Here is a 65,002-nt window from a genome sequence, read left to right as displayed (position 1 = left end):
GTTAGGAATGTCCTGTCTCAGACCCCAGGCACCCCATCTCTCATCCATTGACCAGGTCCTCTTGATCGGATGGCGCTGCCACCCTTTGTGCAGTTCCCTTTCTTTGGCTTCAGATGGTTCATCCTTGCTGACTGATGCCCATCTCCTGACCCAGCCCTGGGAATCAGGTGTCTCTTGATGATTTTACACATCTGTCCTCAGAACCATCGTCTCGATATTACAGCTCAGTTCTCAAAAGTGCAACTCATTGTCTGGAGTGCCAGTTCCTTGCAGGATGCCTCACATGACCACCCTGGACACTAACAATGTAGGTTGAATATTGGCGTCTAATAATGTATAGTTTTCAAAGTAACAAGTTGGAGGTTTTAAAACAGCTTGATTATACTAAATAGCCTCTTCAGGATAGAAAAGGATGTGGAAATTTACAGCAACTGCAGAAAACTGCACCCTAATTCTGGAGCTCTTTGTAGATTCTCAGCAATCCTCTTGTTTAGTAAATAGCTGTTCCTAGAAATGAAACAGGAAGGAGGGAGAGAGGGAAGGAAAGAAGGCAGGCCCTTAATCACGCAGGAGGAAGAGGCATCGGCAATTGTGCTGGCAACATAGGCCTTGGCAGAAACTAAGTCTAATGTTTAGGGACAGCTTCTTAGAAGAGGTGAGTGTAAACCGAGTTTTAAAAGAAGATAAACAGGCTGGTTATGTGCTGGCATCCCTGTGCAGGATGACCGTGAACCAGAAGACAAAGCCAAGGCGTGACATTTCACATTTATCACTGTTTCCTCGGTCCCAGGACTCATGCTCTCAAAGACTTAGGCTGCGCCTGCCTGGCATGCAGTCCTTCTAATAAGAGCGCCCTAGTTTCCACAGGACCACCTCTTTCTGCGGTGTAAGGGGAATGGGCTCCACCCACAGTGAGCACGTGGCCCAGGCCTGGCCAACCGGAGCCCAGGCTCTCCCGGCAGCAGCACTGATTGGACCATGGGGGTTTGTCTCAGTCAAAAGCAGTGAGACTCGCTTCTCCGACTTTTGTTGGAAACTCTTCCTCGTAGAATTGCTGGAAAGATAAGAAGGCAATCTGCAAGCCTTCTTATTGCTACGTAGAAAAAACTTTCCAGAGAATGGTTCCCAACACGGAATAAGTGAGAGCTGGAGAGGGCGAGGTTACGTCCAGTGACATCATTCGACCCCCTGGCAAGAGCCTGGTGTCCCTCAAGCCCTGTACTCTTCAATGATACGAGGCAGTAAATCCCCTTATTAAGCCGGTTTCATTTAGGTTTCTGTCCGTTGCCAGGGAAACGCTTGTTGGTGCTCGCTCTGGCCGCCCTCCACGCGTGTTGCCCCCCGCGGGCTCACGGTAGCCGTCGGGCGTGAGACAGCGAGACAGTGACTGACAGGGCTGAACTTTCAAACTCAGAGCTGTCTGGCTCCAAGTCCAGAGCTTTTAAATTCCTGTCTCTAAAGTATGGAAATGAGGACTAGGATAGTGATGAGGAAAGAGCAAATCTGAGAACAATTCTTGAACTGTCCCCGATTTACCAAGCAGGAAGCACTGTGATAGCCCAAGTCCTGCCGTTTTTCCTACAAATGAGGTGACGTGATCACATCTTTACCCCCAGGTCACTGCCCCAGGGACGATGCTTCCTGTTCTCTTCGTTTCTGCCTGTTCGGGATTGGGTGCCGGAATTGAGAGACCAATTTAGCCACTGTGACCAGCCCCAGATGGAAACGCGTCTCTCTGCCTTCAGCAATCCCAGTGAAACAGCCCGGCCCAGACCACGTTTGCCTTGTGGCTCTGCCATCCCCAGGGCGCAGCCTCCTCCGTGTGGCCGAGGATGGCTCCCAACCAGTTTCATGTTCCAGCCAGTGGGAAAGGGGAGAGAGGAGGCAGAAGGCTTGCCTCCTTTTAAGGCCACAGCCTGAAAGTTGGATCCATTATTTCTGCTTAGGATGGAGCGGCCATAACTTGGTCACTCATCTTAAAGAAGGCTGGAAAATGCCTTTTGGGTGGCCACATGACCAACTAAAATTCTTCCAGAAATGGGGTATACCTATCAGTGTCTGCCACAGTCTTAGAAGTAATGTAGTCCGTCTCTAAGGTATAGATAATAGGATGGAGGTGACACAAGGTTTAAAAAAAAACTGCATCAAATGAACAGCCCCCAGTTAGAAGTGTCTCCCACCCAACCCTGCCCCAGATGAGTTCCTAAGAGTTAGGAACATTCTAATCCAAAGCTTTATAGCCTTTCCCCAGTTCCTCCTGTCTTACATCTTCTGACCCACCTTTTCCCCTGCAATTCTACAAGCCGACCCAGAGTAATAATAAACCAGGTTCCATGGTTCACTCATACAGGGCACTCAAAGCCAGAGATACAATGATGACCCAAATGACCTGTCCCCATGGGGCCACAAGTCCAGTGGAGACACGTGTTAAAGAGTCACAGATGTCAAAGGGTGATAATCCTGAGAGAGAGGTCCCTGGGGGAGGGACCAGTCAAGGAGGTGGAGAGGCCTCCTGAGATCTCAGCAGAGGTAGGAGATGCTTCAGGCAGAAGGAAAATCATGGGAAGGGCCCTTTGGCCACCTCGTCCCTTCCTTTTGCCGAGTCTCTCCCCCCACCTCCTCCCCTCCCTCTCCCTCACTCTCACCTCAGACCCCTTAGGGGTCTTCTGCCGGGCTGTTTATTCCCCAGGGCCCCTCCTGCATTCTCTCTACCCTAGGAGGGAATTCTAAGGGTTGATCTTTGTAGTATTAGCTACTATGCCATATTCCAGCATCTTTCCAGAAAAGCGTGCTCCCTGCAAGGGGTCTGAGCAATTTTCCTGATAAAATAGTATCCTCTAGCCCTCGAATAAGAATCTCGTGATCAAAAACACAAGGCCAGGGATACCGGGTCCTTGCCTGGAAAACCTGCCCCTACAAACTCTGGGGTCCAAAAGGCAACCTAGGAAGAAGAACTAAAGGTCTAGAAACTTCTGAAATGCACAGGAGATGTAAGAAAATGACTGCGAGCTCTGAGCACACGAGCTGGTGTCCCTTATTTATCTTCAGATATTCCAAGTTTTCCCCTTGTTTATCCACAGAAAATAAAACGAGTGCACTGTGTCACAGACCAATTCCTTCAAGAGTTCAGTCATTTCAAACATGAAGATATGTCCCCTCTAAACCTTCATATAATGACAGATGGTACCACTAACAGATGAAAAGTGAACTCAAAACAGTGACAGCAGAACAATGGAAAAAGCCCGGGGCTTAACCACGGAACAGCTCCTACTGAAATAAAGAATCCAGTTTTTAAATAATGAGTATGATTTTTTGCAGTTTTTAATTCATGTATACATCAAGTTCAAAGACATCTGGGCTATCTCCTTGACTGTCCTCCACAGTGACCTAGAAAGAACAGTTAGTTAAGGAGGTCGTCTATAGCCATTCAGGTATTGTTTTAGTAACAGAATCCAAAGTGCACAGAAATACTACTTTTAAAAAGAAGTGGATAGAAATAAAATTGGATATGAAATGATGCTCTCCGGGGACCTGGGTAAAACAATTCCACTTGTTACACACGTTTCCAAATGGCCCAGCGGCCATGGGGGGATGCTTTCTGGCGTCAGAGCAATAAATACTCCTTCCTCCTCCCTAAAAGAGAGGTTCTTGGGCTCTAAAATCTGTGACATTTAGGAGATTTCAATAAAGTTGCTTTTTCTCTCTCCCATATTTTCCTTGTTATCTGAAAAATGTCTCAGATAGAAGATGATCTGTGATGCCAGCCCCAGTGCAGGGTTCAGTCTGCCTCCATGCAGCCCTCCTGGTCCTCCTCTGTCTCCTTCCCCTCAGCCTTATAAAAGACAAAGAAAGTTGGTTATGGAAACTTTCTTCCCATGTTCACACAGTGACTCCCAACCAGGGATAGAAAATGTGTCAAAATGCATAGTCTGGGCTGGGATGGCGATGGTAGGGTAGAGAGACCAACACATCCCCAGAGAAACCACAGTTACTGATGAGAGTGTGTCCAGCCCTCTGGTGGACTGGGAGGGAAAAACAGCTGCAAACCAGTGATTAAAGGTTATTAATGTCCTTGGATTTTGAGCTTCTCCTAGGCAGGAGTGAAGTAGCTTACAATTCAGTTTCCACCTTACGGGGCATGTGGGAGGTGCTTGGCAAACACCAGTTGGAAGAACTCACACTGAGCTTGGAGCCAAACAGCTAAAAGCCGCATGAGATGGGCATTTTGAAAATTGAGCCCCAGGAACACCAGGGCAGCAGCAGGAACCCTCCTGCAGGGCTCGGGGCTGCAGAACCAGGCTGGGGGCCGAGTCTGCCCCTCATGCAAGCTGGAGTCTCAGCTCAAAAGGCGGGGAGGCAGCACACACAGCAACAGAGGGGTTGAAGCAGGAGCCCCTATTCACTGTGTTCACGAAAGTTGCCTAGAGAGGAAGCTGGCTGGGGAGAGTATGTGTTCTGCAACCTCTCCCAGGATGGGGACGGATCAGCCAGAAGTGGTCCAGAGACACACAGAGCACCAATACAGTCAGCTCAGCCCCACGGAGCAGAACCTGTGAGTCTGGGCTTGGGGCCAGTGGTCCTCTGCGCTCTCCAACCCAATGTCTCATTTTAAAAATAAATACTTTAATTTCCTCTTTACTATCCTGAATTGAAATTCACAGATAGCATCATTATTATCTCTATAATTTAAAAAAAAATGAACATAATACTCTAACATAGGAGAAATGAAAAGCAATGTATGATAAAATATGTATTTCTACGTAAATACTCAGGAATGATTGCACTTGATGAAATATCTCCCGCAAATCTCCAAAAATGCTCTCTCGGGTTGATACTGCTCCGTTGGGACCCCTGCTCTAGCCCATGGTAGCCCCCAAGTCACCAAGCTCCTTGCCACAGCCAGATGGCTCCTCCCCCCTCCCAACCACTCACCCTCTGGCTGCAGAAAAGAAGGCAGGAGGCGGGATCCAGACCGGTCCATTCTTGCACCACAGCTGATTCATGGGGCATCTGTAGGGACCAATGCAGCGGGAGATGGAGTAGCTCCATCCATGGAGAAGCCTTCCAGGGGTCCTCAGTTATGCATAGACACCTCCCCCTCCCCTTCCAGTCCACGCTCTGCCCACAGCTGCCAGCTTCCTGCCCAGAAAAACTGCAGAAGAGGGAGCCCAGGAGGGTCAGCAGGAGAAGGAAGGTTCTGGCAGATGGACTTCACTTCCTCAAAAATCCCAGGCAGCCCAACAGCATAAAGTTCACGTTTCTTTAACTGTTTCCCCTTGGCTCTCCGGATGCTTTTTTTCCACCTGTCTGGTCTCTACTTTAGCAACAATGTCTAACAGCATGATAACTATGCCTCAGATCCCCAGGTTTGCATCAGGAATTCTCCAGCCCTGCTCATCTCAAACCCCAGAGACAAGATGAGGCTGCACAGTGAGACCACAGCTTTCCCCAGCACGTGGCAGTGTGGTGCAGGGGACTGAGAGCGTCCCCTGGCTTCAATCCTGACCCTGCAGGCAGTCTACCAGCGATGTGGCAGCAAGTTACTTACGTCCTCTGCACTTCCAATTCACCGTGATAAAACGAGGAGGAGAAAACCTACTTTGCTGATTTATATTACCATTCATCAGAATCAATTAAAAACAAAACACCCAGCCCAGCGTAGGAAACATAGCAGACACTCAGAAAAACGGTTCCCTCCCTCTTCAAACATCAGGAAGGCAGCTGAGAGTGGTGAGAAAAGCAGGAGGCAGGAAGCCCCAGGGAACTAGTTTCAAAAAGTCCAGGTCGTTGACTTCAGGTGGTACATCTAAGACAGAAATAATGATGCTCTCGTTGGGAGAACTGACATGCGTGCTCAGGGGAGCTCTGCACTGGTCAGTCCCACAGCCCCGTGGACCCTGTGGTGTCATCACCACCTCCGCTTCCCTACTCTTATTTAACCAAGAAGCATCTCCAGGTCTTCCAGAGGAAAACCAGCCGGAGTGTTTACTGTATCATCTGCTGTTTGGGCCACTTCCTCCGCAGTCACCGTATGTTTACCGAGGGTAGGGGGACCATAGCCGCCCTTCTTGAAACTAGTACCATATTTACTAGGGAAACAGAGATAATGGGATCTCAGCTGAAAGCAGGAGTTACAGCTGCGCAGGAGGAAAAATTTCCTGGCAGAGACACCCTGTCTGAACAACCGTAACCCCTCCCGAGCACTTTTTCAGGTGCAGTTATCAGCAAGGCTTTGACCCAATTGTGTCTGGAGGTGGGAGAGTGGGTCCGGCGACCTGGAAAGCTCTAGGCAGGGCTGGGGACCGGCAGGTCCTGCTGGGGCGGAGGGTCAGAGATGCCCGGGAGGTTGGTGCAGGGACCCACCAGCTCCGGAACCGCGCGGTATAGCGAGCTGAGCGGGTGGCGCAGGAAGTTGAGGCAGGTGGCCGTGTAGAGGTCGGCGTAGCGCATCAGCTGGCTGGAGAAGAGCGTCTGGCGGAAGCCGCAGCGGAACAGGCTGCCCATCGTGCTGTAGCACAGGTCCAGCTCCCGGGTGACTCGCTGGCGGAGGGGCGGCTCGCTGAGTCGAGATCCCACGCCCCCTGGACCTGCGTCTCCCACGGGCGAGCCCACCTGCGGGGCCAGGCCCAGCTCTGCCCTCCCAGGTCTGTCACCGGAGGACACTGAGGCCCTTGCCCACCCCAGGGAAGGGGCTGCCGTGTGGCTCGGCCAGCCCGGGGCTTTGGGGGTGGGGCGGCCCTCCACTTGAGACCCCACTCCCTGCTCTCCTAGGTTCCTGCCTGGCCCCGGAGAGCGACCATCCTGCACGAAACTCGCAGCCTAATTCATCTTCTGATGCCCCCATGGAGGGCTGTCCAGCCCCACTCCTGCCCCCTCAGGAGGCCCCCACCTCATCACAGGCCCTGCTTTTACAGTCTAGAAAACTGGCCCGTACGTTACTCCCAGGGTGACCAAGCGCCCCTCTCTGTGCCTCAGTTTCCTCATCTGTAAAATAAAGGTGCTGATCCCTGCCCAACCCACCTCGCAGGGCTGTGGAAGGATCAAAGGGCACGAAAGGGCTTTCCACTCTCAAGAGGCTCAGCAAAGATCCTTCCTTACTGGTCCCCACTGGGCCCGGGAGCGTCAAGTGGCCTGAGTCCCCTGGACGTGGTCTCTCCTAGCTTTGGTGGCTGCTCAGTCCCACCACAAGGGGACGTTTCTTCTTTCCTGAGATCCACCAGCTCCCAAGCCCTAAATCCCATCTTCTCCGGCCCCTTATCTGGCTGACCCCAGACGCCAGCCGTCCAGTCGGTCACATGAGGACTCAACCAGGGAGGCAGACACTTCTCAAGGTTAAGAGTGGAGAGTGAGGAACAGGAGCCAAGCCCCACAGATCACCCCGCAGGCTGAGCTCAGCCCTTCCCGAGCACACAGCTGTCATTCAGATCACAGGCCAGCAGAGGGCGCCGGCGGACAAGGGCTGGAGGCGCTCCTGGGAGGTTGGGGGAATCGTAACTGGGCTCTGGGGACCCGGGACAGAGCAGATCCTGGCAGGCAGCCCTGAGGCCCGTGCCCCTCCCTCCACCCCACCGGGCCCATCCCCACCTCAGTCGGCATCCTGCTCTTACCTGAATCTCCCTCTTGGTGGAGTGGATGAGTTGCAGTCCGTAACTGCTCCCATCTGTGTGTCTAGTGCAAAAAAAGGCCACGTGACGCAGGAGGAGGGGAGCCAGGCCCCGAGGCTCCAGGCACAACCTCTCGAGAGGGCGTGGGGGTCAGGGGGTCCCCTACAGGCACCCGCCGCGGGCGCCAGGCTGGGTGTGTGCACGTGTGTGAGAGGGTGAGCATCCTGGGTCCATGCTGTGGGTTAGGAGGAAGGGCCTAGAGGTCATAGTGTGAGTGTCCCCAGGGGGTCAGAGGCGTCCCAGAGTCCAGTTTACCAGGGAAGCCCAGCCTGAAACAGCAATTTCCTGACTCCCCTGACCAGGACCCCGCTGCCAGGCCCAGACACGGACTTCCACCCTCTACCCCACTCCCCTCCCTGGGCAGGGGTCACCACCAGGGCTCTCACTGGTACAGGTCTGCCAGGTGCACGTCCATTCTCTTCAACTCCTCCATCCGCTCTGAAAAGTGGACAGGGGACAGCGGACGTGAGTAACAGCCTGCCCACCTGTTCCCAGACCCAGCTCAGCTAGGAGAGGTGAGGGTGGAGAGGTCACTGGGGGTCTAGCCCCCTCAGCTGTGTGCATAACATCCTGGACCCTTTCCTTACGTGGAGTGAGACTCCGCCCAGAGCAAAGCAGGGACCACACAGGACCAGTGGGACAGGTGAGGAGTCAGCCAGGGAGTCAGGTGACCCACCCAATGTCACATGGCAATGACTCAAACCCAGCTCTTAGAAGAAGCCTGCATTGTTTGGGCTCACCGCAACTCCTGACCCCAAGGATACAAGTCATTCCCAGACGGGGGGAGTGTCCCTTCCTCTCGCTGAAATTCCTCAGGGTGGGTGAGGAGGGTGAGGGTCAGGTGAAAGAAACCTCTGACCACAGGACTCTGGAGTCAGGAGATAGGACTGGCGTCTCAGCTTTAGCCTCTCTGGCTGTGTGACTTTGGGCAAGCTGCTTAACTTCTCTGGGCCTCCGCGTCCTCGTGTATAAAAGAGATCCGCTCTCATAAACCACAGAATGGATGAATATGATGGTCACAACTGACCCCCTCCAGTGGAAAGAAGGGAAGATGACGACGGAGCACCACAGGCCAGCGCCTCCTGCCGGCCCCCCATGGCTCACCTTTCTCTCTAGCCCAGATGCCCAGCTCCCTGGACAGCTCAGGAACCACCAGGCAAGTCCGCCAGCCCTGCCGCTTCTTAGACTTGAGAATGTCCCCAAAGATGTGGTCCCCGATGTATAGGATATCCTTTCCCCGAACCCCGAGCAGTTCGCACACCATGTCTGAAGAGCCTGCGCCACCAGGGGAGAACAGGCCGGCTCACGGCCCTTCCCAGACTGGGGACATGGGCTCCCAGGTGAGGAAGGTGCCGGTGGAGGGACGGGGGCAGGGTAGGAGCCAATACCTCCCGAGTAGACGGCATAGTGCTGGTGGGGCCCGGTGTAGGTGCCCACGCGGAGCTTGCCCGAGTCCTGGAGGGGCAGAGGGGCGCCCTGGTCAGACAGGGCAGAGGGCTGGGAATGGCAGGGGTAACCATGGGGTGTGGGAGGAAGGAGGCGGCAGAGGGCCCTGAAAGGATCCCCTGGGTCCCTGCCTCCAGGGACAGACAGACAGCTGAGTAGCAGCAGCCAAGGGCAGGGCAGGCCTGAGAGGCGGGCGCCCTCCCCACAGCACGGTCCACGGGTCCAGGTGGTGGAGACTCAGCCCATGCATTACCGTGTTGACCTGTCTCAGCACCGTTCCCTCCGCAAAGAAGCGGGGCTTCTGCGTGTCCACCACGATCAGGTCAAAGTAGGACCTCCAGGGTCTGGCTGGGGCCTCGGCCTGTGGGGCAGGCGGGGGGGAGCATGTGCAGACATGGCTCAGCCTGGAAAATCTGACCCGCCAAGGCTCACAGGTCCTCAGCCAGGTCTCCTGCCCCTGACCCACCACACCCGCCAGGGTGCCTGCCCGGGCTCAGCCACGCCCTGGTCCGGGGAGAGCCGGCCAGCTCCAGCCCTCCCATCGCGAGCCCATCCACGTGCTTGCTCCTGCCTCTCAGCCGGATGGGACAGCCCAGGCTCAGGAACCAGGGAGTCTGGCCATCCCAGCATCCCCAGCCACGCTGGCAGGAGGAAGAGCTCAAAAGGTATTAGTGGAGGCGTGTTGGATGTGATGTGGGCTGTGTCAGCCTCCAGAGCACCTCAGAGCACAGAGAGCCAGGGATACAGGATGACAGCACAGTCCCCGAGGAAGCGCCCTGCTCACCCACATGCCTACTGGGTCATCACAGGGTGTGTCACTGTCCCCTCCCCTGGGCAGGCCACAGCATCCTCTCACCCCTTCCTCATTCACTTCCACTCCATCCAGCCCCTCCCCAACTTCTGAATTCACTGCTTCCTCCAAGGCCATAAGTGGCTTTCTCCACCCCTCCAGGCTCCTCCCAAAGCCTGGCAGAGGTCACCAGTCTCTCACCCACTGGAGACGTTCCAGCGGGCCCACCCAGCTGAAATGACGCCTCACACACTCAGCTCTTCCTCTGGGGGAGGGCTGACATGGGAGAGGCCATCAGCCAGGTGGTCTGGCCCAACCTTCCCTGCCCTTGACACAGCCTTCCCCAGCCAGGCCCCTGGCACTCACCTCACCAATGCCAAACAGGTAGGTCATGATGGCCTGGCGGGGACAGGGCAGGAGTCAGGACACCCAGCTGGGTTGGGCCAGGGGCCACTACCTGCCACTGCCCTCTCCCACAGGACACACTGGGGGAACCACAGGACACACTGGGGGGACCACAGGAGCAAGATGGCAGGGAAATTGCTCGTTCCACCGAGACCTTAAAAGGCCAAGAAATGGATCCAGGCAGTGCGGGTAGTGGGGTCCGGGTTCCTCCCCACCCTCTCAGTGTTTCCTGCAGTGCCTTAGCTTCCCCCTCCACCAGGCCAAGAAGGAAGCAGCTCTCTGGTTCAGAGGCTGAGGCCGCACGCCTCCATACACACACTCACATCCGTGTAGTTGTAGCTGCTGTTGGTGGCCAGGAACACCTTCCCAACCTCCTTCATCTTGCCCAGCAGGACAGGGATTCGCGCCTAGAGCAGAGAGAGAGGAGCGGCCTCCAGGGGTGGGGCCTCCCCCAGCTGCCCCGGGATCCTCTGCTCAGGTCTCAGTGCCCTGGGCTGGGGGCTCCAGGTCAGGCAAAAAGGCCGGGAGCAAAGCCAGGGTGCAGAGCTCTGTGCAGATCTTGAGAGAGGAGGCCAGGGAAGGGGGAGCAGCCCCACTGCCCTGGGGAGGAGGGGGCAAAGGGACAGGCTTGGTCATGACCCTGGTCTGTGGCCACTCACATCCCTCTCCACGTATTTCTCCAAGTCCTCCAAGGTCTTCTCCTTGAGACAGCCCTGCAGGAGGGAGCAGAGCCCCTGCACACCTGCCCCGGGGCTTGCATGCAAGGTGGGGGGACCAGACCACCGTCCTCAATGAAGAGGAGCGAAACCCTATGAGGGCTGGAGGCCTGGGAGGTGGCCTGGGGCCTGGGCCACTCACCGAGTGGTGGACATTATCCATGGCATCTGTCACATCCTGGAAGAGGCTTCGAAAGGACATGAAGAGGTTCCCATGCTGATAGCCAGTGTCACAGCTGGGTCAGGCCAAGAGGGGACATGGGAGGCTGAAAAGGGGCCTGAGGCGACCATCAACCCTGAAGCCCTGCCAGACGGACTCCTCCAGCCACACGGAGCCTGACACTGGGCTCATGTCCCAGCCCTCCTGGGAGGGGTGTCACCCTGGGCTGAGGGTTACCCCTGGGGGCATCAATTACAGGGTTGGGGGCCCCACAGTGAAGGCCTTCCAGTGGGGCTCCTGGAGCCCCTCAAACCCCTCAAGAGGACCCTCCCCCCCTTGGCGGGGTCCCCACTTCAGGGCGTGGCCCTTGGGCAGCCGGTCCAGCTGGTCACCCAGGGCTGACCAGCGCACAGAACGCACTTGGTGTATCTGGAGCAGCCGGAGAAGAAGTCCACCAGGCAGGCGTACAGGTAGGTTTCTGGGGTGGGGAGGCTCGTCAGTCACTGGCTCAAGGACCAGGCAGCAGCCCCCAAGGCCAGAGCGGGGCCGCAGACCACCTCCTCCCCCACCCCCATCCGGGCCTCACCAGGCAGGTTGAAGAGCGTGTTGAGGACGTGGAACCGCTTCAGGTCGTCCCTCTGAATGAATTTGCTGGGGTAGAAGCTCCAGATCTCCGCCCTGGGGAGGGGGTGGGCGGGGTGCAGCGATGCTCCCTCCGCAGCGCCTCCCAGAGGCCGGGCCAGGCCCTGTCATTCTTTCCCACCTCCACTCATCCCTTCTCTCCCTCTTTATCCCCCTGGCAGCCGAGCCCCTGCTGTGTGCCCGGGTCACCCCCTCTCCCGTCTTTCCTCCAGCATCCTTGCCCCCCACCCTGTCCCTTACTCCGAGAGGAAGGAGAAGCCGTGGGCGCCCAGCAGCACGTTCCCGTGGGCGTCCACCTTCAGCAGGTTCCCGTAGAGCGAGTCAAACACCAGCCCCCTGGGAGAGGACACAGAGGCTGTGGGTGGGGTGCCAGGGCCGGCGACCAGGCCCAGCCTCCCGCCCAGCGAGCTCCCGCACCTGGTGGGGAAGGCGGGGTCGTAGGTGTAGCGTAGGATCTCGTGCGGGTACCCGATGCTCACCAGGCGCTCCAGCAGCAATTTGAAGGCCAGCATCTCATAGGCCGGGGACTTGTAGGCTGCGGACCCAGCAGACTCAGGCCCTTTGGTGCCCACCTCCTGCTCCCCCAGCCCCAAATTCCCTGCGCTCCCTCCCTCCCTCTGTACCTGCCAGAGTATAGTCCATATCGAAGCCGAAGCAGCGAATCTTCCCCAGCGCCAGGCTGCGGTTGACAAAAATCCTGGAGGGGGAGGTCGTTGGAATCAGTCCTCCAAACCCCAAGACCCAGGGCCTGGCTGGATCTGAGTGTGTCTGAGCACACGTGTGTGAGCGTGTGTATGAGTGTGTGCAGGGCTCCGTCTCACCGTGGGAGTGTGCTAGGGGCATCCCTGTGAGCGAGGACGGGCGGCTGTCAGAGGGGGTGTCAGTTTCCTGAACAGGGTCACCGCGTCCAAGTTCAGAGATGATGTGTTTGCCAGAAATGGGCAGCACGTGTCACCAAGTCAGCGTGTGTAACGGGGAGAGACCCTCCCTCCCTGCTGAGGGTACACAGTCAGGTTTCCATCTGACGGGTCACTGCCCACCTACAGAAGGATGTCCCCTTGTGTGTGCGAGTGATTGCCTGTGTATCGAGTGTCATCATAGCTGTGTCTTTGAAAGTCACTCTTGGGTCTCCTGTGTTGTAGAGGTTTTTATCGAGATCCCCCCTACCTCCATCCCCAGTGCCCATCTCACCGCTGGTGCCAGTGCTCCTCCAGGCCCTGGGGCTCCCCTCGGGGCCCCCTTGGCTCGTCCCCATCCACACTGGCCATTGCCACCAAGACTGAGGAGGCAGTGGTCCCTTCCCTGGCCACCTGCACACTATCAGTGGGGCCCAGCAGCTCCCCTCTCCCTCAAACACTTCAGACAGCACTGACCCAGCCAGCCCCACCCTGGGCCCACAACTCCTCCTCCTCTGAGGGAGGAGTCAGCCTGGACAGTCTCTGGTGTCCCTTCCCTTCCTCAAGAGAGAAAGCAGTAATGATTGAGGAAGAAGAATTCATCTATATTATTCTGTCTCCAGGGCTCAAGCATCCAAGGACTTCAACCACCTAGAATGCAGGAGAGACACCAGAGTGAAGCAAACATAGGGGTTACAAAAGCAGGAGAGTTAATGTGCTTTAAAAATAAAAGCGTTTAATAAAGAAACAATGAACTTAGGACTCTTGCTTTACGCACAATTCTAACACATGTGGTTATCAGTGCTCCCAGCCCGAGGCTATTTAAAGAAGCAATTGCTAGAGGTGTGCCAGGGCCTATAAAAAGTGGCAGGTGACTGGAATCTCAGAGTCAGGAAAAGAAGTACAAAAATGAGTCTCAAAAACCAGAGCAATTGGGACCTTTTTCGTGTAGAGCTGTAAGTAGGCCCCAAGGGTACACGATTGCTGATTTTACAACAAAGTACGGTGACTTCCATTCAGACTTTTGACCTGGGTCAGCCAGAAAGATGTATATGATGTGGCCTGGCCTCTTTTAAAAAGGAAGACAAGTTTACGATACACTTTAGAAAATTTTCTCTCTAAAATGGCCAAACTAAATGAAGCTAGGCACTTTTGAAGGGATAAAAATTAGCTGGGGAGAAAAAAAAAAAAGATTTCCCTGAAATAGTTCCTTCCTTGGTAATGCCAGGTGAGCAAATGTTAGGATGGAGAGGCAAACGTATGGCGGCTGCAGTAGATGCATTACCTCATTGGATGGGTGGAGGGAAGGATGGATGGATGAGTGGATGGATGGATGCGTGCATAGATGGATGGAGGGATGGATGGACAATTGGATGGACAGACAGATGGACTATATTTGGTAGCCTTTATTGAGGGTGTCAGAGGAGAATCAAGCTTCAGAAACTAGAAGGGTCTCTGGAATCCCTTTCATTCATTCTGTGCTTTCTGCTCATCTCAGGGAAGCCTTTTTAAAAATGCCCTTTCCTAGAACTTGGCCCCTCTCTGGGTCAGAAACAGAAGCAGGAAGAACACCTGGTTATGGGAAGTCACTAGGCAGTTCCTCAGCCCTCCCACTGGGCGTTAACATGGCGATTATGCAGAAGTATGTCTTGTTTTTCCCATGCCTGGCACAGGGGGGAACCAGCACGCCTTGCTGTGTGCTGAGGTGGCCACATCCCCACTGGATGTTCAGCGGGCTGGTCTCAGTCCAGGACATCCCTTGCCAGACCCCAGTGCCCCTTGGCTGATGGCAGGTCCAGCTGGGGAGGACCGTGGGCTGTCACAGGTCCCCCTTGGCCCGACCCCTGTGCCATCGGCACACCTGGGGGGCTAGGTGCATTTCAGAGCCACTTCCAGGAGAGGAGATTTGTCTCAGTAACTACAGTGAATCCTTGTGTTGCTTTTCCTGTGTGCCTGGCTTTGTAATAATCCATGTGGTAGGCCTACCATTTCTCTGAATTTACAGATGACAAAACTGAATTATCGAAGGTTTAAGCATCTCGCCCACTGTCACAGAGCAAAACGGCAGAGTAGGGACTGAGCCCAGAGGCCAGGCACCAGCATCTGCACTCTTAACCCCTGGGTGAAACCGCCTCTGCCCGGGAGCCCTCACAAAGTCCCTGCACTTTTCAACAGCATGAAAGACAAAGAAAGGCCAGCGGAATGTTCCAAATTAATGGAGGAGGCTTAAGAGACATGACAACTGAATGCAATATCTGCCTTCAGATGTTGAATCAGGGAGGAGGATATAAACCCAAGGACATTATTAGGTCAACAAATAAGACTAGACTATCGATGGCAGCTTAAAGCACTGTCTCGGTGTAATTTGTAAAGTCGATACCGTAAGAAAAATCTCCAGTCTTGGAAAACACTGAAGTATTTGGGGTAAAGGTCATGACATGTGTAACTTACCTTCAGATGGTTCAGGGGAAATATTATGCGTTTATACACACACACACACACACACACGTGTGTGTGTGTGTGTGTGTGTGTGTGCACATGGCGGGGACAAATGATTAAGCAAATGGAGGAAAATGTTAACAACACGTAAATCTTGGTAAAGAGTGAAAAGATGTTTTTTGAACTATGTTTTATTTTTACAAGTTTTCATAAGTTTGAAATCATTTCCAAATTTTAAAAAATTTTCTTTTTTTCATAAGGAGCCCCAAGGCCCCCACCTTAGCACCTGGAGCTCTCACTTCTGCTCCTACTTTCTTCTGAGCTCCCAGCTGGGCGCCTCCCAGCCTCCGAGGACCACCCAGCCAGCTTACATGTTGACTCTTATACCCAAGCTGTGTCTGTTTAAAAAGTGTCCAGGCCCAGCAAGTGATGGCTTTGTTCCCCGTGGCTGCCTGATACTCAGAGAGGTGGCCAGACCCGGGGTGCCCAGCATGTGGGGTACCCCTGTCACCATTATACCAGATCACTGCAGCTGGGCCACAGCGTCACAGGCCTTGAGGGGCCTTTCGTTCCCCTGACTTTGGAGAAACCCTCTCAAGACCACCAGAAACAGCCTGCAGATGAGGGGGGGGTGGCTTCCTCACACTGGGGTGGCTGGTACAGGGGGATTGAGGCGGGGACCAGGGGGGTACATCAGGGAGGCTTTTTAACAGAGGGGAGTCGCTGACGAGTTCTTCAGGAAACGTAGGATTTGCATTAGTTTAAAGGAGAAAGGAACTGCACATCGCTGGCAGGGCACGGAGCAGGCAGGAAACTGGCCTGCCGGGACAGCAGGGGCTGGGAGCTGCCTCCAGGGGAGTGGCGCTGGGAGCCCAGCCCAGTCCTGGCCCCAGAGGTCTCCTCCCCTCTGATGTGGCCACACTGCCAAAGGGCACGTCCTGGGGTGAACAGGGAGGGGCTGTGGCTGGAGGGTGGACTCCACTTGCCCTGAAGGGCCGGCACCAGTGGCCCAGATACAATCCTACCCCAGTCCTGCCTCACCCAGGGCAAAGGCCAGGCCCTGAATGGGTGGGGGGCCAGGGAGGGAGAGATTTGGGGTAAGAGGTTAGGAAACTTCCAAGAACCTTTCTCTCCTTCCATCAAAATACTGGAAGTGACTGGGAGTGTGTGTGAGTGAGCGTGGGTGTGAGCGTGCACGCTGACCACCCCCACGGCTGTTCTGACCGCCCTGCAGGAGCACGGGTTCCAGGCAGGGAGGCCAGGGGCCAAGGCTCCCCCACGGGACACCAATGCAAGGCTTTTTATCTCCTTCAGGGAACACTGGCCCCTGAGGGAGAGATGAGGCCTCACTGACCCCTTACCTGGGGAACCAGGGGGCTCCCTAGCTCAGCGGCTGCGCAGCCCTGCAGGCCACGGGCCCCAGGGGACAATCTCAGGGTGGCAGGAGACTGAGAGGCCAGCAGCTGGGAGACAGTGCTGTCCCGTCCCGAGGACTCTGAAGTTGGGGGGGGACGCGGGTGGCGCTCCAGTCTGGCAGACGGTGAGGCCCTGCAGGAAGCTTCGAGGCAGGTCTGGCGCAGGTTGGAAGGGCGTATGAGTCCAGCCAGACCCAGGTCCCCCCCGACGCCTGACAGAGACTCACACCTCCCCTCCCTGCAAACTGGAGAATCCAGAGGGGGCGGGCAGCCACACCCCAGGGGCTGGGCAGGGAGAACCCAGGCCAGAGCAGAGTTCCGAAGCACAGGGAAGCGAGGGAGTCAGAAGTAGGGCATATTTCAGTACTATGTGCAGCATTTTCCTGCACATAAATCGATCCAGTCAGACACCTCACATTCACTAAGTACCCACCTTGTGCCAAGCTTGTGCTACAAACTGGGTTTAACACTATGAAGAAGAGTTATCCGCCTTTAAGCTGCTGTCGTTCCAAGAAGGGAGACAGAGAACACGCCTTCACAGGGAGCAGTGAAAAGAGAAAACTATGCCCTGAGGACCCCGGGAGGTCAGGGAAGGATTCCTGGAGGGAGAATCGTCCAGGCAAGGGCCGCCCCCAGACGTGCTGAGCAGGAGCCCGACAAGCACGTGGGAGTCACAGCAAACAGGCCTGGCCAGAGTGGGGAGCTGGGATGTCAGCTGAGGGCACGCCGTGGCCGGCCCTGCAAGCCACACGGACGGGCTGGGGCTTTCTCTTGGAGGTGATGGATCACAGGTGAAGGGACGTAAGAGAAGGGCGACCTGGTCCCGTGTGCCCCAGGGCTGGATCTCCATGACTCAGGGGGGAGGAGGACACGTTAGAGGGGTTGACCGGGGGGCAGAGGCCAGTCTGGCGGCTGGGGCAGGGATGGGGTGCCTCCACCTGCTCTCCGAGGGAGCGATGCTGTCGAGGAAGAGGTGGGGGAAACACTAGGAAATAAACCAGGCCAGCTTGCAAACTGATCGGCGGTGAGGGTGAGGGAGGGGAAGCAGAAGGGACTGAGCCCGTCTGTCTCTGCTGAAGGCACGGTGGGACCGCCGCTCCGGGGGTCGGGGGGCGTGGAGGGCGGCAGGGACGAAGCACGGAGGACAAGGGATGTCACTCCCACCGGGCTGGAGTGGAGACACATGACCTAGGAATTTCAGCTGCTACTAGAAGATTCCATCACAGACTTGGGGCTCTGGGAGCAGAATTCAGAAGCAGGACAACAGAAGAGTGTGTGCCTCGCCCCAAACAGGCCTTTGTAGAGACGGGGCTGCTCTTGGCCTCAGCACCACTGCGGTGAAAACCCAGCCAACCAAACAGCCCAGGGCCCAGCACCCACGTGGCTGCGTGGACTGGAACCAGCAAAGCCAGGGCAGCCTTCCACTTGCGGCAACCTTGGAGGCTCAGGGGCTTCCAGGGACAGCTCTTCACAGGCATGGGTGGCTTCCTTCGTGCGCCTTCCTGGTGACACCCCAGGTGGACCCCACATTCGCTCTGGGAGGTCCCTCAAAGGCCGCAGCTGTGGACCCTCCAAACCCCACAAGGGAGGCCCTCGCAGGTGCCTGATGGAAGCTGGAGGCTGAATTCCAGTGGGATCTGTGCCCGGCAGATTCACAGATGCTCATAGACAGTCTCCCAGTCAGTGCTTCTCGAACCTTAATGTGCACGTGCATCACCCGGGAGTCTGGTTAAAATGCATCTTCTGACACAGCGGGTCCGAGCCTGCATTTCTAACAAGCGCACTCATCATCACTGGCATGACGCCCATGGCACCACGTTTCAACGGCACGAGGGGTGCATTGGCTGGCAAGGCCGACTCACCCGGGGAGCTTTACAAGCTCTGATGCGCCGGGCCAGGGCAGGTGGCAGCACTCAAGCCGAGAAGGGCCACGGCCAGTGCTCAGTGACCCTTCCGCCACCATCTAGAGTCTCAGGCAGCTGGTCCAGGGTGGGACCTGGACAACGGACTTTGCTTGCTCCCCCGATGATTCTCACTTACAACAAAGTTTCAGAACCTCAACTTTAAAAAGCCATTTGACAGATCCAACCAACACTAGATCTCGTGGGTGAACGCAGACGCTGAGACCCTCACTATCCCAGGCTTCCATCCCTCTGGAAACATCCAGCACCTGCACAGAACTGACTAAGTCCTAAATTCATTTTCTCACCTGCTTCTCATCTCGGCTCTGCGATATAGATATTATTATCATCCTCTTCTCTTTTGAAAAGGAAATGAAGGCTGGGCTGGGTTAAGGACTTGCTCTGGAACCCTTGGTCGTTCCCTGGGGTCTTCACCTGTCCTTTCACTGCCCCTCCTTGTAAAGGTCCGCCCCCACCACACACAACACCGCTGCCATCTCTGCAGGAAGACTGAGGGCTGGGAGGTGGGTGGGAATTCACTTCCTGCTGCTTTCTCTGTTAGTCTGCCCTTGGGTATCAGTCACCACCCCATCCTGGTTTGTGAGGGCAAAGGAGGGAGAGAGTCATCTCCCTTCTAGGTCAATTGGTCCCTGTTGCCCTGGCCCATTAGGCAGATGCAGGGCAGGGGTGAGAACAGAGACGCCCAGCAATTGCCAGGAGCTCAGCTCAAAGCAGACAGGAGTGGAGGGCAGGGAGGAGGGAGTCACATCCCAATGTTTCGTTGTCTGGCAAATCCTCTCCAATCCTGGCCAGGCCCCACATCTCTCACTGAATCAGACAGTACCTGTAGAGAGGACGGGACCCTGGCCACATTCCTAGAATGCCCACCCCTCCCCCACACAGTGTTGTGTCATCATCCACTGCCCCAAGGAAGTGAGGCTTCCCTTCAGAAAACCACGTGGTGTGTGTCCATCGCGTCGTTAGAATGTCCGTTTCCTTTGAACCATCCCGTTCCGAGAATCCATCCTTAAAGAATATAAAAAATTAGAAAAAGTAAATACAAGACGAGGATTCATGAAAAAGCAGAGACCCCTTCAACGTCCAGTTAGAGAAAAGTGCCCCTGTTACTTTTAAACGATGACACCAACTTTGCTAATGGTGGTTGAGAAGATGAACTCCAAACCTGAGAATACATTTTTCCCGTGTTGTGGGAAGGAAAAAAAAACAGAACACAAAATTATGTTTGCACAGGCATGTCAACCACTGACACAATGCCTGCATGGAGGAAATAACTCTGGTGACTCAGCCGGGGGTCTGGGTAACATGCAGGACTGCATGAAACTTCTCATCTTCAACATCTAAATTGTCTGGCATGTGGTTCAAGAATGAAATTCCAAGGACGTAAAATGACACAGAAACTTCCAAGAAGTGTCTATGTTAGACCGGGACACTGTGCTGTACACCAGAGACTGTACTTCCATTTAAAAAAAATATTTTTAAAAGGAAATATTTATGCTAAATGAAAATAGCAGAACACAAAATGATATATACATGAAGATTCTTTTTTTTTTTTTTTGAGTAATTTTTTTTTCTTTTTCTTTTTTGCATTTCCTGAGCACCTGCCCTGAGCCGGGCACGGAGCACTGGGGGTGAGCCCATCCCCCACCCCCCACCGCACAAGCCAGCACCTCACACCATGTCCTGAGCACAGCAGGGAGATGCCCCGACGTCCAGAGGTGGCCAGCCAGAGGGACAGGAGAGCACCTCTGCTGGGGTGGCGGGCAGTTCCAGAAGAAGGTGATGCCCACCAGCTTCTTTCAAAAAGTGAACAGGAACTCCCCAGGCAGAGCACGGAAGGACTTCCTGGCAGAGCAGCTGCAGGTATGAAAGGGAGAAGGGGTGTGATGAGCCCATAACTGTTCCCGGGGGTGGGGAAGGGGAGCAAGACCAGACTAGGAAAAGCTCCAGTGTCCTACTGAAGACCTTGACCTTGAGCCTGTAGGTGGTGGGGCGCCCTGGCAGTGTTTTGAGCAGAAGGAGGATGTGATCCACCTTATGTTAAAGCTGCCTCTGGTGTCGGTGCAGGGGAGGGCTGGCCAGCTAGGAAGAGGGGGGCTGAGGAGAAGCTACTGCAATGGCCCAGTGCCTGCTTCAGATGGGAAGAGGGCGGGGAGGGCTGGCCGGAGCTGCTGGGTTAATCAGGAGCTGGAGACTGGAGGGCATCCTGGAGAGGAGTGAGGCTGAGATGCTGAGGACCCCGGGGAGCAGGTGGCCACACCCAGAGATGCCAGCAGGAAGGGAAGGGGAGAGCACAGGCCCCACCCACGAGTGGGGACAGAGCTCTGGCTCCACCAGCCCTGACCTGAAACCCCTGGGACCAGACATATTTGAGAACTCAGTAATTTCCGGGAGTGGGTAAGACAGGATTTGCTGCATTCGTGCATGATCACCCGTGGTGGAGTCTAGGGCAACAGCCCATAATCAAACCCACTGACATTCCCGCAGCCAGCACATGAATATTCATTCACACGAAGGTCCGGAAAGACAGTAAACAACCTCACGTCAGGGCCGATCAGGGCTGCCACCGAAAGAGTTTGAAATCCTTTGGGTTTGGGGATCTGGGACTGAGGATGAGGGATGTCTCATCAGCATCCTTGGTAGCCGAAGACCCAGCGGCAGGAGGGTTCCCCAGGGAGGCGGGAGCAGACGAGAGCTGAGGACAGAGGCCTGGGGACAATCACAGAGAGACAGAGCATGAGAGGACCCACTAAGGAGCCTGAGAGGGAGCCACCAGATTTGCAGGGGACACATAGAAGGAGGGGGCTGTCCCTGCAACGCTGGGAGGAAAGAGGGAGCCATGAGCAGGGATGGCACTACAGAAAGCCAAGTCAGAGAAACCCAAGGTCACAGGAGACCTGGACCCGTGGGACATCAGTGACAAGACTAGGTGGCAGTCAAGTGGGAGCAGAGGGCAGGGAGGTGGGAGCAGCGCATGAAGCTGCCACCCCACCCGTATCCCTGAAGGAGCCTTGGCCAAAAAAGCAATGAGACTGGGCTACAGAGCCAGACTGGGGGAAAAAAGTGGGTTAAAAGACACAACAATACCAAGCTGGAAACAACCAAAATGTCCATCAGGACCAGAATGGATAAATAAACAGTGACTTACCCACCCAACGGAATTAGAAGAATAAACTACACTCCCCACGGTAACATGCGTGGATCTCACAGACGTAACACTGAGGGTAAGAATTCACGTACTGAGTGAAGGAAGCCAAGAAAGAGAAAGAAAAATACCACATGATATCACTTACATATGGAATCTAAAATTTAAAAAAGGGGGAAGGGGACACAAATGAACTTATTTACAAAACAGAGACAGACTCACAGACATAGAGAACAAACATGGTTACCAAGGGGAAAGGGGGTGGGAAGGGGAAAAGAGGGTGTTTGGGATATGTGGGTACTAACTACCCTGCATAAAATAGATAAACAACAAGGTCCTACTGTACAGCACAGGGAGCTAAATTCAGTATCTTGTAGTGGCCTGTAATGAAAAAGAATATACAAATGTGTAACTGAATCACTATGCTGTAAGCCAGAAATTAACACATTGTAAATTGACTATACTGCAGTTAAAAAAAAACCTAAATAAATGTGATCTATGTTACAAATAATAAAAAATAAAAGCTAAAAAACAAAGAACTCATGTACTTCACTGTATGTACATTATACCGCAAGGAAAAAAATTCTGGATGATGGAATGTAAGGTTTCCGACATGCAGCCATCTAGAGAAGGCAAAGCCTTGCAGGCTGAGGCAGAACCAGATGGAAGGGAGGCTGACGGAGTCGGGAAGGGGAGGCAACCGTGGCCCCGTGGGCATCAAAGTCACTCAGTAGTGTCCACGCGTGATTGTGAAACAGCTATGGGGAGGGTAAAGCTCCAGTGCTGGAGAGCATGCTTAGCATGCACGAGGTCCTGGGTTCGATCCCCAGTACCTCCTCAAAAAATAAATAAACCTAATTACCTCCCCCTCAAAAAAGAAACAGCTACAAGAACTATTTTTGAAAGTGGATGTGCTGCACCAGCTTATTCACAGGCCCTGTTCCAGCGAGGCTGCCAGTCCCAGCCATCCTTTCCCTGTTTGTCCTCAGTCCTGGCCCTTCCTCTGGGCAACAACGTGGACCCCCGGACTCCCCCTACACAAACACACACACATGCACACCCTGACAAGGACCAAACCTGGATAAAGGCTTTAGTGAGAGCAGGTGAGGGGAGGGGCCCTGGCTGGCCCACCGACACCTGAGGCCCTGCTCAGGCTCAGCCTGGTTGTACTGGGCTCCTTTCCTTTGGTTTCAGCTCCTCCCTCAGGGACCTCCGGCTCTCACGCACATGAGACGTGCCCCATCCGATCCCCAGCCACTCCAGGGGCTCCATGTTTGTGACACAGGACAGACAGACCAGGAAGGCCACAGGGGACAATGAACCACAGTTGCCTGGCATCTCATTATGCTGATTGACTCTATGACATCACCTATATGTGGAACCTGAAAAAATACAACAGACCAGTGAACACATAACAAAAAAAAAAAAAACAGACTCACAGATACAGCAAACAAACTAGTGGTTACCAGTCGGGGGAGCGGGGAGGGCAATAGAGGGTCTGGGATGTCCGAGTTATTGGGTGTAAGACAGGCTGCAAGGATGTATTGCACAGCACGGGGGATAGAGCCAATATTTTGTAATAACGGTAAATGGAGTGTAAACGTCAAAACTTACATTAAAAATATGTATGTTGGAAAACAAGTAAATTAAAAAAGAATAATAATTAAAAAAATAGCTGCCTGGCACGGTCACTATTGTCATCAAAGATTACCCTCAAAAATGGTGAGGTGAGGGAGGGTATAGCTCAAGCGGTAGAGCGCATGCTTAGCAAGCACGGGGTCCTGGGTTCGATCCCCGGTACCGCCTCTAAAAATAAATAAATAAATAAAACCTAATTACCTCCTTCTGCCAAAAGCAGATTTTAAAAAATGGTTAGAATGTTTACTTCATGAGTCTCAATTTTCTCTTTAATAAAACAGCTGGGCCTAAAATAAATTTTTAAGGAAGATACATTAGAGAGGCATCAGGGTGACAGTTCGTAAGTTTCTCCAATTCAGACTAAGCAAGCGGAAGCGCAGGGCGCGCCTGTGAGGCTCCCGCCGGGCTGCGTCCCCAGGGTTCGGGGCAGCACAAGCTAAGCCCTGTGCAAAGATTCTAGGTCGCAGGAGAGTGACCTAATTAAACACACAGGCTTATTCTTAGACAAGGAGCCCCAATTAAGGCCCCTGGGCAGCCGCAGCGCAAAGGCGCAGCCCTAGAAGTGACCGGAATAATTCTTATTTTTAAAAAGCAGTTACTTACTTCTGATTATGAAAGTAGCACAGATTCATCGTAGCACGTTTGGAAAATACAGAAAGCACAAAAGGAAAACGCCACCCGTAGATAACCTCTATTTTTGCTTCTTTCCTCATGGTCTTTTTTTAACACATGTATCCACGTTTGACACTTGGGGGAAATGTTTGCTTGCATAGTGTAAGGGGGAAGAGATCCAAAATTATAAGCAGCCTGATCCCAAATTTGTTAGGGTTGGCATATGGGTCTAGTTCTGTATCCCATTTCTTTCACTCAGCGTTAAAACACAAACATCACCTCCATCTCATTAAATATTCAGCTACTTGATTTTTAATGACCGGACGGTAACCATCATTTAGAATAACATATACACTCTCCCCCTGCAACGGGGCATGTTTCCAGTTTTTCAAATAACTACAGTGGAGCTCCCTGTCTACCTCTGATTTTTTTTCTTGGGCTAGATTTACAGAAGTAAAAATTATGTAGGACTCTTCTTATATGTGAGCTTTCTGAACGTGCGAAGCAATTGGCACCGCTTTGAGTAAAGCAGGAGGTATGCTAGTGCCCTCGGCACATCCCGATTCCTGCAGGAAGAACCAGGAGTCCTTGATCCCCTGGTGGTGGATCCAGACCCAACACAGACGCCAGTGCTAGCAGGCACCAGGTCCTCAGAGCCACCCCTGGGACTGCGTGACTAAGCACAGCCACGGCATTAGTCAGCTTTCACTAGGTGAGGCTGCTGTAACAAATAGCCCTAGGATTTTAGGGGCTTACAACAGGGAAGCTTTGTCTCTCACACACATTACTCAGAAGATGTGAATCCGCTGTGGCTTTATTCCAGATGCCTTCTTGTTCTGGGACCCAGGCTGAAGGAGCAACCCCTGTCTCGGTTCTCATGGCTAAGGACCAAGAGACAAAGCAGAAGCCCACCCTGGCTTTTAACGCTCTGACATGGACATGACAGGAAGGACCCCACTATTTCTGTTGGTCCAGGGAGGTGATGTGGCCAAACCTAATGCCAGGGAGGGGAGGCACCGCAGGTCACAGCTGGGCGTGCAGAATGCTCTACCGAGTAGACAGACAGTAACTGGGAGCAAGACGGTAACGGGACAGACAATAACAGCGCTGAGCTCTCCAAAACAACGGCTGGTGTCTGTTGTCACATCCTGGGACTGAACCTGACATCAGCAACGTTTGGCAACCAGAATCCCCCTCACGGTGGAAACCCCCATGACCCCAAATGCTTCCCCCGTGATGAAGGGGGTCGCGTAGGCTTGCCTTTCGTGCAAATACAAGCGAACACGTATATGTTTCTGTGTGTGTGTGTTTATGTACATAAATGTATTAAAATAGTAAAGATGTATTGTTAAATTCTAAAAAATTAAAAGGAAAGCCTTATGTGCAGGCTACTATTTCTTTTACAAAGAGGGAGACTACAGACACTTAATACATACAATGCACGCTTATACACGCCTAAAACAGTTCCCAAAAGTCAGTAAGAAGCTGGTAACAGTGGTTATTTAAGGAAAGTGAACTCCAAGGGACTGAGGGTGAGAGGGAGGCTTTTCACTCTGTACCCTTTTTCACAGTTAGAATTTTTTCTCCTGTGTTTGTATTACCTCCCTCCTCCAATTCTTTTTAATTAAAAAAATGTTAGCTGTCCTCTCTCACTCTGCTCTCACTCACATCACACAGTCTCTCCGTCTATGCTTCCTTCGTAGTTCCCACGCTGGGATGCGCCCTGATTCCCAGGCCTCGTGCCTTAGAAAGCAGGGTTTCCAGAAAGCCCTGGAAAACCCAGGGCTGCTAGGTAAGCCCCGTCGAGAAAGGTGAGCTCAAACCTTCGGGCTCCTTCTCTTGCATGGGTCAGGAGTCTTGCTCCTGCGAGGGAGGTGGGGAGGCGGAGGGAAGGCAGTAACGTGTGAGAAGGAAGCTCGTGGTGCCCCCAGGACAGGGCTCTCTAAAGACAGGGCTGCCTCCTGTGCCACCAGCTGCCAAGACCCCTGCTCTGTCTTCCTCACATCCCCACATCTGCTTCTAATCTTCAGAAGAGCCTCCTGTACCCCACATGCATGGAACAGGCCAGCACCCCTGGGAACAGGAGCTGGAGGCAGAGAAAAGGTGAGAACATAAAATCCCCAGGGAAACAGCGGGGATCCTGGGGAGTACTTCAAATTTCTAGAAGGCATGGAATTTAGAGTCCAAATCAAGCCTGTGTCTAGCGAAGCCTGGAGCCCACAATGATGACTGGGTTACAGATGCCAAGGTGCTGAATGTCAAATGTCCCTGCATGGATGGCAATGGTGAGGGCGGGCTGTGCCATTGGGAACAGGCTGCTGACACTGTCAGGGAAGCGGGAGAAGCTGGGCAGGTAGAGGCCCTGGGGAGTTGGGGAAGGGGGTTTCTGTGGTCACTGTTGCTGCCTCCCTGCAGAAGCCAGAGGTCAAGTTCAGGCTTGCTGTTCTTTAGCAACAGAGCCAAGATGGGCAAACTCAGCAAAACAAAAAGCAACAAAAAAGGCATTGATGAGAAGGTGGGATCACAGAAGGAAGCAGCAGAAACTAAAGTCAGACAAGCAGGAGTAAGGGTAGCTGTCGGAACCCAGGGAGCAAGAACTGAGCCGACACCCATCAGAATGCCTCAGGCATGGGTCAGCACCAGCCACATTTCTCTGGTTCTAGCCTAACACACAGGAGTCAAAGTGCAGGAGAGACGGTCTCATTGGCCCTGATGGAGTCCCATGGCCTCATACCCTGGCTAGCAGGGGTTGCTTTCCTAGAAGCCACCTGACCTTGGACACACATATCCCCAGAAGGAAATAGGGCTGTTGCATCCAGAAGGAAAACTGAGCACTCAGAGGCCAGGCAACCAAAAATCTTCATCCCAGTCTGAGAGTGGAAGGGCCAACCTCTGAATCTATCCCTCAGATTAAGACTTTGAATTGCTCAGTGTCTATACGAATGTCCAAACAGTATTGTGCCGAATTGCCAAACAAGTCCCAAGCACCTCCTCTGATTTAGCCTTTCCATCGATTCTTACAGCTCCGGGTAATGGCAGCCACTCACAGTGGAACATGAAACGTAAAGCTCCGTGCACATCGTTACTGTCTGGGTTATGACATTTCTCCCTCGATTTCCTGCCAAGCCTCGCCCAGGTTTCTACATCCACCCACAAGGCGTATGCAGCCCTCGCTGGAAGCAGCCCCTGGGAGGCCCACCCTACCCACTGTAACTTCACACCCCGGGCTGCGAAGGGCTAGAATTTGTCCCCAGCTAGACTTAGCCGTGTCCATCCTTACACAGGGGAGTGATACACCACCCGAAGACACAGCCAAGTTTGAATTCCCAAAGGCTGACGACAACTCAGTCTCCATCAGGAGATGACATGAAATTAACCAGGGTTCATTCACCATTCAGCCACCAGAAAGCCTCAGGGGGTCCTCTGTCTGTACGGAAATGGAATGATCTCAAGCTATGCTCTTAGAAGCAGGGGGCCCAACATCGTGCAGAGGACGGCATCGCTTTGTAGAAAAAGCGCAGGAACAAAATTATAGAAGTATAAGCATTCGGCGTTTCCCCGGCACCCCCTATGGAAGCAGGGAGCCCCGCAAGGCAGTAGAAGAGGGAGGAGCCAGACGGCGAGTCAAGGAGACAGTCTGAATTACCTGCAATACTACTGTGTTGAGTTTTTAAGGCGTTTTGCAGGGTGGTATTGTAGAAGGCAATTTTCATTCCTTTGGGCCCATCCAGCGTCTGAACCTCTATGTTAAGGGAAGCCCCTCTTGAGCAGGCAGAATCCCCTTCACAGTAGAAGCTGAAGATGCCAGAAGCTCGTTTTCCCAGTTCGCCTCGCAGGTGGGGTATGGACACGGGGCTCCACCAATCAGACAGACTCAGCCAGGGTTTGAATCAGAAACTAAGAACATGAAGCAGCCGTCGTGGCGGGACGTTCAGTCTCCAGGATGGCAAGTGCAGCCAGGGTCCAGAGTGGTCATTGCAGTGTTGGCAGCTGTAGCTCCCAGCTCCTTCGACACAGTATTTTTACCAGAAGTCTGGGACATGATTTCGGGGTTGGTCACATCTGCAGAGCCTCCCAGCTGTGACTTATCCTAAGATTATGTGAGCAACCAATACTGCCTAACAGAAAACAGTGATTTCTGTTGCTTACAGCCAAGAATCCTGACTGAGACCCATGCACGTGTGCTGTGTAGCTCTCTCCTCAGTGCTCTCAAGAGACCTTCACTAAAGACCTAGACTATTTTCAAGAGCAAAGCCAGGAGGAGGGTGTAGCTCAGTGGTAGAGACCATGCTTAACATGCACAAGGTCCTGGGTTCAATCCCCACTCCCTCCTTTAAAAAGTAAACAAACAAACTTAATTACCTTCCCCCTAAAAATAAATAAATCAAATTTTTAAAAAGTGAATCCAGATTTGTGTTTCTTGTGGACAGATCACTGTGCTAAGGCAAGGACACGGAGGCCAGCTTTATTTGGGTTACGTACAACATGCACATTGGACGTTGTAACTGTTGGGAGAAGATTCTCATCAACTTGTTCTCGGTGGCTGCCCTGAGAAATGAGAATGACTTTTTCTTCTCATTTTACATTCTTCTGTACTGTTTCAATCTTTTTTTAAACCATATTCATATATTATTTTTAAATTTTTTTAAGTTTAAAATAATTATTTAAGAAAAAAATGTGATACATCTACAAATATATCAGAATGTCTATGCAAGAGAAAAGATAAAGTAAAATATGCATTCTGGCAAAAAGCATAGCCTTTTGAGAAAGCAGGTGGCCATGTCATCTGCTGAAGTCGCTGGGAATCTTAATTTGGTAGGCTGTCAGAACTACACATTTGATTTTTTTTTTTTTAGTTTTTTAATTTGGCATCTCTTGATGTTACTTTATGTTACTTGTGCGAGAAATGGTTATTTCTAACACAATCTTAAGCATCAGAGGAATTGCTCTGCTCTGCAGCAGACTCAAAGCAAAGGGGGTGGGGGCAAGGAGGGGGAGAAAAGGCCCAGGTTTGCAGGAAGAGTTAGGAGATAAAAATCCAGCACAAAGAAGTAGCCCAAACGGTCACTCTCATTGGGTGGGGGCGCTGAATATCCCATCTGCTGCAAAGTCAAAAACAAGAGAGCAATTAAAAATTGTGGTAAACTCATACAATGGAATATTGCTCAGCTACAAACATGAAAACGCTGCTGATTCCCACAGCAATGTACAAGAATCTCACAGACATTATTTTAGTGAAAAAGACACAAAAGAATACACGCTGCTTGATGAAGTTCACATGAAATTCAAGAAAAGGCAACACTACGGTGACTGAAAGCAGGAGCGGGAGAGACTGACCGCCAGTGGGCAAGAGGGAATTTTGGGGGCTGATGGTTATTTTCTCTCACTTGATTATACGATGTTTACACTGGTAGGTACATTTGTCAAAACTCATCATACTGGAGCCATAAAATGGGTGCATTTCATTTTATGGAGAAGTTAGGGCTCAGGTTCAATAAAGTTGATTTTTTTTTAAATAGAGGAGGGGGTTTTGAGTGAGACCCTGATATGCTGGGTTACACTTACAGTTACAGTTACTCCGCTGTGTGTGCTTGGTGCTACTGATGAATGAATGATGGAGGACTGTGAGCCCCAGTGCTGCCCATTTGGATTCAGGCCATGACTAGACGGAAGCCAGGTTTTCAAGCATCAGAGAAAAGAGCAAACCGGGCCTCTATCCATCACTCCTCATCCTTGGCCCAGGCACCAAGGGATCCCCGGCACAGGTGAGCAGTTGAAGTAACTCTCCTCTCCCTGCCCTCCCTGCAGGAAAGGAGGGTGAGACATTCTCCAGACCATCTCTCTAAGCAGGGCCTCCTGCTGAGCCTGGAGCTTTGGCCAACCCTGAGCTCAGGACATCTTCATCAGGAAAGCATCAGGTGTGCGGGTTGGCTGCGGCCTCCGTTTAATTTTCAAGATTTGGCGTTCATCCCAACAGGGAAATAGATGAGCAACATTGTGAAGAGCAGACCCGAGAAAGTAATGACCGTGACGGCCACAGTCAGCCCCAAGTTTCTATCTCATGGGACGCCCCACCCAGTAAGTGCCTGGGCTGCCAGCTTGATCTTGCTCTGGGGTTGGGAGAGGGGCCACAGGTGCCGCTGGACCTTGCCCTCAATCCACTCACTCTTCTCTCTGGGGCGGGAATCCTGCACCCAGTCCCTATACACCCTCGATTACCCAGCCCTGGGATGAGAAGCAGGGCTGCCCAGCAGGAACTGTCATTAACACCTGACTCCAAAAAGCAGGCGGGCTGTGAGGAAGACCTTCCTCACCCTGATTGTAGAAAGAGGAGAGTTAAAAGGGAGCTGTTACAGAAGCTTCAGCTCCTGCCCGCATCCAGCAGATCATAGTGGATTTGTGTATGTCGGAATGAGAAGGGGAACAGCCCTGCAGCCTCCGCCCATACCAGGACCCAGCCCACCCCCAGCAGGCCGGTAACAGCTCTGAGACACCTTGGACCCTCAGCTAGCTGCTCCGGGATCCAGCCCCACTCACTAGTGAGCTAACATCAGTTTGGGGACACCCCAGAACCTGCAGCCAGTGCTGTCAGGAGCTGGTTCTGCCCACCAGCAGGTCAATACTAGATCTGGGAACCCTGGCCCCAAAACTACCCAGTCCAGAACCCAGCTCTGCCCACCAGTGGCCCAGCACGAGACCCGGTACCCCTGAAGCCTTGCAGCCAGCAGCCTCGTGAACAGGCCCCAGCAACCAATGGCAGACAGCCTCTGCACAAGGCAGGGCCTGGGAACCAAACAGACTGGAGGCTGCCAGACCTACCAGACCCTCCACACAGTCAGCCCACCACAACAGAAGGACCAACGCAGACCAAATAGGGGTACCCCTAGAGCACATGGCTCTGGTCACCAGAGGGGAGCACACTGTTGGGACACACAGGACATCTCATACAAAAGGCCACTTCTCCAAGGTTAGGAAACATGCCCACCCTACCAGATACATCCAAATAAAAACAGCAGATTAGGCAAAATGAGGCAACAGAGGAATATCTTCCAAACAAGGGAACAGGCCAAAACCCCAGAAGAAGAGCTAAGTGACTTGGAGATAGACAGTGTACCCTATAGACAGTTCAAAGTAATGATCATGAAGATGTTCAAAGAACTCCGGAGAAGATTGGATAACAAGAGTGAGAAGCTAAGAGGAGGAGGGGATAGCTCAAGTGGTAGAGCACACGTCTAACATGGATGAGGTCCTGGGTTCAATCCCCAGGTCCTCCTCCAAACATAAAGAAACAAATAAGCTAACTACCTACCCCACCCAAAAAGGGGAGGGGGTGAGAAGTTAGAAGTTTTCAACAGAGAAAACAAAAAGAAGAACCAAACAGAAATGAAGAATATAGCAACTGAAATGAAAAGTACCCTAGAAGGAACCAACAGTAGTTTAATGCTATAGAGGAACAGATCAGTGAGCTAGAAGACAGAGCAGCAGACAGTGATAGTGAACTGAAAAATGAAAAGAAATGAGAACAGTTTAAGAGACCTCTGGGCCAGCATCAAGCATACTAACATTTGCATCATAGGGGTCCCAGAAGGAGAAAAGAGAAAAGGGCAGAGAACACATTTGAAGATGTAATAGCTGAAAACTTCCCTAACCTGAAAGAGGAAACGGACATCCAGGTCTAGGAAGCACAGAGAATCCCAAATAGGATCAACCCAAAGAAGACCACACCAAGACACACTGTGATTAAAATGGAAAAATTTAAGATAGTGGGGAGTGTATAACTCAAATGGTAGAGCGCATGCTTAATGTACACAAGGTCCTGGGTTCAATCCCCAGTACCTCCTCTAAAAATAAAAAAGTAAACCTAATTACCACCCCCTCAAATTTTTTTTAAAATTTAAGATAAAGAGAGTCATAAAAGCAAAAGGGAAAAGCAACTAGTTACATACAAGAGAATTCCCATAAGGCTGTCAGCTGACTTTTGAGTAGAAACTCTGCAGGCCAGAAGGGAGTGGCCAGCTTGTTGGATACACACTGTTCCCCATATTGGAGGCCTTCCCCTAATGTTCCCGGGCCCCGTGCTGACCTCCAGGGAGCTGTCCCCATGCCAGGGTCCTGCTGTCCAGCTGGGGTCTCAGGCTGTCTTCCCCTGAGTGTGGCCAACCGAGAGACTACTCCATGTGACCCAGCCAGGGATGCTGGGGACACACTGCCCTGCAGGGGCAGAACCACGCCACCCTGGGCAGATGCACACTTTATCACTACAGTATTCATATGATCATTGCTGTCTTTATGGGTGCCTTCTCTTCTTTCTACTGGGCATTTTAAACCTCCCTGGAGGGACCAAGCCTCATCAAAATTTGAAATGCCATGCACAGATGAACACCGCAGATCATGGGAGACTGGCCCATGGGTCCTCGAAATGGTCTCCGGGAATCTGTTGTCTGGGCAGCTTATCTGGGAGACCTACCCGGCCAAGACCCACAGCCCAGGCCGTTCTGTCGCTGAGAGATAACTTGGCCTGTCTCCCCCAGCCCTCACAGCCTGCTCCCGGCTCTGAACCCCACTGCACTATCTGGTGTGTCACCACGCTAGCCCTGAATTGGTTCTGTCTCCCCACTTGTCTTTGAGCTCCAACAAGGCCAGGCTGTGTCTCGGGCCGTGGAGGAGGGTGGGGTGTAAAGGGAGGATCACTGAGGGGGACAGGGAAGGCTTGGGACCCTGTCCCTGCTCTGCGAGGTACGCTGTAGACCCTCCAAGCCTTTCTTTTACCACCTGGATAAGGGGAGGAATAGTACCTGCCTACTTTGTAGCCAGTAGCCACGTGTGGCAGGTGAGAACTTGAAGTGTGTCTTGTCCGAATGCAGATGTGCTCCAAGTGTAACGTACACACCAGACAGCAAAGCTTAATACCAGAAATAAATACAAAATCTCTCAATAATGTTTATATTCATTACCTGTTGAAATAATATTTTTGATATATTGGGTTAAATCAAATATATCATTAAAACTACTTTCACCTGTGTCTTTTTACTTTTTAAAATGTGGCCACTGGAAAAATGACAATTACATATGGGCTCGAATTATACATCCATCGGAGAGCGCTAGCGGAGAAAACCAAGGCGGCATGGAAGAGAGCTAATCGGATGGACAGAATAGTTTCCTATTCAGAAGCATTAGGATGCTTCCTCTGTTCCCCACTTCTGCCTGAACCCTGAAGAATGCGGGCTTGAAAAAATCCCAGTCAAACTTAAAAGTCTTGGAATATTTCAGCTGAAAGTTTCGGCAAGTCCAGACCTCCCCACCCCACCCAGTGCAGATAAAGAAATTGAGACTTGGAGCACATGAATAGATACCCTGAATAGATACAGCCAGCAGGATGATTCCTTCCCCAGGAGTTTAGGGACTTTTCTGTCCCTGTATCCATTTTTAAATATCTTTTTCAAAATTAGCTTTTATTTTGATAAAACTGCTTTTATTTCTGTCACTCATGGAGTCTTTCTCCCTGTCTCTGCCCGGGTCTCCTCAGTGACCTGGTAACAAGGGAGCTCTAGGTTCCCAGTACATACAAAGGCCCTGGGGTCGACAGAGGCCAGTTCAAACGGCCCTGGACAGGAAAACACCAAGCCCAAGTGACGTTATTCTCCCTGGACTTCAGCTTGCTGGGCTGTAAAATGGGCCTCTCTTTACCTTGTGTTTACCTTGGGGCAAAGGCCCAATGAGGGAAGAGCCCTACATGTTAAGTTTTTTTGTAGGTTAATTACCTGTTGGAAACTTGTGAGTCTCACATGCTATTATTAATGGATAAGATGAATGAGCAAATGTTTGAGCATAAATCCTCACGGGGCTTGTCAGCCGGCAGCAGCAGCTGCAAACTAGAGGCATCTGAGAGTCTGAGTTCATCCAGCCCACGTTTTAGAGGAGAGAAGACTGAGGCCGCAGGGGAGGAGGGGACGGGGCTGCCCAAGCCCGGAGGCCCAGGCTGCAGACAGCTGGGACAGCACTCCGTCCCTGCTTAGCGTCCTCCAGCCACGCTGCTTGGAAGCTTTGAATCTTCTTTTCTAATCACAAAGCAGTCTTTTAGGATGTTTCGAAAACACACAGAAAAAATACCCATCACCCAATCTCCTCCCCAACCCTGCAACCCGATATGATTCCATCAGTGGATTAGCACCTTTACTTAAGTTGTCTTTTTTTCTACTCATGTTAACATCTATGTACTTTTGCTCTTACAAAAATGTGACACTACTGCAACATTTTGTATTTTTTCCCCTCGGAATAAATAAAAAACATTTTTCCAAGTGAAATATCTTTTTACACTATTACTACATTATCATTAATGACGACATGGTATTCCATGGAATGAACGTTTAACTGACTCCTCATTAGTGGGCACTGGGGGGTTTCTTGTTTTCCTCTATTATAATATTGTTACAATAAGCATTCTTGCAGATATTTTTTGCATATTTATGATTATTCTCTTTTTAAGGTTATTTGTAATGTTGACAATTGCCTCTTCAAAATGTTGTAACTTCACATCTCTAGAATGGGAGAAAATCTTTGAACCATGGAATCAGATAAGGGGTTAATATCCAAAATGTACAAGAAGGGGGTGGGTTATAGCTCAGTGGTAGAGTGCAGGCTTAGCATGCACGAGGTCATGGGTTTGATCCCCAATACATTTGTTAAATAAAAAATATTAATAATAAATAAATAAGCCTGAATATCTCCCCCCCAAATTCTTTAAATAAAAAATAAATTTTAAAAACCCCACATTGTATGCCTTAAATATATACAATGTTTTATTTGTCACTCATACCTTAATAAATTTGGAAAGAAATCACTGTAAAAGGATGTTTAATTTCTTTCAGTGATAGTAGAAGTGCGGGGAAAAGATGTTAATCTTTTGTCACACATATTACAACTCTTGCTGATGCTTTTTCATAGTGCCTTATGGTGTTTTTCATGATTGTAGAGTTGTCTCTTAGTATTTCCTTTATTGTTCCTGATTTGTTTGTGTGGTTAACAAAGTTTTTACACAGTAAGGACAAGAATTTATCTGTGTCTCCTTCTAAACCTTAGGAAAGATTCTACTTATTAAAATTTATATTGTATCTAACGTGGAATTATTTTGGCTGTGGTATGACTCAGAAGCTAATTTCATTTTTCTGTTCCTTCTGAATGATTCTTCCAAGTAACCCTTTATCCCAGGGCTTCTCAGCAGCGGCACTCCTGACATCGGGGCCGGGTAACTCTGACGTAGAGCTTGTCCTGCACATTGTAGGATGCTTAGCAGCATTCTGGTGTCTGTCAAATTCCGGCAGCATTTCCCCAGTTGTGACAACCGAAAATGCCTCTAGACATTGCTCAGCATCCGTAGGAGACAAAATCGTCCCCAGTTGAGAACCACCGATTTATCCTTCCTCGGAAATGATACCATTTCTACCACGAAGTACATTCTTATGGATCATGTACACTTGGGTGCGTTTCAGGACTTTCTATTCAGTTTCAATTATTTGATGTCTATTTGACATCTAGTCCCCCCTTCATTATTGTAGTCTTGTATTAACCTGGGATCAGGTTACACTCCTGCTCTCCCAGTCTCTCTTCTGCACGCCTTCACAGTGGATGCTTCATCTTACTGAAAGGAACAAAGGAGACCCGAGCCGAATCTGGAGCGGGGGAGGCCCCCCACTGCCTATCAGGGAGGCCCACAATGGGTGGAGCAGGCCGGTCCAGGGCTGCCTGAGGCCGATAAGAGAAAAGGCGCCTCTTAGGATCTGGGCGCCACCTCCCCAGGCTCATCTGGTGAGACCCAAAGGAAAGGAGCTACAGAGAAGAAAAACAGGAAGAGGAGGCAGGGCTTGGCACTGCTGGCATCACTCAGGGGGCTGCGGGCAGGAAGCAGGGAACGAGATGCTTGGGGTGACTTACAGCGCAGCGAGGGACGCTGAACAGAGCCCTGCAGGGACTTGGCCCTTGAAGCCCGGTGGGCGGGTCAGATTTTCACACACATTACTGTTCGAGGTTCCCCCTCGATTCTGGGAAGGAAGGGTCTACCTCTGCAGGCACTACGCCTGAGATAAATAGGTCAGGGCTGCCTCCTCCCTCGAGCCCACAGCCCAGAGCTTCTAGAATTCTCAGAAGAGCCATGGCCATGATTCTCCAGTTGTCTCCCTCGACGTTGGAGACAATAGCTCAGATCAAAGACTCTAGTGACAGGCTTCCCAAGGGTTCCAGGTGGCATGGTGTCAGTTCTAAGAAATAGGAAACCTGCCTCAAACTGGCTTAAACAATGAATGAAATTTATAGGCCCAGGTGACAGAAAGTCCACAGGGAGGCTGCCTCTAGCAGCTTGATGACATTACAAGGACCTGTTTCTTTCCTGAGCTCCCCACTGTCTTCCTCCTTGTTGGTGGCATCCTTGGTAGAGGCTTGGGGCCCCCAGATGGATACCTGAGGCTGCCCAGTTGCCTTTGGATTTGCTGATAATCACACAGCAGAAACCCCTTTGCCCCAGAATTCCCAGCAGAAGTCCTGACATTCATTTTGATTAGACTGGTTCACGCGTCCATCCAGGAGGATAGAATTGGCTTGATTTGACCAGTTTGGAGCTGGGACCACTTGAGTCCCCAGCAGAAATCTGGGGCTGCTGGGAAGGGGAAGAGGCAAGGGCTGCTGAGACCCCCCGATGTGTCTGCTGCACCGGGCTTCCAGAAGGCACTGGGAGGGAAGCAGCCTGGAGACCGAAATCCGGAAAGAAATACTGTGTCATAGGGGAAACTTAGCCCCTTACCTCAAAGGTAGACTCGGAACATCATTTGCCTTTTATAACACCTTACCACTTCTTCCCAAGCTCAGGATACAAAATCTCTGTCAGTCCCTAAAGGAATGTAAGCCCAGGAAATGCATGTGATCGAAATCAGGAGCGAGACCCCCAACATCGGACAAAGTCAGGTTCTCACTGCCTGTTCTGTCCAGGGCCTCCATGAAGGGCACCCACAAGCTCTAAGCGACAGGGGCCACGTCACAGTGTTTCGTCCGGGAAACAATCTCCAGCTCTCATAGCAAAGTGCCCTGGTGATGCAGGCTGGCCCGTCGTAGCCACGGTCCTTCCTGAGATGCTCACCTGTGCCCTGGTGCCTGGAGGGATGTGCAGCAGGAAGCACACGAGGAGCACGCCCCAGCCGGCTGTTAGCCCAGCAGCTTTGCAAAAGCAATGTCTGGAACAGCTTATCTTCTCAAAACGTGTTTCCCATCTGCTTGTTCCAGCAATTTTGTGTCATCAAGCAGATCAGTGGCTCCTACCCATGAACTTTGCTCTGTTCAACACAAAGTTCTGCAAGATGGCAGCGGGGGAGTGAGGGTAGGGGGCAAACCAAGGCTTAACCTGTTCTGACAACATGATGCCTCAGAGTTCCTCCTGCGGTCAGGGTCCACCACGCTGCCGTAGACCATGGGGTTGCCCCGGGACGCCACAGTTGCATGCCAGGCATTCAGGAAAAGGCAACATTGTCAATGTCCTTGTAATTATGCCTGCAAATCAGACTGTGTTTAATCCAACACTGCATCTTGGTTCATTGATATGGGCGATCTTACCAAGGGTCTAATATCCCAGCAATAAAACTCCAGAAGTGGGTGACAGAGGCATCTCCACCATCTACAATGCGAACCATCACCTCTCTGTTCTGTATTTTCCCCCTCCATCAATCACCACTTCTCTTTATTGGCTTCAAAGACCCTAAAAGGACGGGTCACAGATTTCGTGGTAAGGACTCTTTTCTCCGAGTATACGAAGAAGTCTCAATGGTGCTGTCTCTGTGGCCTCCAGATCTTCTACTGGCTGCAGATTCTTCTAAAGGAGCTTGTGCCAAAGCACACAGCAAAGGTTGTTTCAACGCTCCTTAAATAAGTTTCCTAGCGCTCATTTACTCAGGGAGGGGCAGTCCAGTGGACATCCTGCGATCTCATTTATCTCAGATTTGGAAACGCTCCTGCCTTACCTGTGGACTGTTTTTTCTTTGTACGGGCACAGCTAAACTGTCGTCCTTTGCTTTTAATGTTCTCCATTACAGTAACGACACATTCCCCGGTGTGCTGCTGCCTGTACGACCTTGGGTTGTTCCCTAACCTCTAGGATGCCTTAGTCCTTTCTCGGCTGTGACTTCCTGACTGAGTTATTGTGAGCATTCAATGAGTTACAGCAAACTGAGTGCTAAATGGATGTGAACTCTGACTAACTTTGCACCAACCTAATTATTGATTTTCCTATGACCACATCCATCTCAAAATTATGACACAGAATACCCAAATTGTATCTATTTCATAATTACATATTTAATTAGAAACTAAACATGCAGCTAAAGCAAAGACTAGAACAGGACATGGAAAAATGCAAATAGGAGACTGGGAGTCAGGGGTAGGTGGTTTTATAATGTACTGTTTGTACAACATGGGAAAAGTCTATTCAAAATAGTCATATTTGTGGATTTAAAATTTTGAGCGGGAAGGGTATAGCTCAAGTGGTAGAGTGCTTGTTGGCATGCACGAGGTCCTGGGTTCAATCCCCAGTACCTCCTCTAAATAAATAATAAAATATTTGAAATGAGTGAAATATATTTTGCCCATGAAGAATAAAAAAAATCTTCCCTTCAGTTTCTGCCTTGGCTATAGTTCCAGGGACCTACTGTCACATAGCAAATGACACCAAAAGTAAGCAGCTCAAAACAATCACCTTGTTTTGCTCACGGTTTGGAGGCTTGGGAATTTGGAGAGAGCTCAGCTTGACTGCTCTTCTCTGCTCTTTGGGACAGCGGGTCAAGTGTCTCCACTGAGGATGGAGAATCAGCTCCCAGCGCGGCTCATCCCCATGGCTGACAAGTTGGGGCTGGCTGTTGAGGGGGAACCTTGGTTCCTCTCCGTAAACCTGCCCGGGCTGCCTCACAACACAGCCGCCCCAAGGTAGTCAGACTTCTTACATGGCAACTACCTTTTCCCGAGACCAAGTGTCCTCAGAGACAGGAGGTAGAAGCTGCCAGCCTCTAAAGGCCTGGACCTGGAAATGGGCTGTCACTTCTGCCAAATTCTATGACTCAAAGCAGAGACAGCCCACCCAGATTTAAGGAGAAGGGACACAGACTCCACCTCTATGGGAAGAGGGTCAAAGAATCTGTGGCCACTCTTAAGAGTAACCCTTTCCTTAGGCCAGCTTGCATGCTGGTGCGACACACAAGGCATTAATTACCATGTCATACCTGGTACACTTCCTCTCTTATTCCCTCCTAAGTCCTGGTCCTTTGCCCAGTTGTCATCTCTCACACCTACTGATGCTCATCTCCAGTTATGAATTCAGGAGCTCTACCATGTTGCAATGAATTCCTGTTAATCAAGAGCTTTGGCTTCTGGTAGACGTGCGTTAGAATCATGGCTGTAAGCCTGGACAAATTACTTAGTATCTGACACTCAATTTCCTCACCGGAAATAAGAAACCTACTTCATAAGACTGCTGGAAGGATAAACAGATAATATAACTGGCAAAAATTTTAAAGTCTAACAATGCCAAGTGTTGGCAAAGGCATAGAAAGTGGAACTCTTAGACACTGATGAGAACATATCCTGCTTCAGAGGAGAGGGTGTAGCTCAAGTGGCAGAGCGCATGCTTAGCATGCATGAGGTGCTGGGTTCAATCCCCAGTACTTCCTCAAAGAATAAATAAAGAAGTAAACCTAATTACCTCCCCCCACCAAAAATAAAACAAAAAACCTATGGAGAATATTATACTGCTTCAATTTTGGAGACCAAGTTGGCAACATATGGTAAGATTAAACATGAACATATACCACAATGCAACAGTTCTGCTCCACTCCTAGATTTAGACCCAGAGAAACTCCTGCACAGGTGCCCAAGGAAACCCATACAGGAATACTAATGGAAGCACTGCTTTTAAATGCTAAAAGTTGGAAACCACCTAAGTGATGACCAGGAAAACATAACAAAACTGTGGTATAGTCATGAATGAGCCAGAACGACATACTAACACGGAGGACTCTCACGACCTCCATGCTAAGCGAAAAAAGCAATTTGTATGAAAATTCATGTAGTGTGAGATCATTTACATATAGCTTGAAACATGCAAAACAATGCTCTATATTATTTAGGGAAACACCAAACACTAAATTCAGTCAGTTGTTACTAGTCTCGAATGGAACAAGGGGGAAAACAGTCCAGGCCCTGGAATCTGAAACGATGCGGTGGGTACAAGTGTTCATTATTTTATTCTTTTTATAACCTTCTCTATGTCTGAAATATCTCACATCAAATTTTGAACGTTTTAAAGGCCTATTTTTAAGTATGTGCAAAGGCTCAGTAGGAACCGCTGTCATTTTCGCTCAGACATTTCACCCCTTGTGACTTTTCTCAACCTCAGGATCCTCTCCTTCACTCCAGCCTTAAGCTAGAACAAGGGCGTTTCCATTTTTACAGGAGCTCAAATGGGTGTGTGACTAAAGTCATGCGACACCGGATTTCTCTGGCTGCCTGAATCTGGACCAGCTGAGTCAGACTGGATTTTGAGAACAGTCAACTTTCCTCCCTCCACCCACCCCCTCCCACCCCACCCAAAGGGAAAGAAATCAAATTTACAAATAAGCCACGTGGTCAAACATGGAGATTGCTGAAAGTGCTGATTTGAAAGCAAGGGATGCCAATGTGCCTAGTTCGGCTCCTTCATTCCCATCCCATACCGTCCGGAAGGTAACAGAAAGCACCCGTTTACCCCCCGTGACCACTGGGAGGAACCCAGACCTCAGCTCTCCAGGTGAGTTCAGTAGGCAGCCAGGGTTGAGAAGCACTGCCCACTTGGTCCTCTCAAGAGAAAGACACCCCGAAACACCCAACACCACCTGCGCCTAAAACACTCATTCATTCCTTCTTATTCCTTCTACAGCTTTTATAATTCAAGTCAATCGTGGATCCAATGGCAGCGAAATGACTGCTCAGGCATGGGACTGAGACAGAGTGCCACCTGCCTCCACCACCGTCAGCTCTGCCCAGTTCTTAGTAATCCAACTCCAACTTTTACCTGAGATGTGGCTACTGAAAACCACACTTCCCAGAGCAAAGGATGAGGGAGAAAAGAAAGAACGCCAAGTAATAAATGTTCAGGGAGTAAGAAAAATAAGAAATCACCATTTTACAACCAGCTTGGTAATAACGGATGCAGGCAAGACTCTTTAAAGGAAACTCGAGCCATTGGGTGAAAGACAGCTGGGGCACAGGACAGTCCCCCAGTCTCAAAGTTCCACCCCACAGATTAGGTATTCATCCCAAACATACTGTGAAAACGGAGAAGTCTGGCAGGCGCCCCTGTGTTGGTTGTTAAGCTGCCGCACCTCGGCCTCAGACCAGCCCTCCGTGCTTTGTGGCGACTCTGGGGCTGGGACTCTCCCGACCCCATGTGTTTGCCGGCGGCTTGTCCTCGTGGTCTGCCAGTAGGGGGCGCTGTGAGGAGCCCGCAGGGAAAGGAACTAGTTACTCCTTGTTGCTTCCTCCTCCAGTGAAGGTCACTCTCACATTTTTTCACTCTGACAGCAGCAGGTCCCTCCCATACAGCAGTTGAATCCTGTCTGCAGTTTTTCAGTCCCACAGAATCTTTACACACCTCTTATGGTGACTAGGTGCCAGCAGGCCCTCCTCAGTGGTTTGGGTCCCAGGCCCATGGGACACGTCTACTGAGACACCAGCACCAGACCATCAGTGACCCTTCCTCAGAGGTCGGAGTTTCAACTCAAAGCTCTTCTCCCAGCTTCTTAAGTTTTAATAATTCTAACCTCCCGTCTTTGTTTCCCCAGCCTCTGTGGTTGCTACCTCCATGATAACTTGGTGTTGGCTTTTTGCCATTGCAGTCACCTGGTTAACACCTGGTGACGCCTAGTTTACAACTCTTATTAAACTCCCTGTGAAAACACCTATGAGGTCTGTCTTGACTGGAGTCTGACACAGAAATTGGTACCAAGAGTGGGGGTCATCGCCCACCCTCCGGCATGTACATTTATCTCACGGAGGCGTCTAAACTACTCGCTACTCATCAGGACTCTGAGCGATCACACATAAAATTACCAATGAGACAACTGACGTCTTTGGGTCCTTGGGTCTTGAGGCAATAATCCCATGTTGAAGATGGAGTGAGACAGAAAGAGCCTGTCTATCCTGGCGACCAAGCAGCCAGTGCACCATCCCCTGGGCTTCTGTTACTTGGGGGAGAAGTAAATTTTCTTCTATGTTCGTGGGAATTTTTCTGTCACCCACCGTTTCACCGAATTCTAATTTATGGAGCCTTACTACACTTTTCCTCAAAGGCAATGCACCAAAACTAAATCCTTCATTTCAGATTTAAGAAATACAGAAAGGTACAGTTTAGGAAAATTGCTTGTCACACCACCGTCAAGGAGAGATACCCAGGGAATCAATGCCAAGTTCAACATTACCTTGGCAAGGAAAGTTACGTATATTTATTTGGAGGATGCGATCAATTAATAAACACTGCTTCAGAGGCACTTCTGAAGTCTCAGCACAGCACACTTGACATGCATTATTTTATTGAACCCTCACGAAAATCCTGTGACATAAGTACCATGATTATCACCAATCTTTGGACAAGGGAACTGAGGCTTAAAAAGGTTAAATGACCTCCAGGAAACACAACTACAAGTGCTAAGCTGGAATTAGAACCCAGATCGGTCTCGCTCCAAAGCTTAGGTTCATAACCACTGCACCGTACTGCGCACAGGAGGTAACCACTGCCTTTAAGATCTGATTCCAATGGGAACTCTGAATTTAAAGCCAAGACCTTAGCTAAAAGAAAATTACCTCTCTTCTAAATCAGTAAGTTACGCACAAGACCCACCACATGACTGTTCAACTAACGGACAATGTTGACTAGATTCCCAGAATTTACTTCCCCTCAAATTTTTAATTGAAATTAAATTTAATAAAGGCTCCTAGAAAAAGGCATCAAATCAATAGGCACTTGGTTCTTACAGGCTGAAATTTGATCTCTAATGGTCCTGGTACACAGCAAAAGCCCTTGCTGGGATTTCCAAAGGTCCATTATCCTTAATGCTCAACTAAAAAGCACTATTTCACTTAAGGAACCAAACTGGCAACTCAGCTGCCAACTGTTATTTTGCAAAACAGGACACAGTTAGTTGAAAATTATATTTTTCCAATTAGCACAGTGGGAAACACTGCTGAGGCATTCAGTCCAAGCCTGCAATTAGGGAACATTTGCTCGCTGCTAGAAATAGAATGAATGGGAAGTAAAAACCGACTATCTAGGTCTTCAGCAATAATACTCTGGGAGGGGACGGCTCTAATGTCAGCAGTCCCCAGAAAGTAAACATCTTGCTCCTCTGAATGAGTAGCATTCTGCACTGCACCGGATGAAACCCAGCCACATCTCTGAATATAACAAAAGGGGTTTATGCAAGAGCCCAGCCATTAGAAAGGCAAGGACCACTGCCGGTGAGCAGCTCTGGTGTTTTATTTTAGTATTTTAAACAACCTATTAATGAAGTCTTGGAAGTCTCCATCTGTCACAAAAGTAAGAGTTTGGTGTAAGGTCCTCAGCAATCTCCAGCTAGCTGACTCTTTCACGCTTTTCAAAGATCTCAGTGTGTCTCAGATTAAATAACGGCTGGTTAACTAATGAGATCCCTCAAGCAGAGGCAGAGACAAAGGCACAGAACAGGGTTAACAAGAAACCCCTCACACCATGGAGCAGGCGTTCAGGAACCTTACTAATATGTGGGACACTGAACGAGACCTTCGTGTGCGGCAAGGGAAAAGTGCGGGCAAACCAGGTATTTGCAAATCTCACACACGGCACACACGCAGGGGAGAAAGGGTTTTAGTAGACCAGGCATCTCCCACATCCCTAGATTGTACAGGGAACACCACAATCCAGCTTTTAACGAGCAAGTGTGTTAATGCTGTCACCTTTGGTCTCTGAGCCAATGTATGTTGCCTGAATGTGAAAGGAGGAGGCAGGGCGAGAACAAATCCTTCTATTTCCTGCCAGGCAGGAAATGAACTGTTGCAAGCGCTGGCTTAGCCTAGAACTTAGCCCAGCTTGCAAAGGTTGTGGCAATTTGCAAGCAAACAACTGCATGATTGTGTAACATCTAGTAACTTCTCAGTTACTCTATTGTAGGTTAACCAGGTGACCTGTTTATACTGTGAATGATACACTGTTTACCTTCTAGACACCAAGGAGGCTTTACCAAGGAATAAACAACATCTCTCAAAAAGAGATTCCACAAGGGTGTGTGTGTGGGTGTGTGTGTGTGTGTACCTACCTAAGAGACGCAAGCTACCGACAGTCACAATTTACTGATACGCAAGCTGTTGATAGTTACCTTTGGATCATGGGATTGGGAAAGGGGAAAGAGAGGTTCTTTCATCCTCTGCCCTCCACACTTAACATTTTTTCCGTTCCTACAAATTTTTCACTTCTTACTCACTTTTTTAAAAAGAATTACCAAAATATCTAGGTAAAGACAGATTGAAACATTCGCCTTCACTCCCTCGTCAACACCACCAAAATGGCAGGAAGGGACTAGGGTGAGAGACATGGTCAGCCGGCAAGGAGACAAGACGACAAAATTGCAGAAGCCAGACGGTGCTGGAGACAGACGTGGTGGACCCCGCAAAGGCTGAAGCTAAACTGGCCCCCACAGGCCCAGGATTGGAGAACAAGGTCCCTCGAGAAGAAACAAAGGAGGGATTAAAAGCAGACAGACTGTAAGTCTAAATAACAGGGGACATGCTGGTGACATTTAAAAACACGACACTATGTTTTAGACACATCCTGAAGTGTTTTACAGGTGACGTGACATATCTGGGATTTGCTTTAACACACTCCAGTAAAAATTGTTTGGTGTGGGAGGAAAAGATGAAATGACAGCAGAATGCTGACTGCTCTCGGGGCTGGTTAAGGGGTATGAGTACACAGGTTCACTAACTCTTCTCTTTTCATGTGTATTTGAAAATCTCCATAATTAAACTCGTTTTATTTATTTTTTTTTTAAGTAGCAGCAGTTAAGCCCCCTACCCCTGTCCCCGATCCTTTGCCCCACGGTGCAGTCAGCATCTGTCTTCCATGCAGCATTCGACTGGAAGTTTATTTTATAAAGGGCATCATGGACGGCCCATGGGCTGGACAATAGCGGAGTTAAGGGTAAGTAACATACAATGTTCAGCCCTCACCCTGCGCAGGAGGAACCAGTGCATTAAAACGACCATGACCCTGCTGAAAGCATGCAAAGTGATCTAATAATCAACAGGAAAAAGTGTGGCAGTCCTGTGAACTTTAAAATTCTTTTCTCAAATTTTTAGTTGTAAATGCATGCAGAAATGGAAAAAATTATAAAAATATTTATTTAGCACACTGTCATTTAAAACATTAGCAATATTGGGATTAAAATGTTCAGGGATCAGCTTCCAACATGTTACCTTTTTTTTCCCTGTGAAGAAATTATCTCCGAGAAGTCCCTTAGTGTGAAGTTCCGGCCAGGCCAGCGTCGTCTCCTCTGGGACATGTGCATCCTTTCCTTCACAATCACTTTCCTCGTTTACGCCAACAAGCTACCTGCACCAAGGGCCCCTGGCTGCCCACCTACAATCCCTCACAGGAGCAGGGTCAACCGTCCCGAGTTCAAATGCAACTCAATTCGTGTCCAATCTGAATTCCGCAGAATTATTTGCAGTGTAGCAAGTTTCTGCCACCCTGCGTATTACTGCTATTTTCTGCCATGTTTTCAATTTCTTCCAAACCTCAGCTGAAGCAATCGCAAGATGACCATCAACGGGCTGTCCAAATCTGTTAAAAGTTGAAATAACCTCTTTGCCCATTGGCTGGATCCATGAAAGTTGTTTCATGGTAAAAGGCAAGTTTGCACACTTTCATCCAAGCCCCCAAGAGAATCTGGAACGTAATCCAGCAGCGGTGCTGAAAAGCCTCCAGTATCTCTCTACCGCTGGGATCACCACCAAAAAGCTTTGCTGGGAGTGAACTGAACAGGCACACAGCAACCAGTCGCCAACAGGCTTTGAAAGGAGTGACCCGAGAGGTCACTCATCCGGTCGATGTGCATCTGTTCCTCTGTAAATGGGATCTGCGGACTGAAGAGCTAGCATTAAAGTTTGTACTTTATGCAATTACTCCGTGAGTACGCCTCAGCGACTGACATTCGAATCGTGTTGTTCGGGGACTGGTGTTACCTAAAAACTGTGGTAACGAATGCGTGCATCTGGGGTCACGCAAATCAAGGACTGCAGGTACTGAAAGCAAGGAGACTGAAATATACAATGACCTCTTCGCCCACTGAGCCCCAGGACGCTGAGCAGTCAGGGCTGTACCTTCCTGATTCTTCTCTGGGATTCCCCGCAAGGAAACAGCCTAAGCAGATCACACCCGACCAGGATTTCTCAACCTCAGCACTTCTGACATTTTAGATCAGATACCTCTTTGTTGTGAGGGGACAGCCGGTGCATGCAGGAGGTTTATACTCACATCTCTGGTCAGTAGCATCCCCCAGCTGTGACAACCAAAAATGTCTCTAAAATTGCCACATAGCCCAGGGGGCTGGGGCAGCAAAAAATCACTTCTGGTTGAGAATCATCGCCCGAAACAAAGCCCCTCCCAGCCGCCCAGTCCCACAGGTGCCACCCACACACTTGGAGCTTCCACCAGCATTTCAGCTCTGCCCCTAAGTGAGAGCTGTTGACCGGAGATCACCAGGCAGCTGAGGAAAGCCTTTGGCACGTGGGACTAGAGCGAAAAGCGCCCGTGAAAAGAAGAAAAATATTTTAGTAAATTAAAATGATCACTAATATCCTCAAAGAAGAGATACTGACTGCATCCGTGAAATGGGATGCTATTTGTAAGATTTTGGAAATTAAAAAGGAGCAGAAATTTTCATAGCAGGACATCACTCAACAAACGACAAGGTCAGATAAACAGAAAAATGTACTGAGCAAAAAACTGGGAAATGAGACTAGTTCAGAAGCTTAGAAAGAGCCAAGGGAAGGGAGGGAAGGTATGGAAGATAGCAAAGTAATTCAGGAAGTTCCTCAAACTGAAGACTGTGAATTTCTGGACTTCAAAGAAGTTAAGTGCTCAGTTCACTGCAAGTAAACCGACTCTTCACTGTCAAGTTTCCAACACTAAAGATGAAATGTCTATCAACAAGCTTCCAGGGAGAAAGATGGGTGTCACACACATGAAGGATCAGTCATCAGAAAGTCCCCGGCTTCCTCAGCAGCTCCGAAAGCAGTGCCTTCAATATTCTGAAGGGAAAATTCTTCTGAACCTAGATTCTATATTCAAATGATCAACTAAATGTGAAGAAAGAATAAAACCACGTTCAGATGTCCAAGGTCTCAAGAAAAAAAACCCTCCCAACACTCTTACCCCAGAAGCTGCGACAGGCTGCTCTCCACAAAACAAGGGAACGAACCAAGAAAAACAAACACACGCGCTATCTATAGGAAATCCAACAAAGGAGGTGAAAGAAATCCCCAGAATGGTGGAGCGAAGTGCTAGGATGCAGATGTGAAACTTGTCTGAACTGGAACAGATCAGAAGCGGTGAGCGAGGCTTCCCTAAAATACTGGGAACCTTCCTGTTTCCTGAGAGCCCTAAAAGGGAATCAGACAGCTTGTGGAGAGTTTGGGGATGACTAGTAGCAAGCACCTAATTTAAAAAATGGGGGGCGGGGGGAGAAGAGGGGAGGAGCCAGCTTACTGCAGGGAAAACAAAGTCGTCATCACAATCTATTTACTGTGAGACTCAGCAGCTCAGTGATATTTTTAGTGACTTTACCAAAATTAAGTCCCGATTACACGGCGAAGGTGGGAGATGAGGGTCTGTGTACGATCAAAGTTGGAGAGGACCAGAACTAAACATCATTTTTCACTTACGGGGAGAACCACAACTGAAAGAGCCAAGTAGTAATACAAACACAGAAAGGAAAGAAAGTGGTTTCTCAGCAAAGGGGAAAATGGTGGTGGGAGACCCATTTTCCTTGTAAGCCTTATTGAATCAGAGTCCTTAACATGCACACATAAACCTTGATTAAGAAAAAAAACACCTGGGGGGAGGGGTGGAGTAAAAACAGGACATCTATGCCCAAGAAAAACAGGCCAGGTTCGCAACAGCTTGTGCCCTGGCCCCTGGCAGGGATCACTATATACGGAAGCACGAATTCAAATTCCCTCTGGTCTCTTCCTAGTGCTTGGGGTTCTTCCACCCCAGACCTGGCTGCTCTTCCTAAAGAAACACATTTCTGTTTCAAGTACTCCCTCAGCTGTCCCCGCCTGAGCCGCGGGGAAACCCCTGCTTGGGGTTACTACCCCCATTTCATCACAGGGCGAAGACAGGAGCTGGGCCTGGGCGAGGTCACGCAGCACCAGGTGAGGGCCTCCTGCAGACCCTCCAGTCCTGGGCTTAACGCTAGGTCTACCCACCACAGCCCTCTTCTTCCCCTTCCTCAAGTGAGGTCGCCCGGCTGCTTTCAGCCAGCCTGGGGCTACAGGTCCTGTCCATTCTCAGCTAACTACTGGGGAAGATACGGAAGGTCCCCAGGTCTGTTTTGTCATCTGCAAAACAATGGGAAGGCCTACTGCAAAAGGCCTGGAGGGCTGAATGTACATACAAAGCTCAGTGCAGTACTTGACACGGAGTGGGGAACACTTACTGAGAGGCTCCACGGTGAGCGCACATCCAGTGGTCTCATGTCCCTCAGGCACAGGTCAGGCAGGCACAGTCTTAACCTTGTTACCGTCTTCCTAAAGCATCTTCCTGAAACCAACTCTTAGGGCAGGAGCCATCAACGTAGTTTGCAAAGCAATGCACTCTTCCTCAACTGTTCTGATCAAGCGTCAAGACTAAAGAACCCAGCGCTGCGAATTTTCCAGTGCAGCTGAGCTACACACACAACACACACACAACACCCCCCTACTCATTTTAGCATTCTTAGTAGTAGCGATGCTGCAAACAATTTAAGTAAGGATCTGGTAAAATAAAAGTCCATTCAAACAGGAAAACTTTGTGGCTGCTAAAAACAAGTAGATCTCTGCATGTGACTGTGAAAATGTCTGGGGTGTGCTAGTAAAAGGAGAAATGCCAAACTGTTAAGAATAGTCCCCATGGAGTAATGTCACGTACATTCTGGAATCACAAGAAACCTAACGGGGACGGGGGGAGGGCGTGACTCGGTGGTAAAGCACATGCTTAGCATGCGTGAGGTCCAGGGTTCAATCCCTAGTACCTGTTAAAACAATAAACAAACCAACCTAATTACCGCCACCCCCGGAAACAACAAAAAAAAAGCCAAGAAAAAGTATTTTAAAAAAAGAAACATAACAGGGAGGAGTGGAAAACTTTAAAAGCTAGAGAGCAGTTCTCATTTGTTGAGTCACACGCTCCTAAGAATGACAAACGGCTAACTGATCAGGATATGCTTCAAATACGAACAAAAACCATGGGAACAAGTTTTCTAAAAACTGTAGGCTTTTTTATTCAGTTCAGAGGTAGACAGATGAACATGGAAGGCTGGCCCATTATTTAACTCACCCAAAGTTCATACTCCACTTCCTTCATCCATCCCACACTGCCAGAAATCTTAAAGAAATAACCAAGACGGCCAGAGGGATTTTTCTTCCTACTTCTTCTTAGCAGTAACAGTCAACGAACTGCTTGCAAAGAAGTTACTACTAACTTAATTTTCACTGTGTCCAAAGAACCTCGTCCCTGTAAGAAGCTCCCACAAATGCCAAGAGAACCTGCCGCTACCGACGGGAGGGCAGAGGACAAATGACTATTTCTCTAAGAGACTATGAGGGAAGCTTCGGCTATGGTTTCTGTTAAGTCCCTGTGCGTGTTCGGGCAGAAGCTGGTGAAGCCAACAAAGCAGAGCGCACCCCGCCAAAGGGCTCTGAATGGTCGTTTAAAAAAAAAAAAAATCACACGTGATCTTCAGAGACAACATTATAACATAATGGAATTGAAGCCTGATACAAAAAGTAGAGAAGTATGTACAGGAATTCACAGCCCAGAAGGAAAGGGACGTCAAGAGGAACCCGTGGAAACCTGGCTGTTATACGTCGCTAATTTTGAGACAAGTCATATTTAGCACAAAAGCAATTAATTATAGCACGAGGAGCGCTTCCCTCCCACAGCTCCCTAACTTTACAAAGACTCCTGTCGGTCTCCTGTAACACTGTCATCATTCTTCCAAGGAGCAGGAATGTCTAAGGTGGTCCCAAACATTGACCCGACTTTCATCTCAAACGGCTTCACGCTTTGAGGATGACATACTTGAAGACCGCCATGATAGCAGCACTGATCACGCCAGAGATGGGGACTGTGACAAACCAGGCCATGAAGATGTTGCGGAAGAGTCGCCAATCAACAGCCTTTTTGGATCGGAGCCAGCCGACAGACACAACAGAGCCCACCTACGGGGGAAAACGATCGAGGAAACTGGTTACTGAAGGGCCGGTGGCATTTTGCTAAACAGACACATGACCGTGTGTAGGTCAGGAGCCCGGCCGTTCCAGGAGAGCTGGTTTGTAACAGGTCAGGGAGCTTACTCACGGGAAGATGAAGGCAATATAAAACCCAGTCACTGAATCTGTGCTAACTGGGGCAAAATACAGTAGGACAGGAAAACTTCCTTTTTCCTTTCTGAGCTGCTAGAACTTTTTTTGAATTTTTTAGGGGGGGAGGTAATTAAGTTTATTTTATTTTTAACGGCAGTGGTGAGGATTGAACCCAGGACCTCGTGCATGCTAGGCACACACTCTACCACTGAGCTATACCCTCCCCCAGCTACTGGAGCTTAAGGAACTAGATTAACAACAATAAACTGCGTTGGGGGGAGGGTATAGCTCCAGTGGCAGAGTGCGCACTGCCGTGCGTGCTCAGCTTGCACGAAGTCCTGGGTTTGATCTCCAGCACTTCTATTGAAAAAAATAATTAAATAAATAAACCTAATTACCGCCTCCCCGAAAACAAACAAAAAAATAAAATAAACTGCTTTAAGAGTGTAATCCTTTAGGGGGAAGGGTACAGCTCAAGTGGTAGAGCACATGTTTAGCATGCATGAGGGTCCTGGGCTCAATCCCCAGTACCTCCCTTAAAAATAAACAAACAATTACCTCCCACTCAAAAAAATAAGATAAACTGCCCTTCAACAGTCCAACAAGCCTCACGGACTCACTAACTCTATATGAAAGGGCTTCTGCATCATTTGGGAAGAAAACATTATCTGCTTAAAGTAACAGACACAAGAAATTGCAAAATGTAATAAGCCTCTGCATTCTTAACAGTCACTCATCCTAAACATGTGAACTCATCAAGACTCCAACTGCATAAAACTTCTTATACCAAAGTATCAAAGTGAAAACAAAACCAAAAAAGCCCTCCACGTATCTACTAGAACCATTGGAAAGATACGGGTCTGCGACATTACACTTACTTTACAATGTGTTGTACTGATGGGAAGGCCAATATTTGATGCAATTACTACCGTGAGGGCAGACGCCAGTTCAATACTGAAGCCGCTGTAGACACAAAAAGATCACTTATCAGGAACGGAATTTAAATTTTAATAAGCCAGCACTACCTCAAAGTTAAGTAGTTCTGTGCTCTACCTAGTGGCAAACCTCCACTGACACCTTTAGTTTGCTTTAACTCCTGAAATGTATTTTAATTTAGGCCATGAGATTCCTCTTTTCCAAGGTTTGAGGTTTTAAGGTTTTCTAGAAGCCCATTATTAAGGTCTGTGCTTTTATTTTGAAGATTCTAATAAATTTTGAAGAATTCAGTAAAGACAAAGGCCAAATATATGTGGCTATTCGGTCATGGCCCACACTTCTCAGAAAAGTCACTCTGTTAGAGTCCACTGGAGTTGAATAAATATTTAACCAAAATTATGTTTAAGGGCCAGACACTAAGTAAAATCTAAAACGTTCACACCAACACAGAGAATAGCATTGGGAACTTGCACACACTTGGTTACTGTAACCAAAGTGTGACTTACGTGGTCACGCTGTGCAGTATCCTCTCTCTTTGGAAATGAGCATTAATTAACCTGAGCCCTGCTTTACCGCTTACCTAGAGGGTGTGATTGGCGTCAGGTCCTTCCCCATGGTCTGGATAACTCTCCGTCCCCAAACCCACAGGCCGATACAGATACCAACACCGCCATAGAGCAGAAGCCATATGGGTGTCGCTACTTTTGTAGAAACATCTCCCGTATCATAAACAAGATACAGAGCAACCAGAGGACCAATGGCGTTGCTGAAAGGAAAAAGAGGGCAAAGATGATTTTAGGCAGAACTAGACCTTGGCAAGATCCTACTTGTTAAATGACCTACTACGCTGTCTGAAGTTAAGCTTCCATCAGCAAACTGGTCAATAAATAAAAGGAACCCCCGCACACACAACAGAAGGAAACGAGAGCCCTTCTCAGGGGGAATGCCACACATTTGGTGGCCTGTCCTCTCCCTCCTACAGGCCACCTACAGCAAATCTGGGGTTCCAATGAACAGTTTACAAATCACAAAACTAAGATTAACCTACAAATTCATTCTGTGGAGCAGTGATTACTACCAAAGAAGCGGATCCCAAGTCAACAGACCAAAAGGCTTCCCCATGAAAGCTCTGTGTTGACATCATCTACAGGAACAGAGTTAAACATATTCTTTGTAATCTCTCTGAAGAAAAAAAGATTTCTTCCTGTTTTAAGTCATTAACTGCGACTTCCTCATCCTCTCTAGATTATTCAGTGTCCCACGGGTGGTGTGAGTACCATAGCCACAAGCAGAGCCTCATAAAAGGACGAGGTGGTATAAAAATAAAACACGCAATGCCAAGAATCGTAACTGACTGACCTGACGTCATTGCCACCATGGGCGAAGGACCCAAAGCAGGCTGTGAGGATCTGCAGGAACTGGAAGAGGAGAGACACTTCAGGTTTGTCCTGGTCATACCACTCCTCGAGAGAGCTGCCGCTGCCTTTTCTGTCCCCCAGACCCATCTCTGCCTTGACATTCATGTCGATCTCGGACGCCGAGTGGATGTCAGACACGGCGTTGCAGTAACTGGTGTAACTGTCCATTCGAATTCGCTTCTTGCTGTCCGTGTTCGGCCAGGTCAGCTTCTCCATCTCCTCCCCTTTCTGCTCGCCCTCTTTGGCACGGAAGGAGTCCAGGGGCATGCCGCAGATCGCCATGGTGTAGGAGGTGTAGCTGTTGTTACGCCTCAGGGGTTTGTCGCCCGAGTCTCCCATGCAGTCTCCCACCTTGGCCAGGTGTAACTTGTGGAGCAGCTCTTTGTACAGGCCAGAATCCTTGTGCACGGTGTGGTACTGATAGTGGCCGCTGGAGTTGATCTGGTTACTGACGGCTTGATTGAACTGAACCAGGTTCCCATTAGGCAACTGCACTGTGCCTGGCCAAGAACCAAAAGGTAACGGTCAACTCCAAGAGCACCAGGTCCAAACTATGAGCCGCCCCACAGCAGTGGTAACAAAGGGAACCCCGACTTCCCCCACCCAAGGGGAGCCCACTCACCGTTCATGGCACCATCTATGCTGGTCTCCTCCTTCAGGTCCACGCTCGGAAGCCTCTCCCGCTCCGGGGCTTCCTCCAAGTCTCCAAGTTTGAAGGAGACCGTCCTCTCCTCCACCACAGCCCGGAGGGGTACCGGGGCAGACCCGGCCTCAGAAGCGGGGTTCCTGGCCTCGACGTCACTGACAGACAGCTTTGTTTCTTCATGGTCTTCTTTCAAGCTGTTCTTTTTTTCCATTAACGGGCTTTCAGAAGGACTAGACTTGATCTCTCCTAGAAAAGAAGGATGTTTTGTTTGATTTTGACCAAACTAACTCGTTCTAGATTTCTCCGTTCCCCCATCTCAAAGTAAGAACACAGGTCACCTTCAGCCAAAGTTCAAGATACTTCTCCTGTCTGCCTCGTCATCTCTCTTACGTTTCATTTGGGTAGAAACCAGCAATGCAAATGCAGAACACCCTCTTATCAGAGGTTGCAAACTTTTTTATTAAAGACCCAGACAGTAAAATATTTTAGGTTCTGTGGGCTGTTGTGTATTCTTGTTTTTTATAACCCTTTACAAAGGTAAAAACCATTCTAGTTCCCTACTGACCCCATCAGTAGTGGAAGGCAGCTCAGACAGGGCTGACAGAGAACTGGAAGTCAGGCTGTACCTAGTTCACGTTCTTTTTATAAGAGGAATGTCCGCAAATTTCAGTCCCTGCATTCAAGCACAGTGTCACAGCTCAATGCAGGCAACTAAAGGCGACTGTAACTCCCACCGCTACAAAACAAAGAGATGGGCCTTCTGGTTCTAAATTCCATGACCCGTTAGGAATGTTTTCTGCCTTTCATACCAATGCCCAGTCTGTTTACATGTTCACTGAGGCATCACAGTCAAGCTACAGACTGGGACATAAAACATTAGCTAGACTTGTCTCATCGTCTCCCAGACGGAGGGGAAAAACGAGGTCACGAAGTCCTGAAGCCTCGTTCCCACTGAGCCGGGCCCGGTAGACGGCTCGGAGGCCGCCCAGCGCGCTGCATGACGCAGCACTCTTCCCCGCGCCACTGCAGCCTGGGCGGCCATCCGCTGCAAAGAGCAAGCTTAAATCACTACCAAGCATTTGCGGATGAAAACGACAGGAAAAGGGCATTTCAAGAGAGCCCAAGTACTCAGAAGGGAGTCCAAGATTAAATAAGACTGATACTAACCAAAATCCATGCAGGATTTGATTTCACTGTAATACTACGTGTAGTACTGGTCTAAGTGATTCCTTCACGACATCTGCAAATGTCTACCTCTAGAACATCTGCTCCAGGTCTGAGAATTAACCAAGTCTCAAGTCAGATATACACATTAACATAGCTCTGAACACCTGAACCTAAAGTTATACACAGTAGTAGCTTTAATAAGTGTTTCCTGTGAAAATATTTTGTACCTACCTTTTAGTTTTCATTAAAGGTATATCCTCAATCCTTCCCAAGTGATCAAGGCACAATAAAAAAGAGACTAAGTGCCTAGCCTGTCTGGCAGCCCACATCAAATGTCTTATGACTAGGTCTCAGATCATTTTAAGTCAGTAAAAACATATTTTGGACAATAAAACTACGTCCTTAAATTTCCATTTAAATTTTCTGGCTTTACCAATCTATCCAAGTAGCAATTTTTATAGGCGGCCAAACAAAAATCAAGCACAACATTACTAAGTTAAAATTTTCTGCTATAATTTGTTACTTACGTTCAATTTTTCTCTTCATCCTGGGACATACAAAGAACCAGACGATAAGGGCACAGAAAACTGCACATCCCACCGAGATGAGGATGGTACCCCACAGAGGAAGTTTGTCAAAGCCCAGCACTAGGAAATAAAATGGTGCATCTTGAAAACCCCAGGGCAACTGCCCCCTGCAAACATGTGTAAACCCTCCTGTGGGGACTCGGGTTCCCCAAGCCAGCCCATCACCCTTTCCAGCTGCTGCCAGCCTTAGGTCCACAGGATTTACGGTGCGAGCAGCTATAGCAGATCTGGGAGGAAAATCTCATGGCATCTGAAACCCCCACCAGTCTGGCCCACTGTAAACAGCTGCTAGACTGAAGTCTCCCCAGCTCCTTCACAGACTAGCCTTTTCCTTTTCTTTGCTTTAGAAGACAGCAAGGGTTACCACACTGAGGATCTGCAACTAGCTTTGAAAAAAAAAAATGGAAGTGTTCCATTCCCAGCCTCCAGATGGGAGCTGCCACACATTGTGTTTGCAGAGACTTCAGTCAAAAAAGGAAAGTGCCCCTGTCCTCACATTTCTCAGACTGATACAATTAATTCCCTGTGGAAGTTATCACAGCCATTGTACTAGTAAAATCCTTTACAGTGAAGATTATCTCTTAGGATGCATTCTCAAAGTAAGATACAAAAAACTGGGACGTTATCAAAAGATAAGAACAGTTCAAAGGTCTGTCCTGCACGAAAGGACAACGTGTAGTGGCAACTGCACTAACCAGCCACATCTTAGAGCCGTGCCTACTTCTCCCATGGCTCAGGGATCATGAAGTTAGTCATCCGGTTATCACTTAAATGCCAACAGGCTCCAAGCCACTAGACTATATTAACCATGGAGGCAAAGCACCAGAGAATCCTACTTAAGCCTGGGAGAGGTTATAATGATCCGTGGTTTACCCAAGAGCAGCTTGCTTACTTGTGCCCGTTTGCTTTATTTTGCTTATTAGGAACTGCTTATAAAATGGAAATTCAACTGCTCCTCAAAATGATTAATATTTAAAAATCAGATGTAAATTGAGGTCCCTTCAAAGCTAAAGTTCTATAGTGACTAAATCTTTCCATTTCAATTCCTGTTCTCCATCCTAATGCCGTTAAGTCACACAAACTAAAATATACATGAAATTTAATCAATCCCTATCACAATTTAAATTTGTCTACGTTCCAAGTCAAAAAGGGGAAATGCAACTGGCTTTTCTTGTAAATGATCCACCAAAGGACAGGACAAAAATATCTGTGTTCTCTTTTCAAAAATGACTGAAAATCATTCTAATGTCACTGAACTAGGAGCTTCGCTGCTGCCACATGAAACATCAGTGCTTACAGCCTCATGGAGAACTTTTTTAGGCATGAAGAACCCAATTTAAAACAGAATGGAAATGTGGCAGGCGAGCTTTGTTTTGCCTGTACCATTTGTTAAGGAGCCTGGTATCTCCTAAATAAGATCAATATTCTCATAGAGTTGTCTAATTTCTTTCCTGATTATTCCAAGAATAAAGACAAGGTTAAAAATACTTAGCTAACTCCATTTTTGGTCAGTGGCTTATTACTTCACTGAGGTTTACGAAGCAAGTTACCATCCATTAATTAGAAATGAAATCAATTTAGTGGGCCACAATGAGCATTTTAAAAAGCTAAAAAGAATCTTCGGAAGTATGAGTGCACAGCACAAAGTAAGGTTAAGTAGCTTCAAGACACTCTTCCAGTTATCTTTCTTCCTCTCCCCCTCCCTCTCTATACGCATGTGTGTCCTGGGCAGCAACGTACAATGTATTTCTTCCAGCGCATCAAAACCGTCGAAAGATTGAAAGCCACTGACTTGAGAGGTCAAAGGCCACCAAGCCAAATGAATCTAGACAAAAACTAACTGATCAAGGCATGTACTGACCTGTCTGACAAGTTACAGGTAATCAATCTTTTTCGGTTGCTAAATTAAACACGTACTGTCATAACTGAATCCGGGCTTTGCCTTCCTCCCAACATAAAAGTAATCAACATCTCAATCTTTATATTGTCACAAATTATTTTTCCTCTTAGCTGCATGAATTCTTCTTCCAAGTGTACTTAGAGCAGGTGTTAAACATCCCAGCTCTTCTCATTCAAGCAGATTCAGGGGATTAAATTTTAGTACTTAGAAACAAAAGTGGCTCCATTCGGGAGAGAAAAATCAGAGCATCCAGCAAACTAGTACTAAATGACCAATTACTGACAACCAAGTTTGACTAATGACTCTTCAGTGGCCAGTCGTCCAGGTAAATACCAATTTCAGTATTTTTGGCATAGACAGGAGAGAGGGAGGGAGATCAAATTATTGGTGGATCCTGTGAAGACTAAAGAGTAAATGTCTGTAGTGATTTAGAATCTGAGCAGGTCTCTTTGGTTGAAAAACTATCTAGGTTAACTCAGCATACACTAGCCTGCAGCCTTCTGAAATGGGCGCAGGCCAGTCACCTTCTAGGAGATTTCAGCCCTGTAAAGCAAAAAGGGGTAAATTGGGCATTTAATGCAAGTTTTATAAACAACTTTAAATTCACATTTAAATATTTTGATATGTACTTACAAGGTGCTCCAGTATACATGATGGAAAAGAGGTTTATCCCAATTGTGCAGGCATAGAACACTGGCAAAGCTCTCAAACCATTAGGAACTGGATCTGCCTGTAAAATATCATTAAGATCAATATTTTAAAAGCTGTAAAAAAGTTAACCCATTTTCAAAGAACCTTTTATAAAAGGGCAGCTTCCAGGACTATAGTGCCAAGAACTAGGAGTTTCCAAGGCGAAATAGCGTCTTTCTACATTTGCTCCTGGACGTCGTCCCACCAAGGTCGATCTCATCTTTTACATCTATCTAAACGTAAGTTTATGTTTGGTTTTACCTTCTGCGGTTTGCTGGGGTTTTTTTGCTGCTGTTATTTTTAACAAGGCTGCCTATTCTAGTGACTGGTGATGTTTGAACTTCCAGTGCTAAGGTACCTAGTGTCCAGATGTAAATCTAAGTACACACCTGAAGATGTACTACATACATCTGTAAGAGATGTCAAGAAACAGACTAGGAGATATTACCTTTCTGACTTTATACTTGCATCTCTTAAAAATAAAACGGGCTGCAGAATACACCTGCAACGACCGTCTTATCTAGACATTTGATAAATAAGCCACAACTAATGATTGACCAAAGTGCTAAGATCAAAATCAATTGTACACTTGGCCACTCCCTCATTCACCAGACTGTGCCAAGCACTATTTCCGGCACTAAAATATGGGAATGACAGACTAAGTTCCTGCTCTCACAGAGCTGACATCACATTCCAGTACAGAATAGTGCCATGAAAAAAAAAGGATAAGGAGGCAGTGATGGAAGGAGGAGCACGCTTTCATTGGGGTGGAGGGGGTCAAAGACTATCAGTGGAGCAAAGACACAAATAATGTGTTATGTCAACAAGCCATGAGCCATGTACACACCCAGGGGCAGAGAAGAGCACGCCACAGAGCAGGCTATCTGGAGGGCAGGATATCCCAGAGACTTCAGCAAGTGCAAAGCCCCTGGGGCAAACACTTGAATTGTCTGAGGAACAGCAAGAAAGCCAGTGTGACTGGAGACAAGAGTTAGAGAGTGAGACACAGGTCTGAATATACAGGAAGGCTAAACTTTAAAGGTGTTGTTAGCCTAAAGGTTTAATACAATCCTGGATCACAATCCGAGGGAAAATCTTGGGGAGGAAGAGACAGAGGGAAAGAATCATCAATATATCGGCAACAGTGCGTTAATGGCTCAAGATCAATGAAACGGAAAACAGAGGTTCCATTCCAAATCAGTCGAAATGGGCCCTCAGTGAAAACCACACTGAATTTTAGTGCTCTGTCCAGTTTAGTAGAATGCTACAGATAGAGAATTACCCAAAATAAAAATAGCCAGTAAAACCCAAGCATCCCAGAATAATGTAATGATGTGGGTCATACCCCAAGGGTAGTCAGTAAGGACAGGAAACTGAGGGGTGTGTCCTTTTCTAAGAACTATCATGGCTTTAAGAAATTCTCCAAGGAACCTAAGACGCCCCCTCACCCCCAAAATCAAAACCCATTAGAGTTCTAGACATTACGTGGGGACTTCTCTTTCCTCCAAACTCCTGTCACTCCCAAGAGGTACCAGGGCTAACATTTTTATGAAATGTTTACCACAATTTGACCTATCTAGCACACACTTAGAACTACCTGAAGGTAAATGTCTCATTATCCAGGCATGTGGGATGGGAAAAGGGTCTTCATAAATCTCCCATTTTCAACTAGAATAGCTCATTTTTTATACATTGGACATTCCATAAACTTTTGTCTGAAGAAAAAGATTCCTCTGACTTGAAAAGATGCCCTAAATATATTTAATAATGTGATTCTTAACAGAAGGGAGAATGCTGAAGATCCATTTTCTTTGACTAGAACTTAAACCCTCAACAGGCAATTTCCTTCCCCAGTCCTTGTTTATTCCAGTCCTTAAGGGAAGTACCTCACCTCCACTGTTTTTTCCTACTAGACTACCCAGTACTGTTGGTATGTCCAGAAAATTGAACATATAAAAAAACAATTTTAACATTAATTTCCAAAATAGAATCTTTAATTGGGAAGTATCTTAATGGTCAAATATTCAGATTTTAATAGCCAGGACCCCAAAAGTTACCCGTCTGAAGATGTTTTCTTGAGATTTAAAACCTAACAGTAGCCAGAAATAGTCACACTCATTACCTAAAAATTCATGTTATTGATAGATTGGACAAAAGAGTATGTCGGTGGGGTGGAGATCCTCAAAGTCAGTACTGAATAGTTTTAAATACTATTCCAATCATTTTTGGTCATACCCATCCTCACACCCAAGTATAAGAAGTTAATATATTTAACTTAAGCTCTCAGTAATTGGGGGTTAAGTACGTGGCATGCATTCCCCAAAGGAGAGGTTCTGGGCACCTGAAACTCCCTCTCTGCACCCCAGAGCGCCACCATTCCCCCTCAGGAAATGAAGTTTGTTTTGGCTTAAGACACACAAAGCCTCTCCAGAATCAGAAGCACCTGTTTCCCAATAATCAACAAAGACGCAGTGTAAACCTTTAGGAGCAGGAACCCGTAACAGGGGATCCTATTAATTCTCCCGGTTCTCTGGGAAGGAGCAAGTCTTTCGGCTCTAAAGATACTGAAAATTCTGATCCGTGAGTAGTCAGCCTCGAATTAAAGCATCATATTATCACAGTCTACGGTTGGGGGGAGGGGAGGTGCTAATCACACTGGATCAATGCTAAATCATTGCTAAAGGAGACAATGTCAGACTTTGAGTCCATTAATATCAACAAACTGTTTACTCTCAAATTGTACCAGGCTATAGAGGTTTTTAAGTTTCCAAAATGTTGCATTGCTATCTTTTGCCAGACTCAGGCCACGGTAAAAGATGACTGGGGAGTCACTTCACCAACCACAGAATTTCTATAGAAAAGAGGTACCAATTCTTCCTTAGAGAAGCTTAGAATGAGACCAAACAAGTGGGTCTGAACACATTCTTACCCCTTGGGATTAAGTCACCTATCTGCCTTCACTCAGATTCCTACAGTTAGGAGCATTTTTAACTACTCACAATGGGCAGTTAAGAGTCATTCACCTCAGGAAAAGGACAACTTTGTTTCCTGAGAAAAATACATTTATTCTTGCTGTAACTCAGTCCAATGACAACATCCCTTGTTGTCTACATTTATTTTGGAGCCGGCACCAGACTTCTTGATAAAAGAAATGCTATCGGGTCCCTCAAAAGGGATTTTCAAATAGAAAGGAAATAAAAGGCTTTCTGGAGATTGTTTTTTCTTCCCAAGAAAAAAAGCAAAACAAAAATTACCCTTACTGGTTCCTTTTTACCTAGACTGAGACATTAGAGTCAAGTCACTGTGAGAGGTAGAGTTCCCACCTAGAAGCTTATCAACTGGTTGGGACAGGTTGTGTCAACCAACACTACAGAAATAATAACTATGTAGAGACCCAAATGACTCCATTTTAACCAGCAGCTAAGAAAAAGCCACCCGGAGATTGTGACTTGTTGAATCCCACTTACAAATCAAACTGGCCTGCAAATGACAGTGTTGTTAAAGCAGTACTCTGCCGACAGCTAGAAAAAGCCACTTCAAATACACCTCAATTTCTCACTTCCAGACTCTTCTGTTTCCGAGCACATCACAGTATTCATTCCATTTTTCCTTCCTAAATGTCTTTTTGGGTATTGAAAACGTGCTTCTTTCAGTGAACTCCACAACATACAAGGTGCAGAACATAAAGAATTTTTCTAACTTTCCAAGGCCATACATCTACATACCAATCACATTTTTAAGAATGCTATTACAGGTCACACCAGGGGGAGAAAAGGATTACCTTGCGGAGGATGAATGCACGAACAAGGAAGAATAAAATTCCAGACATAATACCAGAAAGCAGCGGAGAGATGAACCAGGACATCACTGGAATAGAACACAGGAAGGAAAAAGGTCAGCTCGTGAAAGTCAGGAATCAAAACACATTTTAAATTTTAGCTCTCCCTTTTCAAACCTTTAGTCCGTCCCTCCAACCTTACACCATATACTCCCACACACAACACAATGGTAACACAAGAAAGATAAAAAACCATTTAGAATTAAACATACCGGTTAGGGCAAAAAAAATAAAGAATTAAACATACCAATTTTGATCAGTTCAGACCACTTGACACCCTCCTGCCCCTTTGCCACCAGGGAGAAGCCAATGGTTGCACCAACAATACAATGGGTTCCAGAAATGGGCAGCTTCAAAAACGAAGCCACCAGTTGCCACACAGCAGAACCTGAAAGACGTCAAGTTTCATTAAGCAAACGGCAAGATTCCATTATGTACGCAGTGCATCCTGAAGGAAATAACCTGAAAGGCGGTGCACAAGAATGAACTACCCACGAGAGGGATTTGCTCACCCACCGTTATGGGGCCAATACATAAGAACTCACCAAACATCGCACTGACGGAGCCGGCCATCAGCCGGTCCTGGGTCGTGTTGTACATCTCCACGTCAATTAAGCCCTTCCGGATCGTCTCGCTCACTTTGGCCCCCAGGAGGACCGAGCCCACTGTCTCAAAGATACTAGCTAGAATGCAGGCTTGCTTCAGGGTCACTACACCTGACCCCACGGCTGTACCAAACGAATTTGCTACATCATTGGCTCCCACGGAGAATGCCAAGACAAATGCAATAATGAAGCCCAGGATAAGCATCCATAGGTAGTCTACCAATGGACCAGAAGTACTGGTAATCAGCGTTGCCACGGTAGATGCCATTCTCTAGAGTAGTGGTTTTTTCAATTAATAGAATTACTGAGCGGTTTTCGAGATGTGTAAACAGAACGTGAGGTATCAAAAATGCTATAATAAATAATATATATTATATAAAATTAAATACTGTAAACTACGGCACAGAAACCGAGCTGGGGAGTTACTGCTATACGCTGCGTATGGGCATCTCTTGTCTGGGGTGTCTTTGGCTCTGGAGGGCTAAAAGCACGGAGCAGAATTCCATGGCGGAGAAGAGAAAGGACGCAAGTTCATCCTAGGAAGGGGGGAGAAAATGACAATAGCGGTGCGCCCTTGGGGAGGGGGGCCCGTCCGGCACCCCGCGGGGCAACCCCCGGACTGGGGGCCCCCGGCCCTGCCCTCCACCCGCGATCCGCTATCTCCCGCCCCGCGCAGGACGCGCCGGGAGGTGGGCACGTGGCGCCGGGGACCTCCTGGGCCCGCGCGCGCCCAGTCCGGCCCCCGCCCCGCCGCGCGCGCCCTCCCCGCGAAAACCGGAAAAGGGCCGTTCCCGCGCGCGCCGCCCGGGGACCGCCAAAAAGGCCCGCGGGCGGGAGACCGGGCGGGCGGCCGGGCGGGAGGGCGGGGTGGAATGGGGTAGGGCGCGGTGGCGGGGAGAGAGACGGGCGGCGACGAAAGCAGAATCCCGCGGCTACCGGCACACCCGGCCACCCCCCGCGCCGCTGCGTCCGCGCCGGGCCCCGGGGAAAAGAAAGAGCCTGTCCAAGGTGGCGCCGCCACTCACCAGAGGAAACGAGGGGCCGAGCGGGAGACGGGCAGTCCGGACTGCGGCGGCGCACTGGGTCCACGGACGCACGCACCTGCGGTCGGCGAGCACACGGCCCGGGGCGGAGGCTCTGGGGATGGCTCGGCGAGGCTGAAGACCCACCCGGGAGAAGCCGCGGGCGCCTCAGCAGCCGAGAAGGGCGAGCACGCAGCGCGCGCCGGCAGCCATCACTCTAGCGGCGCACGCCGCCAGCCGCTACTTATAGCCGGCGCCGCGCCCCGCGTGACCCGCCGCGCCTCGCGCCGGCCCGGGAGCCCCGCCCCCGGGTGACGCAGCCCCCGGCAGCCGGGCGCGCCCGGCCGGACGAGCCCGACCGCAGCTCTCATTGGCCCGACCCGCGCCGGCGGCCACGCCCCCAGGGGAGAGCTGGTCCACGTTAGGAGGGCCAGCCGCGTCCCTGCGGCCATGCCCTGACGTCTCGGCTAGTCTGGGGCGCGGGGGACCGAAACCCTGCCGCCAGAGGTCGTCAGGCCCGGTTACAGAAACCACGACCATGGTCATAGTTCCTCGCGAGCCCCGTTTTACAGAACTGGCCAGGCTTCTAGCCGCACTTTCAGCGCACTTGTGACCTGCAGCATCCGAAGCCACACCTGGCCAAGTTCCCCTCCTCCCGTCCTCCTGGTGACGCTGCGGGGGAGCTCGCGCCCTGGGGCTCGGATCCAGTCCTGGCACGTTGCTGCACCTGTGACTTGCCCTTGGCCAGACAGTCACTGTCCCTCGCGGGGAGGAGGAGGGAGGGAGAGGGCTCACGTGGTCACTTTGCTCCCGCAGTCATGCAGTTCGGTGAAAACTGTAAGACCGAGGAGTCACGAGAACCAGGCTGTCTCCCAGTTATGGCGCAGAGCCACAGGGTGGCTGTGGGTCATTAATTTTCCCGTGGCAGACCTGCGTTTTCTGCACTGCTTCGGATTCAAATCCTGACTCCTGCTTGCTGCAGTGTGTCACCTTGAGCGACTTAACAAATCTCTCTGACTGCGTTCTCAGGAATGTAAATTGGTAACAATCAGTACCTATCCGGTAGCGAGAATTTAAAAAGTTAACGTGTGTGAATGTGACTAGAACTCAGTAGGTGTTCAGTGAATGCTAATTTCCATTAGTATTACTGTTTTAGGTTGTAGAAAAGGATATAAGGGATGGTCTCTGCATCCCAGAAGTTTTCCTATTCTGAGGTTAATTGATTTCTGGTCTACATGGTATCTAATGTTTTGACATTAGTAAGATTTCCTCTGCACATTTGGGGGCATTTCATTATTCGGCTTAAGATCAAGACTAACCAGTCATGCCAAGGGAGGGAGATTAAGGTCGTGGTCTCTTGTCAGAGTTGTAGTGAGATTAAACAATTCCGACCAGAAATACTTACCAGGCTTACAATGTTCTGGAGCCCTCCCCACCTTTTGCCATCTCTAGCATCTGGACACAAAATAGCAGGACACTGTAAGTCATTGCTATGTCTGGGTCATGTATGGAGGCTTAAACTCCTCTTGAGTATCCTCTGACCTACCTAGAACATCTGGTGGAGTTATATGAGTAATTTACAAAGCTCTAAGTCCCAAGGTCATATCCAAAAAAAAAGAGAGTGTATGCAGGGAGCATTGACCCTTGA

General features: G+C 49.3%; 2 protein-coding genes across 2 annotated transcripts; both read right to left on the bottom strand.

Annotated features, from left to right (window-relative positions):
* Positions 1 to 4,129: 4,129 nt before the first annotated feature.
* Positions 4,130 to 12,520, bottom strand: NT5DC4 (5'-nucleotidase domain containing 4). The gene is made up of 16 exons (XM_072951585.1): positions 12,447 to 12,520; positions 12,241 to 12,358; positions 12,064 to 12,159; positions 11,768 to 11,859; positions 11,602 to 11,659; positions 11,164 to 11,257; positions 10,965 to 11,018; positions 10,629 to 10,712; positions 10,267 to 10,299; positions 9,364 to 9,471; positions 9,053 to 9,119; positions 8,769 to 8,939; positions 8,051 to 8,102; positions 7,608 to 7,668; positions 4,933 to 5,010; positions 4,130 to 4,312 (listed from the first exon to the last, which is right to left on the bottom strand). The coding sequence occupies exons 1-16, from the start codon at positions 12,463 to 12,465 to the stop codon at positions 4,130 to 4,132; spliced, it is 1,368 nt and encodes a 455-aa protein (XP_072807686.1). The 5' UTR covers positions 12,466 to 12,520.
* A 36,916-nt stretch (positions 12,521 to 49,436) lies between these two features.
* On the bottom strand, positions 49,437 to 63,619 carry SLC20A1 (solute carrier family 20 member 1). Its single transcript, XM_072951475.1, has 11 exons — positions 63,358 to 63,619; positions 62,273 to 62,868; positions 61,975 to 62,115; positions 61,671 to 61,756; positions 57,833 to 57,929; positions 55,240 to 55,359; positions 53,522 to 53,791; positions 52,841 to 53,399; positions 52,062 to 52,247; positions 51,424 to 51,508; positions 49,437 to 50,401 (listed from the first exon to the last, which is right to left on the bottom strand). The coding sequence occupies exons 2-11, from the start codon at positions 62,598 to 62,600 to the stop codon at positions 50,240 to 50,242; spliced, it is 2,034 nt and encodes a 677-aa protein (XP_072807576.1). The 5' UTR covers positions 62,601 to 62,868; positions 63,358 to 63,619; the 3' UTR covers positions 49,437 to 50,239.
* Between the last annotated feature and the right edge of the window lie 1,383 nt (positions 63,620 to 65,002).

This window comes from Vicugna pacos, chromosome 28 (genome assembly GCF_048564905.1).
Source record: "Vicugna pacos chromosome 28, VicPac4, whole genome shotgun sequence".
Lineage (NCBI taxonomy): Eukaryota > Metazoa > Chordata > Mammalia > Artiodactyla > Camelidae > Vicugna > Vicugna pacos.
The sequence above is the reverse complement of the archived record's forward strand: the minus strand, read 5'-3'. Positions and strand labels throughout refer to the sequence as shown.

Coding starts and splice junctions, on each gene's coding strand:
- NT5DC4 (XM_072951585.1), bottom strand. Junction 11,660..11,767: donor CACGCTCTTCAACCTGCCTG/GTGAGGCCCGGA, acceptor TCCCCACCCCAG/AAACCTACCTGTACGCCTGC. Junction 8,103..8,768: donor CATCTGGGCTAGAGAGAAAG/GTGAGCCATGGG, acceptor TCCACTTTTCAG/AGCGGATGGAGGAGTTGAAG.
- SLC20A1 (XM_072951475.1), bottom strand. CDS start 62,600: ATGGCATCTACCGTGGCAACGCTGATTACCAGTACTTCTGGTCCATTG. Junction 53,792..55,239: donor GATGAAGAGAAAAATTGAAC/GTAAGTAACAAA, acceptor CTTCTTTTCTAG/GAGAGATCAAGTCTAGTCCT. Junction 50,402..51,423: donor TCAGTACAACACATTGTAAA/GTAAGTGTAATG, acceptor TTTCCCCCGTAG/GTGGGCTCTGTTGTGTCTGT.